Raw genomic sequence first — 72,089 nt, forward strand, 5'->3', positions numbered from 1 at the left:
AAAAGTCAAGAGGTCTGAATACTTTTCAAATGCAAATTAGCTTCGGCTTGCTCCTAGCATAGCTCGGCTAGGCAAAGTGACCGTCTGCGCAAAGATTTTTATACCTAACCCAAGAGACTGGTCTTTCACAAGCCTTTCGCTCCACAATATCATCTGCTTAACACGTATGTGACCAATACAATATGAGTGTCTTTTCGAATGGAAACAAATTAGTCATAGTGGGCAGAACAAGCAAGGAGGAGTGCAGAACCAAGCACTAGCTAGCGAGATCCTATTGGCGAGTACTAGCATGTATTTACATATTTCCGTTTGGGAACGCCTAATCTGAAGTGTGCAATAACGCAATTTGCTCTTGCACTCCTTCTAAACTTTTTTTCTTTTAAGGTAAAGTGTAAAGTCTACAAAACGTACAGCACTCTGTACGTAACAGATTCTAGTTTTAGGAACAGAACTGTACTGAGATCAAATGTTTCATCAATGAGAAAATTAGCATAATGTCGACCAAAACCCATCTTCTCGCAATGTCAGTCACTGGGCTTCCTCTCAGCACCATATTTGGTAGTGGAAATGCCAAACGAATGCTTCACACATCCGGGGAAATATGTGGTTCATTTTTCCATCTGTGGTCTGCGCTCGCATACCATTGCTTGAAAAAAATAGAACAAATTACTGTCTGTCCCTCTTGAGACACGGTAGCCAGTACACATCCTCAAATGTTTCCTAATGAATAACTAAAGAAATATGTCATTAATTTGGACGTCTGCGAAGGTCTTAGTCGTGCAAATTTACATGGAATTAAGATGTTCGGTGCAGTATTTCTCAAGTGAAAAAATGTACATAAACTAGTTGTCCATCTTTGAATGACAACAAACTTAATTGCAGAATCCCTACTGTTAAAACAGTGCCCTGACATCAATACACATTAGATCCTTGACAAATACCTTGATCCTGTAACCATTTATTTAACTTATGTTAAGATGTTGTAGCCATCGTATCACATCTCTGCATCTCTCTTCTGTGGTCTGAAAAAACAATCAAGCCCTTCATTATTGAATTTATATTTTTTGGTTGCAATTAGCAGTCCAGGGAAAGTTGTACATGATAATGGATTAGAAGAAGATTGCGCCACTTGTAATTTAGAATTTGAACCTGAGACCACACATTTTAATAATGGTGCATATCTAGGACCATCTCCATCGTTTTGGAGGGATAGCCTGTTTCTTCTGTCTTTGTTTTGTGCAGATGTTGTTTCTTTGGTGCTGGTTTTAACTGATGTTGCCCTGTGTGCGTCTCTCTCTGACAGCATATCGTCATCCCCTCCTAAGCTCGTAGTAGACGGTCGTCAGTAAGTTGTATTTTCTTGTTGATAGTGTTGTTAAAAAGGTGCTTTTCATATGGACAGACTTCTCCCCATCTTAGCTACTGTCGTATCAATCTATTTTTACCATTACAGTAAACAATCCAGGGTTATTCCAAGCAGTTTAGTCACCTCAACCTACTCAATAGCTACATTATCTATTACAAGGTTTAGTTGAGGTTTAAGGTTTAGTGAATCATTTCCCAAATATAATGCTTTTAGTTTAAATATTTAGGACTAACGTATTCCTTGCTACCCATTCTGAAATTAACTGCAGCTCTTTGTTAAGTGTTGCAGTGATTTCACTCGCTGTAGTAGCTGATGTATACAATGAGTTATCCGCATACATAAAAGATATTTAGCCTACCAGCCAACATTAGGTACAATACTAGAAATAAACATGTAAATAGGCCTAAACATAACAAAATATTAGTATAATCCTACTTTGAAAGTAACAATGTGTTCCCAGAAACACCTTTCTGACAGGGTCCAGCATATCTCTTGACGATTTCTTCCTCAAAGAAATCTGGAACCAAGATACCTGAAAAAGAAGACAACCATGAATTATTGTGGAACACATAGCAGTCCGTGAGGTGTAAGTGTAACGGCATTCGTCCTCTGATGAAGAGTAAGAGAGGTCAGACCAATTTGCAGGGTGGTATGTGTCCATTTCAATATGAAAAAAATGAACACTGCAAAATAACACCGTGAAACAAACAAAACAGTCCCGCGTGGCACAAAGACGGAAAATAACCACCCACAAAACACAATAGAAAACAGGCTACCTAAATATGGTTCTCAATCAGGGACAACGATTGACAGCTGCCACTGAGAACCATACCAGGCCAAACACAGAAAATCATAGAAAAAACTAAGACTACCCACCCAACTCACGCCCTGACCATAGTAAAACAAAAGAGAAAACAAAGGAACTAAGGTCAGAACGTGACAGTAAGCTAATATGGGCCTGGTCCCTGGCGAGAAATTGCCCCCCACACACAGTTTGAGGGATAATTGATCTTCTTCCTTTTTTTTCTGTAGCAATTTTGAGCAAATTGCTCAAGGGCCACAGTTGATTCGTCTGTGAAGATGACGTCATTGAATGTCTCACCAGCTTTGATCCATGCCTGGGCCTGCAGGACGTCAAGTTCTTTGTTTGTCAGATGAATCATTGGGTCTAAACTACAGAACAGTACAAAACAAGAGAACACACATGGTTAATGTTCTGAAAAAAATCATATACTGTATATACTACCATTCATAAGTTTGGGGTCACTTAGAAATTTCCTTGTTTTTTTTAGAGAAACATTGGCTTTATGTCCATTCAAATAACATCAAATTGATCGGAAATACAGTGTTGACATTGTTAATGTTGTAAATCACTATTCTAGCTGGAAACGGCAGATTTTTTTATGGATTATCTCCATAGGCGTACTGAGGCCCGTTATCAGCAACCATCACTCCTGTGTTCCAATGGCATGTTGTGTTAGCTAATCCAAGTTTATAATTTTTAAAGTCTAATTGATCATTAGGAAACTCTTTTGCAATTATGTTAGCACAGCTAAAAACTGTTGTACTGATTAATTAAGCAATAAAACTGTCCTTCTTTAGACTAGTTGAGTATCTGGAGCATCAGCATTTGTGGGTTCGATTACAGGCTCAATGTCCAGAAACAAAGAACTTTCTCCTGAAACTGTCTATTCTTGTTCTGAGAAATGATGGCTATTCCATGACAGAAATTACCAAGAAACTGAAAATCTCGTACAACGCTGTGTACTACTCCCTTCACAGAAAAGTGCAAACTGTCTCTAACCAGAATAGAAAGAGGTGGGAGGCCCCGGTGCACAACTGAGTAAGAGGACAAGTACATTAGGGTGTCTAGTTTGAGAAAGACACCTCACAAGTCCTCAACTGGCAGCTTCATTAAATAGTACCCGCAAAACACCCGTCTCAACGTCAACAGTGAAGAGACGATTCCAGGATGCTGGCCTTCTAGACAGTTGCAATGAAAAAAACATCTCACTGGCCAATAAAAATAAAAGATTAAGACGGGCAAAAGAACAGACACTGGACAGAGGAACTCTGCCTAGAAGGCCAGCATCCCGGAGTTGCCTCTTCACTGTTGACGTGGATATATCTTATAACTATAAATATGACATCAAAATGTAGAAAATCTGATTTCCCCCTAGCTGAGCATTATCTACAGCTGGCTCTGATCATAGTGTAATGGAACAGGCAGGGAGCGTGAGCTCATCTGTGGTAGTCGGTAAAACCCTCGATATTTTTACATTGGGGAGAGGGGTGAATTTATTTTTTTTTTTTAATGACACTTTGAGTTGGAACAGCCACCCCCCGTCCCCAACTAGGTGAGAGAACCACATATCACAGTAAGTACATTTTCCTTAATAAAAGTAGCTATCCGCAAAGTCGGTGCTAGTAAGAAAAGACGAGGGTTAGGAGTGTTAGTGTAAGAAAGACAAGGGTGTTTTAAAAAAACAATTCCTCCTCACAGATATAGTGCAGCAGCACATTTTCAATGTACAGTGGATGCTAATACACAACATATTGCAAATGTGTAAGATCTATACTGTATACAGTATACTATTACTCCTCAGTATCATTTCTACCCAGTGATGAAAAAAGTACCCAATATTGTCATACTTGAGTGAAAGTCAAGATACCTTAATAGAAAATGACTCAAGTAAAAAGTCACCCAGTAAAGTCACCCAACTTATTGAACAGTGGGGATTGTGAAGCGCCACAGACACACACGCACTCTACACATACATATGCATGGATTTTGTGTTGTAGATATGTGATAGGAGAATAGTGGCCTGAGGGAACATCTACAAATGTGTTGTGAAAGGTAATGTTTTAAATTGTATATCACACTTGATGGTACCACTGCTCTTTAATCTTTACGTATCCGTGATGCCGATATGTAAAGCTTATTAAAGAGCAGTGATACTATCAAGAGCAGTGTGCAGGTTTTTTCTTTTTTCTCATTTTATTCAACTGTTACCTTGCACCTGCAAAAAAAAAGTACCTTTTTGAATTTTAAATTGTATATAACTGCCTTAATGTAGATCGACCCAATACAATATATAGCCAATAATCAATACAAAGTCTGTGCCCTGTTTAGCTGTCTTAATACAGTAACTTACATAGGCCTATATGTCAATATATAGGCTACTGTATCAGTCGATCAATCATTCATTTGTTCATGTCATCACAGCATATGAGTCACACTTTGAAATGCAATTAAGCATTTTAGTTTTAAAATGAAACAACAAAAGGAGCCTTGAATAATTCGCCAAAATTTTGTATAAACTGCAACATGTTGGCAATTGCATTCACAAACGCATGTGACTCAGGGCCAGCATTATGGGCGGGCCTTAGGGGGCCTGGCCTGCCCTTGCATACTGCCCAGCCCGTCCAAATAATATACATGGTAGAATAAAACTTTGAAATAAATATTTGTTTTCTATAACACTGATTTATGTATAATATTTAGGCCATTTAAAGTATAAATGACTTTAAAATATTGTTAAATTTTAGACCTATCGTATGCATCATAAAGTCATGTCTCTTTTTACCGCCATTTCAAATTAGTAGTGGCTGGAGTGTTAAACACAACCGTGTGCCTCAGTGATAAGTAGGCCTAGCTACCTTCAAAATAGATATTAGAAATTGGTTTAAAAAGTGCATCATCTGATGCAACAAGTGCCAATGAAACTCGACTTGTCGAAACCACTGCTACAGTTGCTAGCGATCACGTTCATTACAATGTGGCTAGCCCATAGTTCATTTTATTAGACTGAACAAAAATATAAACGCAACATGTAAAGTGTTGGTTTCATGAGCTGAAATAAATTTTCCATACGAACCAATAGATTATTTTTCTCCAATGTTTAACACAAATGTATTTACATACCTGTTAAGGAGCATTTCTCGTTTGCCAAGATAATCCATCCACCTGACAGGTGTGACATATCAAGAAGCTGATTAAACAGCATGATCATTCCACAGGTGCACCTTGTGCTACGGACAATAAAAAGCCACTCTAAAATGTGCAGTTTTATCACACAACACAATGCCACAGATGTCTCAAGTTTTGAGGAAGCGTGCAATCGGCATGCTGACTGGAGGAAAGTCCAGAGTTTTTGCCAGATACTTTTATGTCAATTTCTCTACCATCAGCTGCCTCCAACGTCATTTTAGAGAATTTGACAGTACGCCCAACCGGCCTCACAACCACAGACCACATGTAACCACGCCAGCCCAGGACCTCCACATTTGGCTTCTTCACCTTTGGGATGGTCTGAGACCAGCCACCTGGACAGCTAATGAATCTGTGGGTTTACGCAATCAAATAATTTCTATACAAACTGTCAGAAACCGTCTCAGGGAAGCTCACCTGCGTGCTCTTCGTCTTCACCAGGTTCTTGACCTGACTGCAGTTCGGCATCACGACCGACTTCAGGGGGCAAATGCTCACATTAGATCGCCAGTGTACCAGTGGCTAAGTGTGCTCTTCACGGATGAATCCCGGCTTCAACTGTACGGGGCAGATGGCAGACAGTGCATATGGCATCGTTTAGGCAAGCGGTTTGCTGATGTCAACGTTGTGATCAGAGTGCCCCATGGTAGCAGTGGGGTGATGGAAGGGCAAGGCCTAAGTTTACGGACAACGAACACAATTGCATTTTATCTTTGGCGATTTGGATGCACAGAGATACCGTGACTGTAAAAATTCCTGGAAGCAGAAAATGTCAGTTATTCCATGGCCTGCATACTTACCAGACATGTAACCCATTGAGCATGTTTGGGGTGACATGTACGACAGCGTGTTCCAGTTCCTGGCAATTTGAAAATAAAAGAGCCGCACACTCTTGGAGCTCAGATGCAAAAATGTAATACCAACGTTTCGACAGCCAAGCTGTCTTCATCAGGGTATAATCACAAACACTGCGGGATGACTCCTTTTATATAGTGTCAAAGGACACAGGTGTCTGTAATCATGGCCAGGAGTGGCCTAATATCATTGGTTAATAATCAAATATTAAAATGTCATACAAAGAACAGCATACAAACAAATGGATAGCATATTTAAGTTCTGGTCAGAACATGCTTTTTTGGCTATTCAACACCCTAAAATTGCCGAAGTTACACAACCTCCAGGTCGCCCTATTGTAGCGGGCATTGATGCAGTAACGGCCCCTCTATCTACTTTTTATTTTTTATTAGACCACTCGCAGAACAGCTCCCCTCCTTTGTAAAGGACACCAGCAGTATGAGCTCTATCATTGAATCTTTTGATCCTCTCCCTGAGAATACCTTGTTAGTTACTTTTGATGTTGAATCATTATACACTAATATTCCACATGAGGGCGGTATTGAAGCTATGGAACATTGTCTTCTGCAACGTGACCCTAATGAACTACCTTCCAGTGCATGCATTGTAACATTGGCTGAAATAGTACTCAAGCATAACTATTTCATGTTTCTAATTGACTTCTTTATTCAGATTAAAGGGACTGCTATGGGATCCCCCATGGCTCCTAACTATGCTAATTTGTATGTGGGTTACATGGAGAAACGGTCTATTTTCAATCCTCTCAAATGTTTTCTTGCCTCACAACATTATTTGGAAACGGTATATTGATTATATTTTTGTTCTATGGAGGGGTGATGCAAAACAGCTCCAGGCGTTCCATGCTTTTCTTAACTCCAGTTCTGAGCATCTGAGATTTACTATGCAATTTGATACACGTCTAATCAGTTTTCTTGATCTTCTGATCTTGTGTGAAGATAATGTTTTATACACTGATCTTTACAGGAAACCTACTGATCGTAACAGTTTGTGGGCTAATAGTTGTCACCCACTCCCCTTGAAAAACATTTTGCCCTACAGCCAATTCTGTCGAATCAAAAGAATTTGCAAAAAACAGTCCGATTTCGACAGAAATATGGCTGAGACGCAAAGAAAGTTCAAGGAGAGGGGCTACAAGAATGATCAGATTAATATTGCCATTGAGAAAATTCAAAACAAAACATGACCTTTTTCAAGGTCAGTCTCGCAAAAAGACGCATTCTTGCGTTCTAACTACCCGCTATTCAAAGTGCTCTGAACAAATTAAGGGAATTGTTCACAAACATTGGCACATCCTAAAATCCGATGATAGTCTCGGTAATGAGTTTTCGGACCTTCCCTTGGTCGTATTCTCGCGGGGCAGAAATCTGAGACCAATTGGTACACTGATTTACCACCCGAAGATATTCCTGAACGTCTATTTGCGCCCCTACTGGATGGAAAATACAAATGTAATGGCTGTGCTCAATGCAATGGCACTTATAAATGTAGATCCTTCAAACACCCACAAACGGGGAAATCGATCCCAATAAAAGGTGTTATTACGTGCTCCACTAAGGCAGTTATTTATCTTATAACTTGTCATTGTGGTAAATTATGTAGGTAAAACAAAGCGCGAATTAAAAGTACGTATCTCAGAGCATCGTAGCACCATTAGGTGTAAAAACTTGACTTATCCAGTTGCGGCCCACTCCTTGGAGGCAGGCCACTCGATTTCGTCTCTGTGTTATATTGGCATCGAACATGTCACCCTCCCTAGGAGAGGGGGTGACCTTGATCATTTATTGTTAAAACGAGAGGCTGCCTGGATCTTTAATTTAAAGACCCTTGCGCCCTTCGGTCTCAACGTAGACTTTGATCTGAAGCCATTCTTGTGATTGTGACTTTGCCATTGTAGTTGTGTGTAAACTTGTGTAGTCAGATTAATCTATGATCGTATGCTATCCATTTGTTTGTATGCTGTTCTTTGTATGACATTTTAATATTTGATTATTAACCAATGATACTAGGCCACTCCTGGCCATGATTACAGACACCTGTGTCCTTTGACACTATATAAACGAGTCATCCCGCAGTGTTTGTGATTACACCCTGATGAAGACAGCCTGGCTGTCAACGTTGGTATTACATTTTTGCATCTGAGCTCCAAGAGTGTGCGGCTCTCTTTTATTTTCAAGTTTCTTCTCCGCTAGCCAGCACCTCGTCTTAATAGGTGTGCGTTTCTTTTTCTTCTAGACCAGTTCCTGGCAATATCTAGCAACTTTGCACAGCCATTGAAGAGGAGTGGGACAACAGTCCACAGGCCACAATCAATAGCCTCATCAACTCTATGCAAAGGAAATGTGTCACGTTGCATGAGGCAAATGTTGGTGACACCAGATACTGACTGGTTCTGATCCACGCCCCTACCCTTAAGGTGTCTGTGACCAAAAGATGCATATCTGTATTCCCGGTAATGTGAAATCAATAGATTAGGGCCTAATTCATTTATATCAACTGCACCTAAAATCTTTGAAACTGTTGCTTGTTGCGTTTATATTTGTGTTTAGTATAGTATTATGATTTTTAAGACAAATGAATAATGGATTTATTTGTGATGTATAGTCAATGGATTTATTAAATAACTGGTAAGCCATGGTGTGATAAATACCACTTTTTTAAGTGGTTCCACACGTTCAGTGACACACTGTGTGGAAAACATATTATTTCTATGTTATTCTGTTGTATTCCATCATATTATTGTATTCCATTATATTAAATCTTACTATAAATATGTGTGTTGACTGTGGGGAATATAAGTGTGTATTGTCCTTTTAATGAACAACATTGATTTAATTTGCATGGCTGCATAGGCCAGTAATATAGTGAAACACAAAATATGCTATTCTATTGTTTTGAAAACATTTGATTAGTCTTGTGTTTTTTATGACCTGCCTAAATGAAGGAATGTCTTTTTGATGGTGTATATTCAATGGATTTATTAAAATATACCCCACCCACATGTCAATGGTGGTTGCCCATGCGCATGGGAGGTATCAAAGTCCGGCAAGAATGTGGTGAAAATGGGGATGTTTTTTTTTTTACATGCAACACACAAATTCCTGTGTGACTTAGTTGTATAGAAGCAAAGGTATTTTGGATGCTTCCCCATCTACTTAATTACTGTCGGAATTCATCTTGCCTTGCTCTGCAAATGCGGTCAAAGATGTGTTTTAGCTTATTATAAAGGATATGTCGATATGAACAGCTAATTGAAATGTTACTGTATTTCACTTTCATGTAGTAGGCCATGCGTCATACAAATGCAGAATATGGTGCTGAGGTTAGAGAACAAAGTACCGTTAATGAGGAAGCCTGCCGATCGCCAACAGGGTACGTCAACACATGGAACATGGCCATGGGTAGGTAGGCCTATGTTGTGCATTATATTACCGGTTTAAAAAATCTCTATAACGGTTGTTCCCAAACTTTTAATCGTGCCGTACCCGTTCAAACATTCAACCTCCAGCTGCGTACCCCCTCTAGCACCAGGGTCAGCGCACTCTCAACTGTTTTGTTGTTGTAAAAAAAAACAATATGATACATTTATTAAACATAAACGTGAGTTTGTCACAACCCGGATCGTGGGAAATGACATGAACCTCTTTTAGGACCTGGGAACAAATAATAATAATCAATAATTTTGTTCTTTTATTTAGCCATCTTACATATAAAACCTTATTTGTTCATTGAAAAAATGTGAACTCACCACAGGTTAATGAGTAGGGTGTGCTTGAAAGGATGCACAAAACTCTGCAATGTTGGGATGTATTTGGAGAGAGCGCTGTACCACTCCACTATGTCTCCCTGTCATGGCTTTTGCGCCATCAGTACAGATACCAACATGAACAGCAGTTACGTTTGGCTACATACGGACCGTTAGTGGAATTCCCGTGAGAGAGTAACGGTTAATGTGATTGGATGTTAATTATTTGACGAGGCTACCTGTATTTGACATTTGTTGTTATTTCGATGAACACTAGATGGTTTCGTTTTCTTTTGGGCAGTGAAACGAGGCTACTCAGGCGAGAAAAAAAACCTCACCCAAATGTATAGCCCCGTTGGAAAATATAAATGAAAATGTGAATGGCCATTTTTATTTGGCGTTCCACCGATGGGTTGGGAATACCTGCTCTACAGTATAACAATGGGAATTTGAGTTCCAACCCCACCGTTGTCTAATCAAGCAATACGACTGGAGGAGGTTTGGTACAGTATATGACCAATATACCACAGCTCAGGGCTGTTCTTATGCTGCGGAGTTTCTGGATACAGCCATTGGTTGTGGTATATTGGCCAAACACCACAAACCCCATCGGTGCCTTCTTGCGATTTTAAACTGGTTACCACCATAATTAGGGCAATAAAAATACATGTTTTATCATAACCGTGGTATACAGGTCTGAGAAACCACAGCTGCCAGCCAATCAGCATTTAGGGCTTGAACCACCAGGTTAAACGTTTGTATCTCAATAAATAAGGCTGTTGTCTAGCCGCCCATGGAAATCAAATGCTCACCCAACTGATTTGTTCTGGGCCTGATGCCACTGTTTTTAGTTATTGCAGTAATAAAGGCTTTAAATGTTTTAGTTAGAACAGATTCTCTGGTACACACTTTATTTAGTGTTTACACTGTTCCAAACGGTCAGAATTGGTTTTATATTGTAAGCTTCCACAACTAACTCAAACGTCTTCCACACATCGGACTTGCTTGAAATGCACTCATAAGCAACATGTAAATAAGAGGCTTTTTTTTTTTGCTGGCGTTCTATAAGAACGCCCCATTGTTCTGCCACCAACTTGAGAGCATCACCCTAGTGCGGCAATGTTTGCAAACACAGAATGGGTTCTATAGGCTTAGATGTCCACTGTATGATATAAATATAGCCTATATAAAGGAGAAGAAGCTTAGGCCTAAAACTTTTGAATGAAACATTCAAATTACAAGGCTTTTGCGCCGTTATTCAAATGACATTTTCACTGCAACCGAGAGTAGAATGTTGTAGTTGCTTGAAAACCATAATGAAGTATCCTTTGCATTGGGATGTTGTAGGCAAGGATAATTGTATTGTCCTTAAACAAGATCAGTAGTGGAGCTTTTGGACACAGTGTGTCATGTCTTCACTGTTCTTTCATGCACCTGGCATTTTTGCTGCCTATCAGCTATTCCTATTTATTCTTGTGGATTCATATTGAAATTGTATGCAGATTGGAATGCTTTTATGTGTGGTTTGATTCCTAGTTCGCTTATTAATGATCTGGACAAACGATCCACCCAGCACTATTGTCACTTTGAATGGTGGATAGAGAGCAGGATGGATAGAACACTAGACAGGTAGACTATATGGACTGTGGTATAGTAAAAGTTAGCACCTAGAAAACCATAGTGCATAATGGAAGTACCAAAACACCTTGATATAAGGGAGGCGCATGCAAGCAGATGATGAAATGTGGCTAGGATGGAAGACATTATACAGTAAAACCTGCAACTAGCTAATGTAAAGTAGGGGGGAAAAAACGCACTACCCTACCCTCTGCCCAATAAAAAAATAAAATAAAGTACAGTACATATTCTGCTATTCTGCTTTTCCCTCTGGCAATGATGCCAGAGGGAAAAAACTGTGTTTGTTGTTTGCAGTATCTTCTTTGTTGCTGTAATATCCTTACGGACATGTCCGTTTCACCAATGAACGATTCCAGCTTGAAGATGAATGCACTAGCTGTAAGCCACTCTGGATAAGAGGCCTGCTAAATGTCTAAAATGTAAATGACAAAAATGGCTCCTGTGCTGACTGCTGTGTTCCTGTTTCACCACCAGGGTGCGCTGTCAGATCTTTGAGGTGATAGACCTCGAACAGCCTGCTCAGTCTGGAGGAATACAACTTCTTTGCGGAGAAGTGTGACAGGGATGCCTGGTCTGCAGTGTAGTAGTCCGGTCTCGAGGTCTCAGTGTCAAATCAATTTTTTACTCGGTCTTATCTCGATCTTAAGACGACGAGGACTTGTAATTTCTTCCCGAGACCAGCGGAGTAAAAAAAACGAATAATTATCAGCTCCAATTAGGTACGGGCACAAAACTGCTTCGCCAGGCCAAATATACACACTCCTTTCATGACACATGGATATCGTATCGCCTATTAAAACCTGGACTTCCTACTTTACTTGCAGTAGCGGTGCGTGGGTAAAATCCCTGGGGAACCCAGAAAAACCACATTTGTTTCATCACAAAACTGGAGAGCAACCTCTGTCTGGTAAAGTCCACAAAGCATATTACATGTAACAAACCGGTACGCGACCTACAGCATCAATCAAGTTAATGTTTCCGACATTTTCAGACTACTAAACAACTATTCATTTGGAGCCACAGAGAGTTACAGCAAGTCGCAAAGAAAATGGGAGCTGCCTCTATTATTACAGCACCATTTAAACTTCAACATCGAATCATCTATGCTTAGTCTAATACAGTGACAACTAAAACTCATTTAGTCCATTCAATTTAAGCTAAATGATGTGGCTGTCCATGGTTCTGATTTCTCTCTGTGTGTAAGTAGAAAAAACATGTTACATCACCCTACTTGTAGAGAAACGCCAATAACATCCTTCTGTCTTTCATGTTGATGAATCAGTCTATATCTCTGTCATATAGTACACGCTTTTATTTTTAGTTGTCCTAGGCTAAAATGCTTGCTCGCTTGCCCAACTTCCTTTCATGGGCAACGATGAGCCAGCAAGTTAACATTACCATTCTACATCTAGCTACATATTGAACTTCCATCCTCTCAGGCCAGGGGCACAATGTATTAATTCATCGTTGGATCAGAATCACCGTTATAATCATTGGCCAGTACGGAGAATTAAGTAAAACCACAAGCCGAAATCCCTATCTCAATCCATGGCTAATTTAGGAAAGGGCCTATTTTAACTAGCTACCGGAGGACAACACAACGAGATGCAACAATTCAAATTGTTCCAGTCAATGATGTATGCTCTCGATGCGATTTGAGAGGAGTGACGCCAAATCCAAACTGGGTTACATTGACACTTGTTTTTTGTCACAGTTGAGCTCACTCAGTTTAGCTCAATACTGATTAGCTATTATTTTTATACTTTTTTAATCAAGGGAGGCCAAATGCTCGCTGGCTGCCGTTGCATTTAATGCTACGGGCGACAACAATGTCATACTCTTTGGGACCAGAAAGCATCAGATAGGTGGCATGAACATAGAGACAGAGGGGTGCTCTTTCGCTTGCTCGGATGCGTTCTCCAGTGAGATACAGTCAGCCTCTTGCGAACTGAAGGAAAATTATGAAACACACAGCGACGAAAGATCAATTATTGAATGTTTTTTTTCTAGGGTACAATTTTGGGGGAAGCCTGGCTTCCCTTGGCATCCATGAATACACGCCACTGTTTAATTGTAACATTACTACTGTCCTTTACTTTCGTTAAAAAATATCCTCAAACTTTGTCGCGTTCGCCTTTGATTCGCTGTTAGGGAAGAGTGGGGGAAATTGTTCAACAGGGTCTGGTTCCAGCAGATACATTCTCACGCCACAAATGCTGTGAAACAATGAGACAGGATGTCAAATGGTACCAAATTGTCACGCCCTGGTCTTAGTATTTTGTGTTTTCTTTATTTTGGTCAGGCCAGGGTGTGACATGGGTTATTTATGTGGTGTGTTTTGTCTTGGGGTTTTTGTAGGTAATGGGATTGTGGTATTGTAGAGTTGTCTAGGTAAGTCTATGGTTGCCTAGAGTGGTTCTCAATCAGAGGCAGGTGTTTATCGTTGTCTCTGATTGGGAACCATATTTAGGCAGCCATATTCTTTGAGTGTTTCGTGGGTGATTGTTCCTGTCTCTGTTTGCACCAGATAGGGCTGTTTCGGGTTTTCACTTTACGTTTATTAAAGATGTATTGAAATAACCACGCTGCAGTTTGGTCCTCCTCTCCTTCGACACAAGAAAACCTTAACACAAATATGATGGTACGTTACTGCCACCAACAGCACATTTAGAATTTGAAGCTAGCTCGTGTGTACTCTACAGACTATCAGTAACATTTCAACTAACTATCTACTAGCCATAGCCCTAACCTTAACCATTACCCTAACCCAAACGCTAACTCTAACCTTAACCCTAATTCTAAACCTAAGTGTAACCTTAGCAAGCAGTTGCTTAACAGACAGTTTGTTGATAGTATGAACATCTGTAGCGCATCTATAGATGGACTATCCAAATAACGTGTGACCTTAGTTTGTACTAGTTTGCTAGCCTAGCTATCGTGTACTAGCTTGAAGCACACCCAACAGTGGTTAACATAACCCCCTAGACCAGAGCTAGCAGTGTGCTGACCGGCATGAGTGTAGCTTACTTATGCCTTGGTACAAAGCTACTGACTCACACGATACACAAGACCAATAAACGTCTACAGGTTGCACGCAAAAAATACCATCTGAGAAACACCCGCATGCACGTTGCGGTTTGCAGACCACATGGTGTCAGTGCACATATTCTGCAGCTGGATGCTTCTCAAATTGAAGTTTGAGCATTCACTATTAGTAATTAGAAATCAGGGGAAATTGTAACAACATTATTTTGTTAGTGATCCCAAAGACGGTACCGTATGAAGATAGGCAGAAACTGCTTCTCCAATAGAAACCCTCGCTCACACTTGTAGGCGATGTCATGGCGACGTTGTCTAGATAAGCGCATGAGAAGAAACATGTCATCGGGTTTTCTCGAGCCAAATCCGCACGTGCAGGCACAAATTAAATACACTCCGATATAGTCATTTTTTACAAATGAAAACGTCAGTTTGTCACTTTTTCACCAGGTTAGAGGTAATAACATGTTCAACTATGTAAGACATTGCCTCCAATCTAGGTTGTGCCTTTAGATTGAGAAAATTAACAAGGAATTATTTTTTGCTTCTCTCATTGACTTCTCAACCCGGCCTGGTCTGTTTTGCAAGCCTTCCCAGAAGTCTCAATGTCGCGCACTGTATTTAGAAACTCATACTTTGTAGATGTAACAGTACTCTTCTTGCGTTGTGTACAATCAGTCATCGACACGGAACTCCAATGTAGCAAGTCATGTAGCTTTATTCTGTTAGGAACGGCACACAATTGCACGTCATGCAATGCACGTCTCACCATACAACTCTGCACTCACGCACGCTGGTTTGGTGCTTGTTCACTGGGCTAGTTACCAAAATAATACAATTACAATATAATATCTTTAACAATGTACCTGTTAGGCACGGCACAAAATTGCACGTCTCACCATCCAACTCTGCACTCACGCACTGTATAAAATATATGAACCCCCCCCCCACCAGACACAGTAAGTTGCTAGCTAGTACTGGCGGGAATTCTTTACAACAAAATGCACAACAAATATTCTCCCAAAACCGCTGCATCTTATATGTGATGTTCGAATAACATTTACAAACAATTTGATATAAATTGTACAGTTAAATCACTTGAGTATAAGAATCACTTTTGATGTACAGTGCTTTGCAACCAACAACTTACCGCTGGTTTGGTGCTTGTTCACTGGGACGATTCTAACTGGAACATCCCCCCTCGTAAGCAAGCTACGCAAACCAGCCAATAAGATGCCATGTTGAGTAGGTGAAGGCAAGACAAACTCAAACCAAAAACCCATTGGCTTAACCATAAAGTGGCTAGGGGAATCACCAATATAACCCTGTTACATAGAGCGGCTCTCTATTTGCCCTCAGAATGTGTTTTTTCACCATTCTAAATGTGTTATTATGGTGGGGATTGGACAATATTGCAATCCTGGTCTGAAATTGGATTAGCATTTTTTTTCTGGTCTAGTGTTGTCTCGGCCTTGACTCGCCCCCCCGTCTGGTCTCAAACTGTGCTGGGCAGTCTACAAAGGTGAGATATGCTGAATGAATTTAATGTGATTTATCAAAAATGCCAATATGAGTCTGAATTTACCTAATTCAGAACACCTGGCTTATGAGATATAGTTGGTTTTCATTATTCAAGTGGTTCATGTCTTTTACGTGGTTCATGATTCCTCAGTGTGACTCCCTTCCAGAGAACTTTGACACCAGAAAGAACCAGCTGTCGTCAGGGCTTCATGGAGCTCAACATGGGAGAACACACAGACCTCAGGGTAACGCTGGAGGCCTTGGGATACAACTGCAAACACACACACACACGCACACACACTGCTCCTTTGTGTGTAGGAGCCACTGCTAGTAGCACACACTACACTCTAGGCAAAAGTACACACAGTAGTATCCCACAGCAGTACCATAGCACATGTTTATCAGACTAATACAAACTGAAATTGAATCATCACAAATTGATAATTGCCTTACATGTACAGTATACATTCACAAATCCTTCTCCTCCCACCTCTAGACATGTCCATTTCTGGTAGTAGTGTACTGGAGCCGGTCAGTCTGGAGTCAAGCAACAGGATGCTGAACACGGCCCTGCAGAGGCCCATCACGGCCAGGTCATAGGTCAAAACTCTCAGGGATCAGGAGAACACAGGATCTCAACTGTCAATTCCTGTTAGGTGAAGGACTAGAATCAACACTATTTAGAGGTTTTTTCAACCAACAAGATGATCTTCCACTGGAGCAGGGTTTCCCAAACTCTGTCCTGGGGCCCTCCTTTGGTGCACGTTTTGTTTTTTGCCCAAGTACTACACAGCTGATTCAAATAATAAAGGCTTGATGATGAGTTGGTTATTTGAATCAGCTGTGTAGTGCTAGGGCAAAAAACTAAACGTTTACCCAAGTGGGGCACCAGGAACGAGTAAGGGAAACACGAGAGCCCTCAAACTTCACTCTGGACCTCGAAGCCAGTTTCATTGTTCCCCTCTAATCAAGGACTGATTTAGACCTGGGACACCAGGTGGGTGCAATTAATTATCAGGTAGAACAGAAAACCAGCAGGCTCCGGACCTTGTAGGGCAAGAGTTGAATACCCCTGCACTCTAATGAGTGTAATACCTTCTAAGTATTTTTGATACACACTAGCTGCTGTTGAGAAACAAACATGGATGTTTCTTCATGTATCTGATCCATGTTAAACCAACTCTGTTTTCATATATTTTGTCTGTGTGTATATGATAGACCTCCAAAGTAACACATTACTGCAAGTTTAGAACTAGTGAGTGTCTATCACATGATGCTGTCATTGATATGCAGCTATTGCCTCCATCAACATGGCAACAGGATCCCCCTGTGAGAATGCCCTGGTCACATGATAGTGGGCATAATAGTACATTGTGGTGTATCAAGATCACAAGTGTTCTGCAGTTTCTTTCCTATTTAGTACACAGATTTTCTCCATGCACCTGGTAACACTACTGTAGGCGTGTGAGTTATACTTTTTCAACTGATCAAAATAGTGAAGTAGCTAACAGTGAATGTCCTGGGGCATTGTTTAGTAAAGGAATACTGCAAGATTAGCAAGCTTGGCACCATGAAGCTTGTAAAGGAAATGTAGCAACCTAGCAGCATGGTGAAATTAACTGTTTTGAGTTGTCCACCCATATAGGTTACCACCAGTACAATGTCCCTAATAACTGGGCCATAGTGTTACGTACTGTACACACAAGTTACTATAACATAGTATTGTAACTGTATGTAGCATTTGATGTATTGTTTCTCTCCTTCCCACTGTTTTAGACCAACCAAAAGGTGACAGTGTACATGAACTATGAACAGAGTAGGAACTGCAGCAAAGGTATGAGTGTGTTTGCTGTGGCTGTCCTTGATGGACCAAGATGGTGAGATACTATACTCATACAACACACTGTCACATTGGAATAATGTTGAGCTTTCTCCTATTCTTTCTTTGGTTCATCAAAATGTTAAAAAAACATTTAAAACAAAGTTGTGTTAAATAGTCAAATTGAGCTAGTTTTGACCTGACTCGTTTCATGCTCTACTTCTCCCATTGTGAAGATCTGTTGATGAGACAGAATGAGAGTAAATCAACCAGACTTCCTCTCTCTCTCGAGGGAACAAAAGTAACGCATTGCTTCAAGAAGCATTCAAGTTTCTCCATGGGGAAAGTGTTGTTATTCACTTTGTATGATGCAGTTGAAGTCAGAAGTTTGCATACACCTCAGCCAAATACATTTAAACTCAGTTTTTCACAATTCCTGACATTTAATACTAGTAAATATTCCCTGTTTTAGGTCAATTAGGATTACCACTTTATTTTAAGAATGTGAAATGTCAGAATAGAGAATTATTTATTTCAGCTTTTATTTCTTTCATCACATTCCCAGTGGGTTAGTATTTGGTAGTATTGCCCTAAAATTGTTTAACTTGGGTCAAACGTTTCAGGTAGCCTTCCACGAGCTTCCCATAATAAGTTTGAATTTTGGCCCATTCCTCCTGACAGAGCTTTATGTAACTGAGGCAGGTTTGTAGGCCTCCTTGCTCGCACACGCCTTTTCAGTTCTGCCCACAAATGTTCTATAGGATTGAGGTCAGGGCTTTGTGATGGCCACTCCAATACCCTGACTTTGTTGTCCTTAAGTCATTTTGCCACAACTTTGGAAGTATGCTTGAGGTCATTGTCCATTTGGAAGACCCATTTGTGACCAAGCTTTCTCTTCCTGACTGATGTCTTGAGATGTTGCTTCAATATATCCATGTCATTTTCCTTCCTCATTGTGCCATGTATTTTGTGAAGTGCACCAATCCCTCCTGCAGCAAAGCACCCCCACAACATGATGCTACCACTCCTGTGCTTCACGGTTGGTATGGTGTTCTTTGGCTTGCAAGTCTCCCCCTTTTTCCTCCAAACATCATGATGGTCATTATGGCCAAACAGTTCTAATTTTGTTTCATCAGACCAGAGGACATTTCTCCAAAAAGTATGATCTTTGTCCCCATGTGCAGTTGCAATCCGTAGTCTGGCTTTTTTATGGGGGTTTTGGAGCAGTGGCTTCTTCCTTGTTGAGCGGCCTCTCAGGTTATGTCGATATAGGACTCGTTTTTACTGTGGATATACAGTGCCTTGCGAAAGTATTCGGCCCCCTTGAACTTTGCGACCTTTTGCCACATTTCAGGCTTCAAACATAAAGATATAAAACTGTATTCTTTTGTGAAGAATCAACAAGTGGGACACAATCATGAAGTGGAACGACATTTATTGGATATTTCAAACTTTTTAACAAATCAAAAACTGAAAAATTGGGCAAAATTATTCAGCCCCTTTACTTTCAGTGCAGCAAACTCTCTCCAGAAGTTCAGTGAGGATCTCTGAATGATCCAATGTTGACCTAAATGACTAATGATGATAAATACAATCCACCTGTGTGTAATCAAGTCTCCGTATAAATGCACCTGCACTGTGATAGTCTCAGAGGTCCGTTAAAAGCGCAGAGAGCATCATGAAGAACAAGGAACACACCAGGCAGGTCCGAGATACTGTTGTGAAGAAGTTTAAAGCCGGATTTGGATACAAAAAGATTTCCCAAGCTTTAAACATCCCAAGGAGCACTGTGCAAGCGATTAATATTGAAATGGAAGGAGTATCAGACCACTGCAAATCTACCAAGACCTGGCCGTCCCTCTAAACTTTCAGCTCATACAAGGAGAAGACTGATCAGAGATGCAGCCAGGAGGCCCATGATGATCACTCTGGATGAACTGCAGAGATCTACAGCTGAGGTGGGAGACTCTGTCCATAGGACAACAATCAGTCGTATGTTGCACAAATCTGGCCTTTATGGAAGAGTGGCAAGAAAGCCATTTCTTAAAGATATCCATAAAAAGTGTTTAAAGTTTGCCACAAGCCACCTGGGAGACACACCAAACATGTGGAAGAAGGTGCTCTGGTCAGATGAAACCAAAATTGAACTTTTTGGCAACAATGCAAAACGTTATGTTTGGCGTAAAAGCAACACCGCTCATCACCCTGAACACACCATCCCCACTGTCAAACATGGTGGTGGCAGCATCATGGTTTGGGCCTGCCTTTCTTCAGCAGGGACAGGGAAGATGGTTAGAATTGATGGGAAGATGGATGGAGCCAAATACAGGACCATTCTGGAAGAACCTGATGGAGTCTGCAAAAGATCTGAGACTGGGACGGAGATTTGTCTTCCAACAAGACAATGATCCAAAACATAAAGCAAAATCTACAATGGAATGGTTCAAAAATAAACATATCCAGGTGTTAGAATGGCCAAGTCAAAGTCCAGACCTGAATCCAATCGAGAACCTGTGGAAAGAACTGAAAACTGCTGTTCACAAATGCTCTCCATCCAACCTCACTGAGCTCAAGCTGTTTTGCAAGGAGGAATGGGGAACAATTTCAGTCTCTTGATGTGTAAAACTGATAGAGACATACTCCAAGCGACTTACAGCTGTAATCGCAGCTACAAAGTATTAATTTAAGGGGGATGAATAATTTTGCAAGCCCAATTTTTCAGTTTTTGATTTGTTAAAAAAGTTTGGATATTTCAATAAATGTCATTCCACTTCATGATTTGTCCCACTTGTTGTTGATTCTTCACAAAAAAATACAGTTTTATATCTTTATGTTTGAAGCCTGAAATGTGGCAAAAGGTTGCAAAGTTCAAGGGGGCCGAATACTTTCGCAAGGCACTGTAAGTGTATAACTTCCGACTTCAACTGTATATATGCTACATTGAGTTTTATTTATATATATACCCTTGGTTGTTATTTTAGTACTGCTGTTTATTAATTGTAATATTTTATTTTTTACTCATCTATTTTTTTTTACATAACACTTTTATTTTTTAAAGCATTGATGGTTAAGGGCTTGTAAGTATGCATTTCACTGTTGTATTCGACGCATTTGACAAATACAATTTGATTTGATTAAGGAAAAGGGTGGTTGCTATGAAGAATCTCAAATATATTTTGATTTGTTTAACACTTTTTGGTTACAACATGATTCCATATGTGTTATTTAATAGTTTTGATGTCTTCACTATTATTTGACAATGTAGAAAATAGTAAAAAATAAAGAAAAGTCCTGGAATGAGTAGATGTGTCAAAGTTTGACTGGTAATGTACATGTAGGGAAGCCTTAAGACAAATCATCCACCTGTTTATAGAGAAAAATGTTGATTTGTTTTTTAGTAAAGTAGTAATATGTTAGGTTAGTATGCTGGGGGCAATATGTCAATGGTTGATCATTTGTTTTTAGCTGTAATTTAGGCACTAGCTAGCCCAGTTAGCTAACTAGCAGAATCACATGCAGAAAGTCTGAGATTAAATCAATGCTAGCAAGCAAGTTAGCATATGCTAATGTCTACTAGTATGGCTAGCTAGCCCCCAGTTATCTAATTAGCAACCTCACTAACAGAAAGTCTGAGGTGAAATAAATGCTTGCCAGCTACTGTGGTTAGCATAAAATAATGTCTGCTAGCATAGCTAGCTAACCCCCAGTTAGCAGGGTTAGGATTAAGGTTAGTGGTCAGAGTTAGAATAGGGGCCAGGTTTAGGATTAGAATAGGGGTTAGGGTTAGATAAGGGGTCAGTTCTTCACCGTTCCTAAAATACTTCTCATTTGATAATTGTCTGAGAGTTGCCAATAAATTATTTGAACGTGGTGGCTATGGCGAAGATCTGCTTCGTTATGCCCTGAATGCTTTTGAAAATGGGCAGAGCATTAAGGCAGCTGCCCGTGCTTTTAATGTGCCACCCAAAACCCTGCGGCGCCACAGAGACAACCAGGCGAAAACCCCAGGCCGTAGCCTGGTTATCAGTCTTCACTGGCACTTTCGAATGTGACCTGGTGAGTCATATCCAAAAAATGGAAAGAGCCCTTTTTGGATTTATATCATGGGATGTCCAAAAACGTGCCTTTGACTGAGAGGATGGGAATCCAAAACACATTCAATAAAGAAGGCAGTTTGCAGGCATAGACTGGTTTTACAGTGTTATGAAGCGGCACCCAGAATTATCCATCCGTATCCCCATAGCAACCAGTCTGGCTCGAGCCGTTAGCTTCACCCCCACTATGACTTCTACCCCTTCCACAACTTCCGCCACCCCAAAGCCTACCCAGCACCTGCAGGTCTCTCCGACCTTGCTACGAATGTTGGTAAGAAAAAACATCAGCACTCATTTTAGGAAGTTTACAGTGCATTTGGAAAGTATTCAGCCCCTTTGACTTTTTCCACATTTTGTTACATTACAGCTGATGGATTCTGGGTATTAACTCCTAAACTTGGGATAGAGTTAATTATCAGGTATCTTATTGAAATATTGAGTGCTTAGGTTTAGAGGGTCTACACCAGAAGGTAATGGTTATCTGTAGGAGGAAGGTATATTGTGTGTGCAATTAAGCTTGGAATGTACTGAGTGTAGGGAAAGTGATCACATGTGACAGGCATTGATAAGAGGAGTGAGCACTTTGGGCTGGAGGTCAGGTCAGATGAAGTGAGGAAGAACCGATATCACTAAGGTTCTGTCTAGCAACAGAGATGCATTGGCTGTTCAGATGTGTAGGAGGAGACTCAGCCATGGAGGAAAGGTTAAATATCAGTGCTTGTGTGTAATGTCGTTGTCTAATGCTGCTGTATTGATCCTCTGGGAAGAATAAACTTGGTTTAAACTTTCATAGTGGCTGTCAAGTTTCTACTCTGAGAATTAGAACCTAACACAGCCTTATTCTAAAATGGATCAAATGAATTATTTTCCTCAATGTACAATACCCCATAATGGCAAAGTGAAAACATTTTAGCTAATTTATATTTAAAAAAAAGGTGAAATATCACATTTACATAAGTATTCAGACCCTTTACTCAGCACTTTGTTGAAGCACCTTTGGCAGCTATTACAGCATTGAGTCTTGTTGTGTATGACGCTACAAGCTTGGCACACCAGTATTTAGGGAGTTTCTCCCATTCTTTTCTGCAGATCCTCTCAAGCTTTGTCAAGTTGAATGGGGAACGTTGCTGCACAGCTATTTTCAGGTCTCTCCAGAGATGTTCGATCGGGTTCAAGTCTGTGCTCTGGCTGGACCACTTAATTAAGCACATTCAGAGACTTGTCCCGAAGCCACTTCTGTGTTGTCTCGACTGTGTGTTGTTGTCCTGTTGGAAGGTGAACCTTCGCCCCAGTCTGAGGTCCTGAGCGCTCTGGAGCAGGTTTTCATCATCTCTCTGTACTTTGCTCCGTTCATCTTTGCCTCGATCCTGACTAGTCTCACAGTCCCTGCCGCTGAAAAACCTCCCCACAGCATGATGCTGCCACCACCATGGTTTGAGAGTCTTTAGGTGCCTTTTGGCAAACTCCAAGCAGGCTGTCACAGAAGGAGTGGCTTCCATCTGGCCACTACCATAAAGGCCTGATTGGTGGAGTGCTGCAGAGATGGTTGTCCTTCTGGAATGTTCTCCCATTTCCACAGAGGAACTCTGGAGCCCTGTCAGATTGACCCTCAGGTTCTTGGTCACCTCCCTGACTAAGGCCCTTCTCCCCCGAATTCTCAGTTTGGTCGGGCGGCCAGCTCTAGGAGGAGTCTTGGTGGTTCCAAACATCTTCCATTTAAGAATGATGGAGGCCAATGTGTTATTGGGGACCTTCAATGCTGAAGGAATTGTTTGGTACCCTTCCCCAGACTGTGCCTCAACACAATCCTGTCTCAGCGCTCTACCCACAATTCCTTTGCCCTCATGGCTTGGTTTTTGCTCCGACATGCACTGTCAACTGTGGGTCCTTTATTTTTTTATATATTTTTTTCTTTATTTAACTAGGCAAGTCAGTTAATAACAAATTCTTCTTTTCAATGACGGCCTAGGAACAGTGGGTTTACTGCCTGTTCAGGGGCAGAATGACAGATTTGTACCTTGTCAGCTCGGGGATTTGAACTTGCAAGCTTCCGGTTACTAGTCCAACGCCCTAACCACGAGGCTACCCTGCGCCCCATATATAGACAGGTGTGTGCCTTTCCAAATCATGTCCAATCAATTATGAGGATTCTGTGTTATGCACTATAGCCCGTTACCATATATGTGATTGAATATTATCTGCTGTTGGCTTGTGTGGATGTATGTATGTATGTGTTTTGCAACATAGCTGACTTGAAACATTGTTAACAGTTTCAGGGCCATAGGCCTTTCTCATGATGGAAAAATACAGAATAACATGAAGACAGGAACTGTGCAATGAGTTGGGGGGAGGCACATTCAGAACGTAGTGTTGCGAGATAACAGGAGCCAGGTGCAAGATAACGGTATCGAGCATGAGCGCATAGATATTCTTCACAGCAACAGTTACATCTATCAACTGAAGCGCTTAGGGGGCTGGGACCAACAATCAACGATAGGCTGGGTGAGTCTAAACCACGCCCAGTCTCTACTCTGACAGGCCGGCTCGGAAGCAGGAACTATTTCTGTCAGGGTATATTTATAATATCTTTGTCAAGAACAAGTCAGTTCTCTGTTTGCCCTGCGAGGTGGGACAGAGAGGCCGTATATACGAAAATTGCATTTACCACTTATTGCTTAGCTAATAAAAAATCCATAGTATACAATCGGTGACTCAATGTCATACTTATCCTGATACCAGATTCGAATTGACGTGACTCTAACACGCTAGCGAAGTCATTTGCGACCTTTACAGCTAGCTACGCAAGTTCTCTGGGGAATTTACCGCTATGCAGCTGATTGGCTAGCTATGATTACACCACGGTCAACAGCTGGCGACTCGTTCGTTTTCAGACATATGTCTAACTCATAACTAGTTTATGCACTGAGCACCACATTTCGGAGGATAATGGACTGAAATCTAAGATTCTCCACTAGCTACAGAGCCTTCAGAAAGTATGCACACCCCTTGACCTTTTCCACATTTTGTTGTGTTACAGCCTGAATTTAAAATGGATTAAAGTGAGATAGTGTCACTGGCCTACAGACAGTACCCCATAATGTCAAAGTGGAATTATGTTTTTAGAATTCATTGAAAATGTTATGGTAATTCTAAATAAACTCAGGTGTAAAATGTGCTTAACAAGTCACATAAGAGGTTGCAATAATAGTATTTAACATGATTTTTGAATGACTACTTCATCTTTGTACCCCACACATACAATTATCTGTAAGGTCCCTTAGTCGTTCAGGCAATTTCAAACACAGATTCAACCACAAAGACCATGGAGGTCTCCAATGCTTCGCGAAGAAGGGCACCTATTGGTAGACTACCTACTAACTTATTCTCGTGAATTGAACACATATTTAAATCAGATGACGGTAATTAGCATAACTAACTGACATTCAATAGCAACACATCAAAGAGACAGAAACATTTAGGATTTTGTGATAAATGTTGATCCATATAGGGGCCTCATCCCCCATATGCAACAGTTGTTGAGGAAAGACCAGCTATCAGCATCTCAACTGGACCAGATTGAGAGCGAAAAGGTTACTTGTTGGTCCTTAGCAGTGTTCGCCGTTTGGGCTGTGCACGTAGGGGTGACTTAAATTGGGAGACTGATGAAGAAGAAGATGAACAAACCCTGCACCGGTTCTACGCTGAGGTGAGGACGTCTACAGATGACAAGTACCCCATCAGCAGCTACATGGGGCTGGTAGCCGGCCTAAACAGGCATCTTACCTCACCTGCAGTGGGACGAACACACCATCAGTATCATAACAAACGAGATTTAAATCGTCAAACAATGTTTTCATATCGGTGCTCTAAACGTACAGACGCAATCAGAAGGACAGGTCACAACATCCTCCTGCCATTTCCCCAGCTGACATGCAGAAGCTGAAGGCATCACCTGTCCTCTCTCCGATGATAACAACAGGTCTGGTATGCTAAGTGTGGCTAGACATCCAGCTCACTATGGCGAGGTGGGGTAGAGAGGGCCTGAGGGACCTGAAACCCAACTCCTTTGTGGTCAGGGAGGATGAGAATGGTTCGGAGGATGTGTCCCTGTTCTTCAATGAGGCAACAAAAAATCCTAGCTCCAAAACAGAGGCAGACAAGAAGCAGCTGAGGTGTTTTATGTATGCCACACCTGGTGATCCTAATTGTTCTGTGGCATCATTTAAGAGCTACAGTACATAGACAGACTACGCCCTGGAGCCCCTGTATTCTACAAGAACCCAAAGCGCAGGACTAGAACTGAGCCTGACATCAAAAATAGAATGATTAGTGCTGTTAGAATGACTATTTAAACACAGTTTATGTGTTAATGCTTACATAATGCGCACTCCGGAGTTCCCTACAAGCCAATCAGAAATGAGTATGCAACAACGCATTTTATACCATGGTATTAACTAGTGTGCTCAGGACTCATATTTACTATAGTGTTATATCTCTAACAATATTGCATCATTACATATGTCTGTCAAAACTCAAAAAGAAATGTCTAATTTAAAACAATAGATTAACCAATAGACACTGTGATACACCAATTCACCACATTGCTCTAGACCCTTATTCTGTTACCAGATTCACACTACTGAGGTGCAGTGGTTTCGCATCTACCATAGTTGCTGGAACCATGTTTGAAAGGACAATGTGAAAAGAAAATAGCACAGAATGGTTCAGGTCGGCTTGTGTGAAAAGGGTATGAGGGTGGCTGTGAAAGCCCTGTGAGAGCTGGCTGGCAGTCAGACACACTCCTGTGCGTTTCCTTCAGGCCTACATTTTTGACACTACTGAACCGAGCTGTACTGCTCTGACCTGGTTATGCATCGACCATAGATCCTGTAATCATGCTGAAAAGGCATGCACAGTATGGTTCCGTTTTGAACTATTGTGTCAAAAAAATGGTATGAGTGAGAGCCCAGTGAGAGCCCTGCAGCTGCAGCCTGGCAGTCAGCTACATTCCTGTGCTCTCCACTAAGGCCTGCACTTTATTCGCCCTTGGCCTTTAGCGCCGAGAACAGTCTTGACCCCCTATTAATATCCCCCAGGCCATTATTTTGCCCTTTGACTTTTAATACTGTAACCGTAGAACTCGCTGGTAAATGTCACATGACATGTGAGCTGTATTTAGTCTGCGGAACCCCATTCCACTCTTCCTTTCGCACTACAACAAGTTTGGTAACGCTTTACTTGTTGGAGTGTTGGAGCAGTGATAGCACCAGTGTTGGAGCAGTGATAGCACCAGTGTTGGAGCAGTGATAGCACCAGTGTTGGAGCAGTGATAGCACCAGTGTTGGAGCAGTGATAGCACCAGTGTTGGAGCAGTGATAGCACCAGTGTTGGAGCAGTGATAGCACCAGTGTTGGAGCAGTCATAGCACCAGTGTTGGAGCAGTCATAGCACCAGTGTTGGAGCAGTCATAGCACCAGTGTTGGAGCAGTGATAGCACCAGTGTTGGAGCAGTGATAGCACCAGTGTTGGAGCAGTGATAGCACCAGTGTTGGAGCAGTGATAGCACCAGTGTTGGAGCAGTGATAGCACCAGTGTTGGAGCAGTCATAGCACCAGTGTTGGAGCAGTCATAGCACCAGTGTTGGAGCAGTGATAGCACCAGTGTTGGAGCAGTCATAGCACCAGTGTTGGAGCAGTGATAGCACCAGTGTTGGAGCAGTGATAGCACCAGTGTTGGAGCAGTGATAGCACCAGTGTTGGAGCAGTGATAGCACCAGTGTTGGAGCAGTGATAGCACCAGTGTTGGAGCAGGGATAGCACCAGTGTTGGAGCAGGGATAGCACCAGTGTTGGAGCAGGGATAGCACCAGTGTTGGAGCAGGGATAGCACCAGTGTTGGAGCAGGGATAGCACCAGTATTGGAGCAGGGATAGCACCAGTGATGGAGCAGTGATAGCACCAGTGTTGGAGCAGTGATAGCACCAGTGTTGGAGCAGTGATAGCACCAGTGTTGGAGCAGTGATAGCACCAGTGCTATGAACTACATATAGTTAGTAATTGAACTACATGTTGCAGTAGCTTGGTGGCAGTTGAACTAAATTAAAATATTGGTAGTGTTTTTTCAGTAGTTCATTTATTCTTTTGCCATGTAGAGGTGTAGCTAACTAGTGGAACTACACACTACTCTTTTTGCTAAAAGAAAAGACTATGTGTGAAGTAGGCAAGAATTCCCTCTCTGTTTTTCACAATCAGACCTACCTAATTCTTACTTGAAACAGTTGTTTTGTTTAATATGCTAAATTACACATTCTGTTAACATCTGACTTGCAGATCATTTTAGATCTAGATATGATAATTTATCACAAAGTAGTTGAGGTTGTGAACTACTTTTTAAAAGTAACTAGTTGAGTAGACTACTCTTAAGGGAGTTAATACCAGTTTAATAGTGGACTCCGAAATAAAGAGCCACCAAGTTTAGCAGCAACTCTTTGATCAGTTACATTTTGCTTTTCCTAATACCACGATGGAATGTCTAATTCCTTCTACATCCATGTCCGTTTAGCCATGTTTCAATGATTGATTCCATTTTGATGACGTCAGCGCTGCCCTCTTGCATGTTATTATTCTATTTATCAAATAAGAGTGCAGCCTCACGATGACAGGCAGACCCTGTTGATAAACTCTGCACTGCTTTGCGTTAGGGACGGTATTCAAACAGAGAATGATGCAATAGACAAACTAGACTGTGACCCTGCCTGGTCTCTGTCAGAATGGCAGCATACCCATGTGCCTCAGCTTTTTGGGCTTGAAGTTGTTGTAAACATTCCCTCAAGAATCTTAGTAGCTTTCTGGTTGTCTTTCTGAACCTGCTGTATGGTTGCTGTATGGTTCTTGTGCATGGTCTCTTGTTGGACTAACTGAAGCGCCTTGACTTCTTTACTCATTGCCTCATTTCCAGGTTAAAGGGATGGTTCACCACAAAATCAAACTTTGTCAGATGTTTTCAAAGTGAGTAGATGTTTTTTGTGGGTACATGTTATATGCATTAGGTGAAATCCGTAGACCTGAATCTGAAATGGATGGGAATGTTTGAGTGTCTTATTCCATGTAACGAATTAGTGACACACAGAATAAACAATATATTCTGAGAGAACACAGTCAGTTGTAAAGGTAAATAAATATAGTGCAAGGTGTAGCCAAGGTGTACATTGAACAATGAACTCTTCCACCTATGTTCTGTAGATTCAGCTGAAGGGTCCTACAAGGGAGACTGAGAGTATCAAACCTGGCTCTTTATTCATTTACAGAACTAGCTGGGTCCTGATGTTGACATGATGCCAGGGTTGGGGCACAATTACAGTGCCTTCAGAAAGTATTCACACCCCTGGACATTTTCCAAATTTCTTGTCACAGCCTGAATTTTAAGTTGATTAAATGTTGATTTGTTTTGTCACTGGCTTTCACACAATACCCCTTAATGTCAAAGTTAAATGATGTTTGTTTTTTCAAAAAAATTAATTACAATTTAAGAGCTTAAATGTCTTGAGTCAATAAGTATTCAACCCCTTTGTTATGAAGCCTGTATAAGTTCATGAGGAAAAATGTCCTTAACAAGTCACATAAGTTGCATGGTGTCAAACCCTTATCTGTTTCACCTGTCTTGTGCTTGTCTTCACCCCCCACCAAGTGTCTCCTATTTTTTCCCCCATAATTCTGTTTATTTACACCTGTATTTTTTGTTTGTCTGTTGCCAGTTCGTTTTGTTTTGTCAGGTCTTACCAGCATTTTTACCTTTTCTCCTGTTCTCAAGTTTTGTTTTCTAGTCTTCCCGGTTCTGACCTTTCTGTCTGTCCTGACCCTGAGCCCGCCTGCTGTTCTGTCCCTGATTGACTCTGCCTTGGATTACGAACCTCTGCCTGCTCTCGACCTGACCTTTGCCTGCCCCTTTGTTAGAATAATTCTCTGAATATTTATTATATCTGCCTCCTGTGTCTGCATCTAGGTCATATGCCTGAGTCGTGATAGTACGAACTGGCCATGACTGACCGAGCAGACCAGCTCTACAACACTGTCTCCTCACAAGGACCACCATTGGAAGACACAAGTAGTTACTACATAACCTTACGGAATGATTCCATACCCTGGCAGAACACCATGCCAAGTCAGTGCATTGTTGGAACATTTCCGCGGACTATTAGGCAGCCAGCCTGTCCTCCGGATTTCATCCTCAATCTAACGGCCAGTCGGACCCCAGCTCCCCGCTATCGTCTCATGCAGAGGGTATGGCTCTCCACTCGGGGTCTGCCCCTCCGGGTGGAGTCCCGTAAACTTTCCGCCTGCTTTATCGGCCCTTTCCACATCTCCCACTGCTGTTTGTCTTCTGTCGCCCCACACCCTCCATATACATCCCACTTTCCATGTGTCGAGGATTAAACCTCTGTCTCACAGCCCTTTGTCTCTTGTTTCCATCTGGGTCGTTTCCTGAGTCGTGATACATGGACTAACTATGTGTGCAATTAATAGTGTGTTGACATGATTTTTGAATGACTACCGCATCTCTGTAGCCCACCCGTGAAGTTATTAGACTTTGGATGGTGTATCAATACATCCAGTCGCTACAAAGATACAGGCCTCCTTCCTAACTCAGGTTGCCAGAGAGGATTGGTAAGGACAATGGTGACTTTAAAACATTGAGTTTAATAACTGTAATAGGAGAACTAAGGATGGATTAACAACACTAGTTGAAGAATTTTAAAAAGAATAATGTGCAAATATTGTACAATCCCATGTGTGCAAAGCTCTTAAAAACGTACCCAGAAAGACTCAGCTGTAATCGCTGCCAAAGGTGATTCTTACATGTATTGACTAAGGGGTGTGAATACGTATCTAAATAAGATATTTCTCTATTTCTTTTTCAATACATTTGCAAAAACATTCTAAAAACATGTTTTAATTTTGCATTATGGGGTATTGTATGTTTTATTGTAGGTGTGAACATTTTTTATTTCATCCATTTTGAATTAAGGCTGAAACACACATTCAAACTAATTCCATGGAGAGCCGAGTCTGAATTCATGAATTAAGATCACTAATAAGTAACGAACTCCCTTCACCTGGTTGCCTAGGTCTTAATTGAAATGAGAGAAAAAACTGCTGACCCTCGTCCCTCTGTGGAATGAGTTTGTTGTAAAACAATCAAGTGTGGGATAAGTCAAAGGGTATGAATACTTTCTGAAGGCACTATACACTGTGGCATCCAACATCTTGCATCCTGACAAAGCGAAATATGGTTTCCTTCATGCACTGACAGACCTAAATTCAAATTGGAGTACTGTCGTTTTAAATGTAAAAGTGGGCGGGATCCGAACAAAGGGGACTTGTGGCAAGCTGTGGGGTGCATTCGCCTACATTGAATAAGCGGATCACACGGGCTGTCAACTTTATTTGGGAAAATGACGAAAATCACAGTAGTCAAAACCAAGGCATATCCCGACCAGAAGCCTGGTACGAGTGGCCTGAGGAAAAGGGTGACAGTCTTTCAAACGAATAAGCATTATGCAGAGAACTTCATTCAAAGCATTATTTCTTGCATCGACCCAGCGGAGCGTCAGCCTGGATTGCTCGTAGTGGGAGGAGATGGAAGGTTTTTCATGAAAGATGCCATTCAGTTGATCATCCAGATCGCCGCTGCTAATGGGGTCAGTAATACTTCTGTCGTAGTCCAGCAGGTAGTCCCTAAAACATGACTCTTAAGTCTAGGCCTCACCCTCAGCAGCTAGCCTAGCGTCTTTGACAGCTCCCGGTGTTGACAGTGGCAGCTCCTATCGTTTATACATTGTAACGCTTCTGTGATTGTGTTGAAGTTGGCGGATACATTCATTTCAATTGCTGTCATTAGACTAAAATAACTATCGGCCTGAGCCTACATTTTCTTAAGGTATATTAATTGGGACTATATAGGCCTAGATGACAATTCTCTCTCATATCAAATCACATGCATAGGATCATTTTAAAGAAAGTATTGAATCCTCATGGACTTTGACGTTCAATGACGTGCAAGCCCCATGCATTGGAACGTGATAGGGGTCAGTGGTGTTCTTAGACGGTCTCTGGTGCTAAATGACCCCGCTGATCTTTCGATTAAGTGCACGGAGATGGCACGGAGATGGCATGTTAAATGGTAGGATACCCTTGCCCTTTCCCCAGGTGACGCAAAAAACCACTACACCATCCGGTTCCCCTTATGTAGCATATCCAATCAGTGAGCACTCTGCCTTGCCATGAATGTTTAGTATACCAACAAAGACAACGGTTCTCTGCAAGTTTGTAATAATCGGGGAAAAGTGCAACACCGAGGGGTTATTTTATTAGGAGAGACTGTTTTTGGATGTCAGTGGCACGCACAGCCGTTCGTTCTGTTCGTTCCCTTTGCGACTTTTTAGAGGAAGGCGTGGTGGTGTGCTGTCACGTAGCCCTGCGGTTTGCATTACAGCGAGCTGGGCATTTTGGGTACACAGGCACATCTTGTTTAACTAGACACACAATGACCTCCTGGCTAAACACGATTTACAGACAGACCAATGTCATGATCACGCCATATAGCGCGAGTATGATCTGTCCCATTATGATGACAAAATGAACATCATGATCATCACATCAACTCTACTCTGAATGCGACTTATTCATGGTGAATAATGTATTGCTACGTTTTTACTTGCTACCCATGTCATCTTCACTTTTAATGGAGGCCTATTACGTAAGTTAAAGGGGATGTTACCCAGATTTCTTCACAAACCGACAATAGACTGATGAGGAAAAATAATAATTTTGGGAGGGTTTATATTTGTCCTGTTACACACACACACACACACACGTATGGGAAATGTGTTTCTTGCATATCCCAACTCCCCCTGAGACACTCCCCAGGCCCAATTGGGGATAAGTGCTTTTTTTTATTTTTCTTACCTTGTCAGCTCCAGGATTCGAACCAGTGACCTTTTGGTTACTGGCCAAACGCTCCAACCTCAAGGCTATATGCTGCCCAGTAGTTATAGCAGTATTGTAAACACAATATCCTACCAACCCCTAAACATTGTTTACTTTCCATACTATCCCGTGTCGCTCAGTTGCTTGTTTAGCTCCCACATAGCAGCCTGACCTCACCACTGGCACGTTGAATCAGTATACTCCTCTCGTATTTTCATCCTGTAGGCTGAATAGGTGAATGTAATAAATAAATAAATAAATAGGATGTAAAGGAGTCTACAGTTAATTCACTAAATGTTGCTGGTCATTCAAAAGCTGGCCTCAATCTTTGGTGAGAAAGATGTCCAGTTCTGAGGTTTTAAGATGTTTTAATGGAAATATATTCACAGGGGTTTCAAAGTGTGTTTGTGTGTGTGGTTTTCTGAAAGTACAGAGTAAAGAAATGGTAATTAGTATGCAATATTGGTACAATATCAGGATATAAGTATCAAGACAATATCACAGTGGCAAAATAATAAGCAACTATTAGAATAGTAAGGCATCTTGACAATATGACAGTGATATTGCACGGTTGATTAACAAAGGCAAAACCTAATTAAAAATCTCCACAAGGGGGCAGGGCAGAGCTATACAATGAACAGGCCAAGTGGCTACACAAGCCAAAGGGCCATGATGACCACTTCAAAGGAGTAAAAGAAGCTAGCGATTCTCAGACGCCATAGTAGCATACAGAACTAATGGAGAAATGGACTAAAACACATGAACAGAAAATGATACCATAAAGGCTATGAAATGAGTAGCTCTTGTGTCTGCGGTTATAATTAAAGAAGACGGGCTACACGTTCTCTATACATGTGCCAATTATTGGGCATGAGGCCGCCATGTGCAAATCAATTAGCTAGCAATGGAAAATAACTTCACTCCGACAGCATAATTACAACAAGGAAATGTTGATACAAATTATAAGGTACTTACTGTTGCAGGTATGCACACATGTACAAAGTTATTATCAGTAATGAAACAACACAAGGCCAGGGGGAAATGCTCTGCTCCAATCAACAGGTTCTGACCAGAGAATATGCAAATGTGGCACGCGCAGAACGGCAGGGAATATTCTACACAGTATAACATATAGTAAAAAATGACATCGGAGAAAGCTGATTAGCCCATTGTTCTCCACGTCCCTCGCTTTCTCTCCTGTCACCATGTAGATCGGCCACCTGATCATCGGTCAGGATGGTATCATGTCCACCCCTGCTGTGTCCTGTGTGATCCGCAAGCTCAAAGCTGTGGGAGGAATCATCCTCACGGCCAGCCACAACCCCGGTGGCCCCAACGGAGACTTTGGCATCAAGTACAACATTGCCTCCGGAGGTGAGATGGGAGAGGGGATGGGAGAGGGGATGGGAGAGGAGAGGGGATGGGAGAGGAGAGGGGATGGGAGAGGAGAGGAGAGGAGAGAGGGGATGGGAGAGGAGAGGAGAGAGGGGATGGGAGGAGAGAGGGGATGGGAGAGGAGAGGAGAGGGGATGGGAGAGGAGAGGGGATGGGAGAGGAGAGGAGAGAGGGGAGGGGAGAGGAGAGGGGAGGAGAGAGGGGAGGGGAGGAGGAGAGAGGAGGGGGATGGGAGAGGAGAGGAGGGGGATGGGAGAGGGGATGGGAGAGGAGAGGGGATGGGAGAGGAGAAGAGGGGAGGGGATGGGAGAGGGGATGGGAGAGGGGATGGGAGAGGGGATGGGAGAGGAAGAGAGAGAGGGAGAGGGGGGGATGGGAGAGGAGAGGAGGGGAGGAGAGGGAGGGGGAATGGGAGAGGAGGGGAGGAGAGGAGATGGGATGGGAGGGGATAGGAGAGGAGAGGGGAGAGGAGAGGGGATGGGAGAGGAGAGGAGGGGGGATGGGAGAGGAGAGGGGATGGGAGAGGAGAAGGGGGAGGAGAGGGGATGGGGGAGGGGGAGGGGATGGGAGAGGACAGGAGGGGAGGAGAGGAGAGGGGGATGGGAGAGGAGGGGAGGAGAGGGGATGGGAGAGGAGAGGGAGGAGAGGGGATGGGATGGGAGAGGGGGGGGATGGGAGAGGAGAGGAGGGGGGAGAGGGGATGGGAGAGGGGAGGGGATGGGAGAGGGGAGGGGATGGGAGAGGAGAGGAGAGGGGATGGGAGAGGAGAGGGGAGGGGAGAGGAGAGGAGGGGGGATGGGAGAGGAGAGGAGAGGAGGGGGGGGATGGGAGAGGAGAGGGGAGGGGAGAGGAGAGGAGGGGGATGGGAGAGGAGAGGAGAGGAGGGGGGGATGGGAGAGTAGAGGAGGGGGATGGGAGAGGAGAGAGGGGATGGGAGAGGGGGAGGAGGATGGGAGGAGAGGGGATGGGAGAGGAGAGGGGAGGGGAGATGGGAGAGGAGAGGAGAGGAGGGGGATGGGAGAGGAGAGGAGGGGGATGGGAGGGGAGGGGATAGGAGAGGGAGAGGAGGGGGGATGGGAGAGGAGGGGGAGAGGGGATGGGAGAGGGGAGGGGATGGGAGAGGAGAGGAGGGGGGATGGGAGAGGAGAGGGGATGGGAGAGGAGAGGAGGGGAGGAGAGGAGAGGGGGATGGGAGAGGATGGGAGAGGGGAGGGGATGGGAGAGGAGAGGAGGGGGGATGGGAGAGGATGGGAGAGGGGAGGGGATGGGAGAGAGGAGATGGGAGAGGGGATGGGAGAGGGGATGGGAGGGGAGAGGAGAGGAGGGGGGATGGGAGAGGATGGGAGAGGGGAGGGGATGGGAGAGAGGAGAGGAGGGGGGATGGGAGAGGAGAGGAGGGGAGGAGAGGAGAGGGGGGGATGGGAGAGGATGGGAGAGGAGAGGGGATGGGAGAGGGGAGAGGGGAGGGGAGATGGGAGAGGAGGGGAGATGGGAGAGGAGAGGAGAGGGAGGGGGGATGGGAGAGGAGAGGAGGAGGGGGGGATGGGAGGGGAGGGGATAGGAGAGGAGAGGGGGAGAAGAGAGGGGATGGGAGAGGAGGGGGGATGGGAGAGGAGGGGGAGAGGGGATGGGAGAGGGGAGGGGATGGGAGAGGGGAGGGGAGAGGAGAGGAGGGGGATGGGAGAGGGGATGGGAGAGGAGAGGAGGGGAGGAGGAGAGGAGGGGGGATGGGAGAGGATGGGAGAGGGGATGGGAGAGGAGAGGAGGGGGGATGGGAGAGGAGGGGAGAGGGGAGGGGATGGGAGAGAGGAGATGGGAGAGGGGATGGGAGAGGGGGATGGGAGGGGAGAGGAGAGGAGGGGGGATGGGAGAGGGATGGGAGAGAGGAGGGGATGGGAGAGGAGAGGAGGGGGGATGGGAGAGGATGGGAGAGGGGAGGGGATGGGAGAGAGGGGATGGGAGAAGGGATGGGAGAGGAGATGGGATGGGAGAGGAGAAGAGAGGGGATGGGAGAAGGGAGGGGATGGGAGAGGAGAGGGAATGGGATGGGAGAGGAGAGTAGAGGGGATGGGAGAAGAGAGGGGATGGGAGAAGAGATGGGATGGGAGAGGGGGAGGGGAGAGGAGAGGGGATGGGAGAAGAGATGGGATGGGAGAGGGGGGAGGGGAGAGGAGAGGGGATGGGAGAAGAGATGGGATGGGAGAGGGGGGAGGGGAGAGGAGAGGGGATGGGAGAGGAGAGGGAATGGGAGAGGAGAGGGAATGGGATGGGAGAGGAGAGTAGAGGGGATGGGAGAGTAGAGGGGATGGGAGAAGAGAGGGGATGGGAGAAGAGATGGGATGGGAGAGGAAGGAGGGGAGAGGAGAGGGGATGGGAGAGGAGAGGAGATGGGAGAGGAAATGGGATGGGAGAGGAGAGGGAATGGGATGGGAGAGGGGATGGGAGGGGAGAGGATAGGAGAGGAGAGGGGAAGGGAGGGGATGGAGAGGGGATGAGAGAGGAGAGGAGAGGGGATGGGAGAGGGGATGGGAGAGGAGAGGAGAGAGACTGGAAAAAGACACACAGGAGGGAGAAAAGGAAAAACCCATAGAGGAGAGAGACCGGTGAGAGATAGGAACCGGGGATGAGACTGTGCTGGAGGGTAACGTTTAAAATTCACTGACCTTTGATGAAGATTTACAAGTTAGCCATTTATCAGACGCTCTTCCAGAGCGACTTACAGTTAATGCAACCATCTTAAGATGGCTGGGTGGGACAACCACATATCACAGTAAGTCATATTGTTCCTTCATAGTAGCTGTCGGCAAAGTCAGAGCTAGTAAGGTGTAGCACGTTTCAGGATAGGGTGCGCAGAGCAATGCTGATTTACTTCAATCGATACTTTTAAGACAAAGTTTAGTATACATAGTGGTGGGGTATGGCTGTTTTACTGTATTGCATAGCATTTCTCAAAACCTCTTCCTTATCCTCCTCACCTTACTGTGTGTCTCTGCCCCCCAGGTCCTGCTCCAGAGGGGATCACAGACAAAATCTTCCAGATCAGCAAGAGCCTAACAGAGTACCACATATGCCCTGACCTCAAAGTGGACATCTCCAAGATCGGCAAGCAGACTTTCAATGTGGACACGTTCAAGCCCTTGACAGGTATTGTAGGATTGGACGGGATTAGCTGGGTGTCAGATCTCAACTGACTGGGATGGGTTAGCTTGGAGACCAAATCTGTGAGAAGCTCACTGGTACAAATCCTTGGGCAAGGCACTGAAGTTCAGGTGGTATTGCAATCAGTAAAGCACTGTGATCTAAAGTATCTGCATATGCAATATAGTTTTATAATTTGTCTGTTTTATCCTGAGTCTAAAATGCTACATTAAATCTTATGAATCCTAACTCTGCTGTTTATCCTCTACAGTGGAGATTGTGGACTCTGTGGAGGCCTACGCTGAGATGCTGAGGGGAATCTTCGACTTCCATGCCTTGAAGGGGCTGGTGTCTGGAGCCAATCACATTAAAGTCCGTCTGGACGCCATGCATGGCGGTATGGATCACATACTGTAGCCTACCTCTCTGGTGCTGGCTGCTGTATGACACCTCCACCATCTCCCATGTCTTGTATTGAATTGGCTTTTATTTACATGCATATATATATATATATATATATATATATATATATATATGCATATTTATATACAGTTGATGTCAGAAGTTTACATACACCTCAGCCAAATACATTTAAACTCAGTTATTCACAATTCCTGACATTTAATCCTAGTAAAAGTTCCCTCTTTTAGGTCAGTTAGGATCATCACTTTATTTTCAGAATGTGAAATGTCAGAATAATAGTAGAGAACTATTTATTTCAGCTTTTATTTCTTTCATCACATTCCCAGTGGATCAGAAGTTTACATACTCTGAATTAGTATTTGGTAGCATTGCCTTTAAATTGCTTAACTTGGGTCAAACGTTTTGTGTAGCCTTCCACAAGCTTCCCACAATAAGTTGGGTGAATTTTGTCCCATTCCTCCTGACAGAGCTGGTGTAACTGGGTTAGGTTTGTAGGCCTCCTTGCTCGCACACACCTTTTCAGTTCTGCCCACAACTTTTCTATAGGATTGAGGTCAGGGCTTTGTGATGGCCACTCTAGCACCTTGACTTTCTTGTCCTTAAGCCATTTTGCTACAACTTTCTCTTCCTGACTGATGTCTTGAGATGTTGCTTCAATATATCAACATAATTCTCCTGCCTCATGATGCCATCTATTTTGTGAAGTGCACCAGTCCCTCCTGCAGCAAAGCACCCCCAACAACATGATACTGCCACCCTTGTGCTTCACGGTTGGGATGGTGTTCTTCGGCTTGCAAGCGTCCCCATTTTTCCTCCAAACATAACAATGGTCATTATGGCCAAAAAGTTATTTTTGTTTCACCAGACCAGAGGACTTTTCTCCAATAAGTACAATCTTTGTCCCCATGTGCAGTTGCAAACCATAGTCTGGCTTTTTTTATGGTGGTTTTGGAGCAGTGGCTTCCTCTGTGCTGAGCGGCCTTTCAGGTTATGCCAATATAGGGCTTGTTTTACTGTGGATATAGATACTTTTGTACCTGTTTCCTCCAGCATCTTCACAAGGTCCTTTGCTGTTGTTCTGGGATTTATTTGCACTTTTTTGCACCAAAGTACGTTCATCTCTAAGAGACAGAACGCGTCTCCTTCCTGAGCGCTATGACGGCTGCGTGGTCCCATGATGTTTATACTTGCGTACTATTGTTTGTACAGATGAACGTGGTACCTTCAGGCATTTGGAAATTGCTCCCAAGGATGAACCAGACTTGTGGAGGTCTACAATTTTTTTTCTGAGATCTTGGCTGATTTCTTTTGATTTTTCTTTGATATCAAGCAAAGAGGCACTGATTTTGAAGGTAGGCCTTGAAATGCATCCACAGGTACACCTCCAATTGACTCAAATGATGTCAATAAGCCTGTCATGATGTCAGAAGCTTGTCAAGCCATGACATCATTTTCTGGAATTTTCCAAGCTGTTTAAAGGCACAGTCAACTTATTGTATGTAAACTTCTGACCCACTGGAATTGTGGTACAGTGAATTATAAGTGAAATAATCTGTCTGTAAACAATTGTTGGAAAAATTACTTGTCATGCACAAAGTAGATGACCTAACCGACTTGCCAAAACTATAGTTTGTTAACAAGAAATTTGTAGAGGTTGAAAAATTAGTTTTAATGACTCCAGCCTAAGTCTATGTAAACTTCCGACTTTAACTGTGTGTGTGTGTGTGTGTGTGTGTGTATATATATTTTTTAAATTATGTCTAAGCAAGGTAGATCTAGATTCCTGCTCTCAGTTCTGTTTGTATGCCCAGGACAAACACCGGTTTGTGTCTTTAGGACTGTGACATGTTGTCCAAATGAGTCTGATCTCTTAAATGCTGTTTTTTGTTCAGTTAGATTCCCAGCACACACACACACTGCACATCCACACTCCTATACATAATAACCTTTACCCTCTCGCCCCCCTCCAGTGGTTGGACCCTATGTGAAGAAGATCGTTTGTGAGGAGTTGGGCGCTGCCGCCGATGGTGCTTTCAACTGTGTCCCCAAGGAGGACTTTGGTGGTCACCACCCTGACCCCAATCTGACCTACGCTTCTGACCTGGTCAACGCCATGAAGGGAGGAGAGTACGACCTCGGAGCCGCCTTCGACGGGGACGGTGTAAGTAGACAGTCGGGGGCTGTAAGAAGCCTGGAATTGAAGCTATTCCTTGTCCCCGAGTGTCAGTAGAACCAGTCCTTGAGTCGGCCCACAATCCATCCAAACCTCTGTTTTACCTCGTCTCTGCTGCAGTCTGTTCAGATGCTGATCCTCTCCTTCTTTTTCCTTTCCTTCCCTACCCTCTCCTTTCCTTCCCTACCCTCTCCTTTCCTTCCCTACCCTCTCCTTTCCTTCCCTACCCTCTCCTTTCCTTTCCTTCCCTACCCTCTCCTTTCTGCTCCACAGGATCGTAACATGGTCCTGGGAAAGCATGGCTTCTTCGTCAACCCATCGGACTCTGTGGCCGTCATCGCAGCCAACATCACCTGCATCCCCTACTTCCAGAAGACTGGGGTCAAAGGTCTGGCCCGCAGCATGCCCACAAGCGGAGCTCTGGACAAGTGAGCCTAACGTCCACACACAGTCCGTTCATAGCTTCTTCTTGGTTGTGCATTAAATAGTTATTTATTCGTGTATCAAATGTTATTGGTCACATACACATGGTTAGCAGATGTTAATGCGGTTGTAGCGAAATGCTTGTACTTCTAGTTCCGACAGTGCGGTGATATCTAACAAGTTATCTAACAATTTCCCAACAACTACCTAATACACGCCAATCTAAAGGGGTGAATGAGAATATGTACATATAAATGTATGGATGAGCGATGGCCGAGCGGCATAGGCGAGGTGCAATAGATGGTATAAAATAGAGTGTGTATACATATATGAGTAATGTAAGATATGTAACCATTATTAAAGTGGCATTATTTAGAGTGGCATTGTATAAAGTGACTAGTGATGAATTTATGAAAGTGACCAGTGATTGGGTCTCAATGTAGGCAGCAGCCTCTCTGAGTTAGTGATTGCTGTTTAGCAGTCTGATGGCCTTGAGATAGAAGCTTTTTCAGTCTCTCGGTCCCAGCTTTGATGCACCTGTGCTGACCTCACCTTCTGGATGGAAGCGGGGTGAACAGGCAATGGCTTGGGTGGTTGTTGTCCTTGATGATATTTTTGGCCTTCCTGTGACATCAGTAGCTGTAGGTTTCATGGAGGTAGTTTATCCCCGGGACAGTGCACATTAATCAGCATTTAAAAATAAAAAATATATATTTAACTATGCTAGTTAAGAACAAATTCTTATTTACAATGACAACCTACCGGGGATGACGACCTACCGGGGAACGGTGGGTTTACTGCCTTATTCAGGGGCAGATCGACAGATTTTTACGTTGTCAACTCAGGATTCGATCCAGCAACCTTTCAGTTACCGGCCCAATGATCTAACCACGAGGCTGTCTGCCGCTCCTAGTTTCCTCATCCGTGTTTAAGTGCAGGAGTTAGGATATGAAAATGAGCTCTTTTGCTCTCTCTCTGTCCCTCAGTGTGGCTAAAGCCCTGAAGATGAATCTGTATGAGACTCCTACTGGCTGGAAGTTCTTCGGCAACCTTATGGACGCTGGCAAGCTGTCTCTGTGCGGAGAGGAGAGCTTCGGCACTGGTGAGTGAGGGATCCACATTTTCAAGTAATATAACAGCCTGTTTACTATGGCCCGTCAGCGCAAACATTTAGATAAATCAGATTGGTGGTATTACTTCGTTCCAGTCAGTTGGGCTATGCATTCTGGTGAGAGGTGCTAGCACATGTCTTAACCACCACCCTTCTTCCCCCTCCTCTCTTCGTTGTTTACCCCCCCCCCCCCCCCAACCCCCCCAGGCTCTGATCACATCCGTGAGAAGGACGGCTTGTGGGCGGTGCTGGCCTGGATGTCCATCCTAGCCCACAGGAAGCAGAGTGTGGAGGAGATCATGAAAGACCACTGGAACAAATTTGGCAGGAACTTCTTCACCAGGTAAGTCTGGGACTCTGCTACTCTGTTACCCTCCAGTGGTGAACTAGAGAACTACAGTATCTGGATCGGGGGCCACATTCTTTAGGCTGTTGTTTCTCATAGAGTATTGAAGTACTTATAGAACCATTTGTTAGTCTTTCTTTTATATCAAGTTCTTCGATGACGGCCTCCATAAATGTACACATTCGTTAAGGTGGTCCATTTGACTATTTTTTTAACGCCACTCATCTCGTGGAGTATGCACACATTGACAGTTGAGAGCTCTTATTTAGTCTTCCTATTAAGACCATTCCCCAACCCATCCAAACTACACCAGGTATGACTATGAAGAGGTGGACTCGGACAAAGCCAACACCATGATCAAGGAGCTGGAGGCTACCATGTTTGACAAGTCCTTTGTGGGCCAGAAGTTCTCGTCAGGAGATAAAAGTTATGAGGTGGCAGTCTCTGACAACTTTGCCTACACCGACCCTGTGGACGGCAGCGTCTCCAAGAACCAGGTAAGCAGCAGGACCCGGGGGGGGGGGGGCATCTAGGCAGAGCCATTGCAATGTGGGTGATCTATTTAGTCGGTATAGTTTGATGATAATGAGTGATGGTATTTTATAACAATTCTGTTAAGCGAAAGATGACCATCACATTTGATGCTTGATCCTGCCTATGTAGGGACTTTTAATTTTTTTTTAAATTTTACCTTTATTTTACTAGGCAAGTCAGTTAAGAACAAATTCTTATTTTCAATGAAGGCCTCGGAACAGTTGGTTAACTGCCTGTTCAGGGTCAGAACGACAGATTTGTACCTTGTCAGCTCAGGGATTTGAACTTGCAACCTTTCGATTACTAGTCCAACGCTCTAACCACTAGGCTACCCTGCTACTGATACTTGACGTATCACCAGAGGCACTTGCATATTGTACCTTGAAAAATGGCATTGTTGTTCGTTTTTGTTCCGTATTTCCAGTAAATTAACTTCTATAAGTGATTTCACCATAGTCATCATATAGTCCGGTTTCACTCTCTCTCTTTCTCTCAGGGTCTGAGGATCGTCTTCTCCGACGGCTCCAGGATCATCTTCCGTCTCAGTGGGACAGGCAGCGCCGGGGCAACCGTCAGGCTCTACATAGACAGCTATGAGAAAGACCCTGCCAAGATCTACGGCGACGCACAGGTGAGACCTGAGGGCCGAGGAGCAGCTGGGGTCTTCTGATTTGGATGATGGAATGTGACGGGGCATGGTGGGGGAGCCCTTACACTTGTCATGATGGCTCTATGGGAGATGAAGTATTTACACACACACTTCCAAGGTTTGTTACGTTGTCAGAGGGAATAGCCCTCAAAAGGCTTCCCCTCAGCCCAGAGGGGGAGGCCTGGAATCTGGACCTAGCAGACAGCTTGTTTAGAATTTTATTTCACCAGATTAGTAGTGTTGCAGTTTTGAAATCAATATTTTTCATAAGTAAACTGGATCAAGACAGCAGCATGAACACATCAGTTTCAGACAAACAGGCAGATCAAAGATGCATCAAACCAGATGAAGTTGCAGCATGTCAGTAAAGAACATGTGCACAACACGAGTCCGGAAAGAAACAAGTGCGATATGTCACGTTACAGAATCAAAAATAGTTCAAACAATATGCATAAAGGCATCGCTAGACAGTTACTTCGGGGGACAACTAGGAACAAATGCATGTCTCAACAACCTGTTAATCTGTTTTGTCCTTTTAAACTCTTCTAGGGACACCAGGTCCTGTAGTTTTAGGTTGGCTTGGAGGGAAGAGAGGATGGATAAAAATGGGCTTTTTAAATAATAATGTACTGGTGCTTGAGTCTGCGTGTTGCTATGTCCAGCCGACAGCACTGTGGAGATCACAATGAGGAGTTGGGCATCTGGTTAGAGACTAAATGAAGAGCTGTCTGATATACAGAGTCAAGAACCTTTAGTGAAGGACGATTGAGGAATGCACATAAATAGTGTCACCATAGTCCAACACAGAGAGCAAAGTACAACGAATTAACTCCGGTGGTAAAGGGAACGGAAACGAGCTTTGTGCCGCTAATAAAGTTCTATACACAGTTTGAGTTTCCCAACAAGGTTTTCTACAAGGGTGGTGGAAGCTCAACCCAAACTCCCAGATATTTGTAGGCTTTAACTTGCTCTATGGACTGCCCTGCCAAGGTAGTCATGACCATGGTTTTCAAAGTGTTTAGCATTGGAAAATAGCACGAATTCAGAACAAGCTTCAAATCAAATCGTATAGATTCGGTTGAATGATGTTTAAAAAGCTGTTTTTGAGCTTTTTCAAAAGCCAGTCAAACTGCTGCCACTTGACAAGAGAACAGTGTCATCTGCGTAAAAATGTACATCAGCTGTCTCAATCTGTCTCCCAATGCTGTTGATTATAGACCATAAACTCAAATTGATCCTTGAGGCACACCTGAGTGCATCTCTGATGTCCGACTTAACCATTCGCCTTGACACGTTGGGTCGTCAGGACCAACAACCGTGCCTTCCAGAATTCCTAGTTGACTTGAGAGGGAATGTTTGACTAAGAGTTTAGTCATGGTTGATATCAGGGCCAGGAAGAAGTGGGGGGGAACCGTGGGGAAAAGAAAATGGAAAAAAAGTACAGATTTGACACTTCATCAAGTGTTCTCGGCAGGAGGGAGAATGATAAAATGAATGATAGCGTAAGAAAGGCAGACTGGCAGAAGGGGGAAGAAACTCCCTGAAAATAGTTTTGGATAAAGAGACCCTCTGAAACGGATTAATTTCGTCTCCTTCACCTTGCTCACAAGTGAACGCATTATTGCAAGATGCTTGGCCTACTCGAGGGCCAGGTGGAGTTCTTTGTTAAGACTGTAACGGGGAAGGGGTTATGGTAAGGGGCTGTAGTCTAAGGTTGACTGTCTTCCTCAGGTCATGCTGAAACCTCTGGTGGAGATTGCACTGAAGATCTCTGGGCTCCACGAGAAGACCGGCCGCACGGGCCCCACTGTGATCACATAGACTGACATGCTCTGCCACACCCTTCAAGGTACCTCAGTCCTTTCAACCGTTCAACTTGTGCCTACCCTCTTCCAGAAGAACAATCTCACCTCTATCCTAATGTCCAAACAAAGCCTTCAAAGCCAACACTTTCATTCACCATGAAATAAAAAGTCATTACAAAAAACAATTGTTGCACTCATGTGTATTCATTTTGGAGATATCAATATATTTTTCATTACAAACTGAGTGGTTAGAGCCCTGAATGCTGATTGGCTGACAGCCGTGGTATATCAGACCATATACCTTGAGTATGACAACATGCATTTTTACTGCTCTAATTATTTTGATAACCAGTTTATAATAGCAATAAGGCACCGTGGTATATTGGCCATATACCACACCCCCCTCGTGCATTATGGCTTAAATATACAGTGCATTTAGAAAGCATTCACAACCCTTGACTTTTTACACATTTTCTTGTTTACAGCCGAATTTAAAATGGATTCAAATGTTTCTTTGTCACTGGCCTACACACAATAGCTTAATGTCAAATGGGAATTGTGTTTTATTTTTCATAAATTCTTTACTAATGTTAATTTTTCTTACACTTTGACCTTAGAATTGTGTGGATCGTTGACAAAAAAATGTGTTTAAATAAATTTAAATCCCACTAATACAACAAATTGTGGAAAAAGTCAAAGTGAATACTTTCTGAATGTTGAAAAATACATTTATATTATATATAAATTATATATATATATTATATATTTATATTGCATTTCTTATTGAACATGCAAAGGCAGTATGAGCAGTATGTTTTGTTGTCCGTAGCGACACGCACAAACACGCACCCTACTACCACCACGCTCGGATTCGGTGAGAGATATCGATCACTCCCAGAAAGCCTGATTTTAGCCAATCATCTGGGAGATCAGTGCTGGGATGTCGTGGTGAGATCACAGCCAACCAGCCTTGGGACCTGCATAGTCATCAAGACGCCCCCTCTCTATTTTCTCTCTTTTCTCACTGTCATGGTCCAAATTATATTGATTCAATTGTTGTAAAGAATGAGAGAGGTCTGTCCGTGATAAAGAGCTGCTCTGCTTTTTTTCTCTTTTGTTTTGACACCACACTCCACAAAGCAAGTCCTGCAGCCTCCATTTTGATCCTATCTTGATTATTGTCCAGCCATATGGTTAAATGCTGCAAAGAATGCCCTAGTTAAGCTGCAGCTGGCCCAGGACAGAGCGGCTAATATCAATGCTATGCATGCCAGACTCTTGGCTAAAAGTTGAGGAAAGACTGACTGCATTGCTTCGTGTTTTTATATTCATGTGTTGGAAATTCCGGATTGTTTGCATAGTCAACTTACACAGAACTGGCACACACACTTACCCCACCAAACATGCCACCAGGGGTCTTTTCACAGTCCCCAGGTCCAGAACAAATTCAATGAAATGTATATGTTATTCAGAGCCATACCTGCATGGAACTCCCTTCCATCTCATACAGCGCAAGTGAACAGCAAACCTGGTTTAAAAATACAAATAAAGCAGCACCTCGCGGCACAACGTCTCTCCCATGTGACCTTTTTGTGTGTGTACTGACATGTATGTGTAATTGATAGATGAACAAACACACTACATGTTAATGTTTGTAAAATCTTTGTCTGTATTTTTCGTTATGTGTCGGACCCCAGTAAGACTAGCTGTCGCTAATGAGGATCCTAATAAAAATAAAAACCTCTCACTCTTATATTTATATATATATATATATATATTCGTGCCCACGTCCCACCACAAATACCAGGCCAGGGTTGTCTGTCTATTTGAACTGATGAGAATTAGCTCTGGTAGACCCAGACCATAATCCCCCTTAGCAGACAGTCTGTGAGAGAGAGCTCTGAGGTAGACAGAACTAGCCACTAGCCAGCCCTAAACGGGGCCTGGGGAGATGAGTGGGTGGGGTGATAATGTTAATGATGACGGCCTCTAAGAGGAGACAATGTTCTGGATATTAACATTGTGAGTTATTCTCTAACAAACAAGCCAAGAAGTTTAGGATGGATCAGGACTGGTTCTATCCAGAGTCAATATAGGAGAAATGGGAGAGTTTCCAAAAGGTAATGTCTCCGAAGACATTCCTGGGTTATGTCCCAAATGGCATCCCATTCCTTATGTAGTGTACTACTTTTGACCAGAGCCCTATGGGCTCATAGGGTGCCATTTGGGACACAGTCCTTGTCCTGAAGCCAGCCTGGAGGGTAATTAGACCCAATGAATCTACTCTTCCTGTTCTCTGCCGGGAAATGTACTCACCATTATCTTGAGTAATATGTGTGTGCGTGTGAGAGACCCTAAGATGATCTTCTAGCCAAATGGTAGAGAGTTGATTATAACAGACTTCTAGAGTCCAGGGGATAAAGCGCAACAAAAATCCCATGACTGAAACTTACGTTGATCTCAGGTCGATTGACTGGGGCCAAGTTAACCTCCTCTTTCATGTAAGAAAGTCATGACCATCATGCTTTTAGGGAAGGATAATAATTTTATACAGAATTGTTATGTAGAAGGACTGAGGAGCTCAATTCTGGGGACTTTTTTAACAGACAACCTACCCTCCAGAAATGGGCCCAATAACATATTGGTAAAAATGGTTGACATTTAGAGTATCTGTCCATAGGACCACTTTAAGCCGTACACTCCGCAGAGCTGGGCTTTACGGAAGAGTGGCCAGAAAAAAGCCATTGGTTACAGTAAAAAAATAAGCAAACACGTTTGGTGTTCACCAAAAGGCATGTTGGAGACTCCCCAAGCGTATGGAAGGAGGTACTCACTATGTCTGGTGCAAACCCAACACCTCTCATCACCCCGCGAATACCATCCCCACAGTGAAGCATGGTGGTGGCAGCATCATCTGGGGTTGTTTTTCATCGGCAGGGACTGGGAAACTGGTCAGATTTGCCGGAATGATGGATGGTGCTAAATACAGGGAAACACTTGAGGGAAACCTGTTTCAATTTTTATTATTTTTATTATAAATAATTACTTTTCACTCAAATTTAGATGTGTGTAGTTTCTATAACAAAGTACTGTATGTCATTGCCCTTTTAAGAAGACATTGCCCCTTTAAGAGCGCTGTTACAACTCCGGTTGTAAAACAATGCTGCTGATGTACAACCACATTTCGAAGTTGCACCTAGTGTTTTCTACTATTCTAACTCGCAACTGTAAGTTGAGTTCCCAAGAAAGGGCAATACTACTAATTGACCATCGCTGACTTATCCAGCTATGGAAAAACTGTAAGTGGATATACTGTACGCTGATTGAAAGTTATATCTACAGTGCGGCAAAAAAAGTATTTAGTCAAACAGGTGCCATTAATACAGGTAACGAGTGGAGGACAGAGGAGCCTCTTAAAGAAGAAGTTACAGGTCTGTTAGAGCCAGAAATCTTGCTTGTTTGTAGGTGACCAAATACTTACTAATTTGCAAATAAATTCATTAAAAATCCTACAATGTGATTTTCTGTATTTCATTTCTGCATTCTGTCTGTCATAGTTAAAGTGTACATATGATGAAAATTACAGGCCTCTCATCTTTTTAAGTGGGAGAACTTGCACAATTGGTGGCTGACTAAATACTTTTTTGCCCCACTGTATATCAACAATGTTTTAAACACACTGGCTTTTTAGGGAAGTACCTGTTAATGTCATCAGACAGCCATTTAAATGTTTCAACAGTTTCACAGTAGAAATGAGCTTGAAATGATGTGAACAGATTTGAGTCAGATGTTATAAGATTATAAAATGTGAGATTATGTTTTTAGTTTCATGTTCTAATTACACATTATTATATCATAAATAAATTAAATACAATTTTTTTAACAGTGGCTAAGAAGGCTACTGTGGCTATTTGAGGATAATGTAAGCCTGCCAGAGTGGCCTACCATTAAAAAAACAATAGAGAAAACGCACCCATAAAATGTTACTTTGGAAATAGCTGTTCTATCATTCAGTCTACAGTAGCAGCCAATGTGTGGTGTTCAATGTAGGCCTACATTCCATGAGACTTTTGAAGAAGAAAAAAACATGCAGAGCTTGACAATAACCTGTTCATCCACTTGTCCTTCAGACAAGGAGGTGACTGAAAATGATGTGTTGTTCGATGCAAGAAACCACTTTACAAAATAAAATGCATTATTATTATTCCCATACCAGAGAATCAGACAAATTATCCTACCCTCTGCCTATTGGCTACTTAGCTCATTCAAGCCCGTCTCAAAATACAACACTGCGCCACAAAACACCAGTCTCAAAGTTAGTTACAAAGAAAAAGCCATATCTCAGACTGGCCAATAAAATAAAAGATTAAGATGGGGAAAAGAACACAGACGCTGGACAGAGGAACTCTGCCGAGAAGGCCAGCCTCCCGGAGTCGCCGATTCACTGTTGACGTTGAGACTGGTGTTTTGCAGGTACTATTTAATGAAGCTGCCAGTTGCAGACTTCTGTTTCTCAAACTAAACACTCTAATGTGCGACAGGGTCTCCCACTCCTCTTTATATTCTGGTTCGAGCCAATTTGCGCTGTTTCTTGGCAATTTCTCACATGGAATAGCCATCATTTTTCAGAACAAGAATAGACTGACGAGTTTCAGGAGAAAGTTCTTTGTTTCTGGACATTTTAAGCCTGTAATCGAACCCACAAATGCTGATGCTCCAGATACTCAACTAGTCTAAAGAAGGCCAGTTTTATTGCTTCTTTAATCAGAACAACAGTTTTCAGCTGTGCTAACATAATTGCAAAAGGGTTTTCTAATGATCAATTAGCCTTTTAAAATTATAAACTTGGATTAGCTAACACAACGTGCCATTGGAACACAGGAGTGATGGTTGCTGATAATGGGCTCTGTACGCCTGTGTAGATATTCCATGAAAAAAATCTGCCATTTCCAGCTACAATAGTCATTTACAACATTAACAATGTCTACGCTTTATTTCTGATCAATTTAATATTAATTTAATGGACAAAAAATTTGCTTTTTTTTTTTTTTTAAAGGACATTTCTAAGTGACCCCAAACATTTGAACGGCAGTGTATGTTTTCTCCGCTTCAGGCCTTATTTAAGGCCTTTTAGAATTACGGCTTTGTCAGCTGATGGTCTTGTTCTTTGTCGTAAGGGACGAGTTCCCCCTACAGAGTATTCTAGGGGCAACTGTAAAAACACAGATGCCCCACCAACCACAGAGAAAGTCATTGAGCCATCTAATAGCTCCAGACCAAAAGCGTCTTAATGCAAGCCTTATTGTGATTACCTGACGTAATGACAGCCAATCAAAATCCAACCTGGGAACCATTACCGGCCGAACAGGGAAAGACATTATGCGTCTCACCATGTCGGAATCACAGCCCTGGCCCCAACAATGTAGGTTCAGGAACAAACGGTCCGCCCTATTATTAATTCCCCCCATGGACCCTAAAGAGGAACCATTTAGGTTTGTTACACATCCCGCTGTCACAGTCTGTAACTTTGATGGGGTGGTGGCTCAGTTTAGGGTTAACCCCCTCGATGGTATAGAGATGCTCCACAAATAAGGGGCCCGGGGGTTATTGTATTTGAGTTGTTGTCAACGTGAATGACATTGATATAGACGTACATGACAGGACAGGCTTTGGTGGAATCAAATCTGTGCTCCGCAAAGTACTTTTATTTTCCCTTCCCACATGTCCAGAGAGAGAGAGACAGGTTCCTCTGCTTACGGTCACCTGATTTCCCAGCTGGAGGTGTTTGGAGGTGACAGAAGCATGTCTGTTCTACGAAATATATTCCCAAATGTTTTTATTTTCTCTGCGTGCACTGATCTGACGTTAATGAGTGTTGATGACACTCGGATGTTCCGGTGAAGGGAATGAAATAGTCTGTAATGAGCACCACAGCAGCGGCGCTCAACTCAAACGGTGGTGTGTAGCCCAGCCCTTCTGTAGCTGATGGCACAGTCATTCAAAGCCTGTACTTCATCACTCAGGATGTAACTTTACAGGGCTACTATTTGTGCCTTGTCATGTTGTCACTAAAACAAAAACATGAATTCTGACAAGCACTCAATGCACAACAATTCTTAATGCAATTGCAGGAAAACAGTTTTGAAAGCAGTTTTGGGCTTTGTTAAATAGAAAGAGTGGGATCCCAGATTTGCATTGCTACCAATGCACAGTAGCTCCCGGCAGTCCCCTGCCTGGCATAATAAATATTAGCCCACAGAGAGAAGCACAAGATTGAACGTCACTCAACATTCTAGAGCAGTGGTTTCCAACTGATCGATCTCCAGGGCATTTCTGTGAAAACTCCAACAAAGCATTGTGTTCCTATTTTGTTGTTGTTGTTGTCTCTTGCTGTTGGTGGTAGGTACACCCGATTCAGCTGTCCTGCATGCCGGGTAGGAAACTGTTGCCATTTGAACCATTTCAAGTGTCTGAAGGTACAACTCTGCCTTTCCGGCTAGCCAGGAGAGCAAATCAAGTGCACTGCTGGCCAATCGGATGGCTCAGATTACCGTGTCTGCAGTAATGTTGCAGCCATAAAATAAAGATACACCAAAGTTCATTCTGTGAGATTTGCACTTGCTTTGAGATCAAGTGAGCTCCCGAGTGGCGCAGTGGCCTAGGCACTGCATCTCAGTGCAAGAGGTGTCACTACAGTCCCTGGTTCGATTCCAGGCTGTATCACATCCGGCCGCGTTTGGGAGTCCTATAGTGCGGCGCACAATTGGCCCAGTGTCGTCTGGTTTTGGCCGGGGTAGGCCGTCATTGTGAATAAGAATTTGTTCTTAACTGATTTGCCTAGTTTAAATAAAGGTTCAATTTAAAAAAAACAATGGCTGTATGTAGCCACGTGTGTACATTTTGTTCATATCCTTTGCAAGGGTAGCATAATTTGTCTGATTCTCTGTAATAATGGTATGGGAATAATAATGCATTTTATAATAATAATGCAGTTTCTTGCATCAAACAACACAACAACATTTTCAGTCACCTCTTTGTCTGAAGGAAAGTGGATAAACAGGTTAATGTCAAGACCTGCATTTTTTCTAAATTCTCATGGAAATTAGGCCTACATTGAACACAGCACATTGGCTGCTACTGTTGGCTGAATGATAGAACAGCTATTTCCATGTTAAAATGCTATGGGGTGCATTTTCTCCATTGTTTTGGATGGGAGGCCATTTGGATAGGCCTCCATTATGATCAAATAGCTACAGTAGCTTACTTGGCCACTTTTAAAACTGTAACTTAAAGCGGGTACAGCCTCTGTTTTCATAGTAAACGCACGCTAGAAGTTGGACATAATTTTCACAACTGTGCAAGTTTGCGCTCAGCAGACCAAATCAAATCAAATGTATTTATATAGCCTGTTTTATCGTAGTCCTTTTATGATATAATAATGTGTAATTAGAAAATTAAACTAAAAACATAATCTCACATCTGACTCAAATCTGTTCACATCATTTCAAGCCCATTTGTACTGTAAAGTTATTGTACTGTGGCCTCCCGACTGGTGCAGCAGTCTCAGGCACCGCAGTGCTTGAGGTATCACTACAGATCAAGGTTTAATCCCGGGCTGTGTCGCAGTCAGCCGTGACCGGAAGACCCATGAGGCGACGTACAATTGGCCCAACGTCGTCCGGGTTAGGGGGAGGGTTTGTCTGGCCGGGTTGTCCTTGTCCCATCTGCTCTAGCGACTCTTCAAATCAAATTTTATTAGTCACATGCGCCGGAATTCTTACTTACAAGCACCTAATCAACAATGCAGTTTAAAAAAATAGCAATAAGAATAAGAAGTAAAAGTAACAATTAGTTAAAGAGCAGAAGTAAAATAACAATAACGAGACTATATACAGGGGGTACCGGTACAGAGTCAATGTGCGGGGGCACCGGTTAGTCAAGCTAATTGAGGTCATATGTACATGTAGGTATAGTTATTAAAGTGATCATGCATAGATAATAACAGAGAGTAGCAGCAGTGTAAAAGAGGGGGGGGCAATGAAAATATTCTGGGTAGCCATTTGATTAGATGTTCAGGAGTCTTATGGCTTGGGGGTAGAAGTTGTTTAGAAGCCTCTTAGACCAAGATTTGGCACTCTGGTACCGCTTGCCGTGCGGTAGCAGAGAGAACAGTCTATGACCAGGGTGGCTGGAGTCTTTGACCATTTTTAGGGCCTTCCTCTGACACCGCCTGGTATAGATGTCCTGGATGGCAGGAAGCTTGGTACCATTGATGTACTGGGCTGTACGCACTACCCTCTGTAGTGTCTTGCGGTCGGAGGTCGAGCAGTTGCCATACCAGGCAGTGATAGGCAGTGATGCAACCAATCAGGATGCTCTCAATGATGCAGCTGTAGAACCTTTTGAGGATCTGTGGACCCATGCCAAATAGGTTTTGTCTTAGCTTATTGATGAGCTTTGATGGCACTGTGGTGTTGAACGCTGAGGTGTAGTCAATGAACAGCATTCTCACATAGGTGTTTCTTTTGTCCAGGTGGGAAAGGGAAGTGTGGAGTGCAATAGAGATTGCATCATCTGTGGATCTGTTAGGGTGGTATGTAAATTGGAGTGGGTCTAGGGTTTCTGGGATAATGGTGTTGATGTGAGCCATGCAGCCTTTCAAATCACTTCATGGATACAAACGTGAGTGCTACGGGTCGGTAGTCATTTAGGCAGGTTACCTTAGTGTTCTTGGGCACAGGGACTATGGTGGTCTGCTAAAAACATGTTGGTATTATAGACTCAGACAAAGAGAGTTTTCTTTAAATTTTACCTTTATTTAATTAGGCAAGTCAGTTAAAAACAAATTCTTATTTACAATGACGGCCTAGCAACAGTGGGTTAACTGCCTTGTTCAGGGGCAGAGCAACAGATTTTTACCTTGTCAGCTCGGGATTCGATCTAGCAACCTTTCGGATACTGGCCCAACGCTCTAACCAAAAGGCTACCTGCCGCCTAGGTTGAAAATGTCAGTGAAGACACCTGCCAGTTGGTCAGCGCATGCTCGCAGTACATGTCCTGTTAATCCATCTGGCCCTGCGGCCTTGTGAATGTTGACCTGTTTAAATGTCTTCCTCACATCGGCTGTGGAGAGCGTGATAACGCAATCGTCTGGAACAGTTGGTGTTCTCATCCATGTTTCAGTGTTATTTGCCTCGAAGCGAGCATAGAAGTAGGTCTGGTAGGCTTGTGTCACTGGACAGCTTTCGGCTGTGCTTCCCTTTGTAGTCTGTAATGGTTTGCAGGCCCTGCCACATCCGACAAGCATCGGAGCCGGTGTAGTACGATTCAATCTTAGTCCTGTATTGACACTTTGCCTGTTTGATGGTTCATCGGGGGCATAGCAGGATTTCTTATAAAATTCCGGGTTAGAGTCTTGCTCCTTGAAAGCGGCAGCTCTTGCCTTTAGCTCAGTGCGGATGTTCTGGTTGGGGTATGTACAGTTGAAGTCGGAAGTTTACATACACTGTTGGTTGGAGTCATTAAAACTTGTTTTTCAACCACTCCACAAATTTCTTGTTAACAAACTATAGTTTTGGCAAGTCGGTTAGGACATCTACTTTGTGCATGACACAAGTAATCTTTCCAACAATTGTTTACAGACAGATTATTTCACTTATAATTCACTGTATCACAATTCCAGTGGGTCAGAAGTTTACATACACTACGTTTACTGTGCCTTTAAACAGCTTGGAAAATTCCAGAAAATTATGTCATGGCTTTAGAAGCTTCTGATAGGCTAATTTACATCATTTGAGTCAATTGGAGGTGTACCAGTGGATGTATTTCAAGGCCTACCTTCAAACTCTTCTGTCTCCTAGAAGTGAACGTACTTTGGTGCGAAAAGTGCAAATCAACCCCAGTCGAACAGCAAAGGACCTTGTGAAGATGCTGGAGGAAACAGGTACAAAAGTATCTATATCCACAGTAAAATTTGTCCTATATCGACATAACCTGAAAGGCCGCTCAGCAAGGAAGAAGTCCAAAACCACCACAAAAAAAGCCAGACTACGGTTTTCAACTGCACATGGGGACAAAGATCATACTTTTTGGGGAAATGTCCTCTGGTCTGATGAAACAAAAATATAACTGTTTGGCCATAATGACCATAGTTATATTTGGAGGAAAATGGGGAGGCTTGCAAGACGAAAAACACCGTCCCAACTGAGAAGCACGGGGGTGGCAGCATTATGTTGTGGCAGTGCTTTGCTGCAGGAGGGACTGGTGCACTTTACAAAATAGATGGCATCATGAGGGAAGCAACATCTCAAGACATCCATCAGGAAGAGAAAGCTTGGTCGCAAATGGGTCTTCCAAATGGACAATGACCCCAAGCATACTTCCAAAGTTGTGGCAAAATGGCTTAAAGACAACAAAGTCAAGGTTTTGGAGTGGCCATCACAAAGCCCTGACCTCAATCCCATATCAGATTTGTGGGCAGAACTGAAAAAGCGTGTGCGAGCAAGGACTCAGTTACACCAGCTCTGTCAGGAGGAATGGGCCAAAATTCACCCAACTTATTATGGGAAGCTTGTGGAAGGCTACCCGAAACGTTTGACCCAAGCTAAACATTTTAAAGGCAATACTACCAAATACTAATTGAGTGTATGTAAACTTCTGACCCACTGGGAATGTGATGAAAGAAATAAAAGATGAAATAAATCATTCTCTCTACTATTATTCTGACATTTCACACTCTTAAAATAAAGTGGCGATCCTATCTGACCTAAGACAGGGGATTTTTACTAGGATTAAATGTCAGGAATTGTGAAAACTGAGTTTAAATGTATTTGGTGTATGTAAATTCTCAACTTCAACTGTATGTACGGTCACTGGGGACGACATCATCAATGCACTTATTGATGAAACCAGTGACTGATGTGGTGTACTCCTCAATGCCATAGGAAGAATCACGTAACATATTCCAGTCTGTGCTTGCAAAACAGTCCTGTAGCTTAGTATCTGTTTCATCTGACCACTTCTTGATTGACACTGGTGCTTCCTGCTTTAATTTTTGCTAGCAAGCAGGAATCAGGAGGATAGAATTATGGTCAAATGTGCCAAATGGAGAGCGAGGGAGAGCTTTGTACATGTCTCTGTGTGTGCAGTAAATGTTGCACATTCCCTCTGGTTGCACATTTAACATGCTAATAGAAATTTGTTTAAACAGGCGGTGGCAGGCCTGGCGCATGCACACTGACACCGTCGCCAGTTGAACGGTGTTTCCTCCAGCACATTGGTGCGGCTTGGCAGGGTCGTGTTTCAGAGGACACTTGGCTCTCGAACTTCACCTCTCCCAAGTCTGTACGGGATTTGCAGCGATGGGACAAGACTGTAACAATTGGTTTTCACGAAATTGGGAAAAATTTATTTTTTTAAAGTTATTGTACTATGAAACTGTTGAAACATTTCAATGGCTGCCTGATTACATTAACAGCTATTTCCCTAAAAAGCTAGTGTGTTTAAAACATTGTTGATATAGATTTCACTTTCAAGCAGCTTATATTCACTTCAACAGTTTTTTTTTCGTAGCTGGATAACTAGACACGTGGGTAGGCAGACCAGCGAGCAACTGCGACTTTTCATGATGAGTTCAGATTATTTTGTGGCCCGCACCCTCATCAAAGCCTCCTTCCATGAAGGACTGCTGTACCTTCATTCTCATCCCTTCCCTCCACTGGTGTCATGTTGAACTGTGACTTTTTATACGGGCTCTCCAGGAATAGTCACGTTGGACCGATCCAAATAGTTCTGTATCAGAGGCAGCAAGCTCTATGTTGGTTGAGGCAGGCCACAGGGGACCACTATGTTACTGACACTACTGAGACTGGATTTGAGTCTGGAGAGGAGTCGACACAACGCTCCGGCTCAGGATGAATGGATGCCTTCCTGACCGCACTGGAGACTCCTCAGCTAGGAAAAAAAAACAGTTTTTTGTTGTTGTAATTTACTGCGCAGGCATGACAAATTATCAAAGACTCACTTGTTTTCCAAAATATTAACTCTCAAACGTTGTTCATGTGCAGCAAACCTCAAAATAACATCAGTCTGGTCAAAGTGCCATCACCATTAATGAATGCAATTCTCTTGTTCTATGTGTGTATCTGGTACAGTGGCATATTGCTGCCCCTCTGAAACAAAGGGTTTATATCATTATTATGAGATAAGATCACTTTATCATGAGAAAGATCACTTTATAACGAGAAAAATGTAGTTATTACGAAATAAACCACGTTATTGTGAGAAATAGCCTGTATTATGCAGAAATGTTATCATAGGCTAATTTGCAAGCTTGGCTTCCTCTCATGCAAAGGTTGACATTATGTCTGCTCTGCTTGAGTTGATCAACTTTTATTTTCTCCTCGGTTTGAGGCACTGGGGGATATTAGTGTCATTGAGCAATATAGACGGTGGTGTCATTCGTTCGCGTACATCACGGAGAAGCTCTCTAAGGCTCTACAGACGGACCTCCTTGACAGCATTATCCCTTGATCAACTGAGCCCACCTGGGAACTTTCATGGATACAAATGAACCTGGGAACTTTCATGGATACAAATGAATGCATCTTAAATGCATCCAAGCGGGATGTGTGCGGGATGTGTGGTGACCCAAAGCACAAGTCATGCGTTTACTTTGTAATATATTCTAGACCCCCATGGAGTGCACATTTGGGAGGAAGTCTCGAGGAATGAGATTAGCTAGCAAGCGCTACTTTACCTTCACAACCAAAATGAAACAGAGGAATAGTTTCTGTAAGTGTCCTTTTTGTCTTGTAATTTCACAATTGGAAGGTGCAATGAAACAATTAGCTAGAATTGTCATATAATTTATAGCACAGTGTCATGATGTTGGCCTGGGGTTAGGTTTATGACAGTCATAAATACCTCTTCCCCCCTTCCTCTCTCTACCCTACTGATGTTACATTTGCAAAACCTCTTGGTTAACGTAGAGATTCTGGGAACATCAAAAGGTGGGGGGAAATTAACTATATTCTGGTCATCCGACCAATTGAACATATGCGGTGGGACTCAATGAATATGATGTCAGTTCGGTTGTCATCTGAGACATTCTCATCAATGATAAGATGACATAAACTCCACAGTGTAAAGTCTACACATCAGAGTTATCGGATTCACATGGAATTGTTGTTCAATTTAAATGTTTGAATATGAAATTATTTGTGATGGGATGAAATGTGATTTTAGCTTCTAAAATGTGAGATTTGGGTTTTCATAAGGTAGGGCTCTGCTCAATCAGTGGCCCACCCCTGTGAAGGGACATGGGCTATAAAACTTTTCAAACACGCCCTCCTCTCCCTTCCTATATAAAGCCTTGATGACAATATAACCTCCTGTTCCGAGGATGTGAGGACCGAGGATGTAAGAACGAAGCCAACATCAGCGTGGGCTTTGGTTGCGAATGGTATGAACTTTGAACTCTTATTCACTACAGACGTGATACCTCCTAGCTGTTGAGTTAGCAACAGCAGCTGTAAACACAGGTTAGGAAGGAACAGACAGAGTATCCCGTCTACCACACAACGAAGTTACTACAACGTTCCAATTTACCACCAGAGACATTCTTCAAAGGACAAAGGACTCGGTTTGGCAACACGGCCTTCCATCTACCACCAACCTACCGAAGCGCAGCTCAGAGTAAATATTTATTGCATTTTCCTTTTCCAAATGGGCGGTAATTTAGAATGCATAAGATACTGTATTTACGATAGCACAGCTTCTCCCTGTGTCCCTCAGTCTTCCCGCTCTTTCACTCAAACCCAGCCCCTTTTCTTTTGTGTAACCAGCTGTCATATCTGTTCCGCCCGCTAGAGATGTTTTCCTTTATGATGTAATTTGTAATCAAGTTATGATTAATTATGTGCATATGTAATTCTGTGTGATTAGTTAGGTATTTAGTAAATAAATAATTACACCCAATTTTGCATTGCTGATTCAACTTGTTAGCCAGGGTTCGTGCAGATGACCAAGAATTTACAACTTTCAGATGAGACTGAATTAAGGTGACGATTAATATGGGCTGCTATTGATGTAAAATATTACTAAGTCTTTAAGAGTTTATTTGGAAGATAACAGCTCTATAAATATTATTTTGTGGTGCCCCGACTCTCTAAGTTAATTACATTTACATGATTAGCTCAATCGGGTAATATTAATTACGGAGAAATTATTTTAGAGAATAGCATGTCATATCACTTCATCCGACATAACCAAAGACATGACAACAGCCAACAACCTAGCTAACAAGCTATATGAATAATGCACTGAAGTTTCCTTCTGGGGATCACTATGGTAGCTCTCTATTGCTATTCTCAAGAACAAGCAAGCTCTATCTGAGAAGCATATCCAACTGATCGAGCATTCTACTCAATGCATTGTCAATGCGCGATGATTTGCATTACAGTGGCTTGGAAATACAATGACATTGCAAAAAGAGGCAAATCATTTGTAGGAAAACCATTTGTCATCATTTTGATGTCGCCAGATTTACTTTATATACATTATAACGTTAGGCTAAGATTGAGGTGAGTACACCCGATTTTAGCTAGCTAACGTTAACATTGTTAGCTATTTTTTTATCCGGTCCTTGCTAGCTAATGACAACATTGCAATCCATTTGACGGCATGATAATGATGACAAAGTTGTTTGCCTACTTAAGCAATGCCATCATATTTCCAGGCCACTATAGTGTTATTTAGATGAAACAGTCGTTAGCCTCCATCTATCACGACTTTTGTGCACCACTTTGGCTCAGCCGGCAGAGGGCGGCTCGAGAATGTTCATAACAATGGCATGACGCGACGCAGTGATGGATGTGCAACCTATGTATAGCAATATTTGTTTTGCATTTTCATATTTCATTAATATACAGGGTCCACTTTGACCCAAGATAACAATCCAGACTAAGAATTTGAAAAAGGTAAGATCATAATGAATACTTGTATTATATGGACAGAGTGGACCTGATCCTAGATCAGCACTCCTACTCTGATAGTGAATGCACTCTCTCCCTCATCCTTTCAATAACTTCAGATTGACCCCCTGGTCTATGATTAGTAGATGTGGGGGAGTGGATATATAGATCTGGGACTGGCCTAGCAATAGCAGCTCATCTCAACTATTGGCAAGGTTTTATTTGACATCCAATCACCATGAGATATGATTTATTCTGCAGTCAACACTGAGGCCAGGAAGAAGTCCACCAACCGAAGTAGGAAAAACGATTGAAACCATTTCCCTGTTTGACCACTAGATTCTATGGGTATTATGACTCATACTGTGGTACTCTATAATACATACCCAGATGGTAGTCTCTTTAGACAGATGCTTACACGCCTGTATGTAAAGAACATAAGTTTGGCATGGAGGAAAGGGCGGAGTTGGGACAGCCCACATTCCTACGTCACTTCATTATCCACTTGTTGCTCTAGGACAGGTTTTTTTTTTGTTGCTTTTTGTGCATTTCTGGGATCATTTATTTCAGCTCATGAAACATGGGACCAGAGAGTTGTCTGTCTGGAGAGGATCCTCCCTGGAATATGTTTTCTTACCTTTTCGAAGTTAACAATAGAGTCCATCATTAATCCCAGACCTAGTCACTGCTGTTGTCTAGGTCTGGTTTTCTGAGACTACCTGGATGGTGGCTTGCGCTCTACTCAATTAATACTTTAAATACCTTGGAGTACAAAGCAATAAGTTACTTTCCATCTCATAATCGTAACCAGTGGTGTAGGGGTGGGTATACTCACTTCTTAATCCCCACAATGAGTGTCAAGGTAGTGTAGTGGTGGTATACGCCGTATCAATTAATAAGGCTGATGGAACAGATCAGAATGTTTGGCTTAAAATTGTGACTATTATTTCTTCACATTTTAAGGGCAACAATGTACACACGGCAATAGGCCTATGCGTAAATGTAACAAAATGACATTTGCAGGTGTCTAAAATGTGCACTGCACATGCTAGCGGTTTCATGGAAAGATATGGAAATATCCGTTAGAAATGTTGAAAGATCTAAAGATGCAACAACTATCATAGGTGGCTAATATAACTAGGGTAATGCCTTTGGCTTCTAGACAATTAAATATAGTTTCAAGAAAAGCATTACAACAGGATAACGCATATGAGTGAGTCTTTATAAAATTGCCTCCACATTTCTAGGGTGGGATTTTGGCTTATAGGCTATTTTGAAGCAAGGTAAGACATGCCTCATAATAACAGGAAAAATACAGCGATGCTAATGATGAGCATATCCTGATTATTTGCATCAATCCAGTGGCCATTTGTTTTGCGAACTCAATCTCATGTGTTACAGATGCACAGCTAGGGAGTGTACATTATTTATGATAAGGGTTACCTGGAGAAAATCGGAGCTCTCTGAAATGAAAATGGATGTCCCATATATTTTAACTACACCCTCTCTGAACGCTTGGAAAAAAAACGAGTTACCATCCCCATTCCCAAAATATTAATTAAAACATTAAGTGGATAGGTGTCACGATTTCTACCGAAGGTAGCTCCTCTCCCTGTTCGGGCGGCGCTCGGCGGTTGGCGTCGCTGGTCTACTTGCCATCACCGATCCCTTTTTCCTTTTCTGTTTGTTTTGTCTTTGGTTCTTTTTCACACCTGGTGTCATTTGCGTTAATGTCTGTGTGTATAATTGTAACCTGCTGCTTGCCTACATTTGTGCGGGATTACTATTTTATTGTGATGTGCTCGGTTCGATTATACCGTTATTTGTTTTCACGAATTCTGAAGTGTATGAGTGTCGGAACTTTGTTTGTTCCTCCGTGCGTTTGTACGGGTTCTCTGTTGTCGAGGGCGTTGTACATTTTCGATTGTGCCATTCCTGTGTTGGTGGACTTTCTTATTTAAACACGCTTCTCAGACATCCCTGCACTCCTGCGCCTGACTCCTACACCTACCACCTAGACGCACATTATCACAATAGCAGACAACATGCCAGCTGTTTACCCTCACTTCTAGGACTGTCCAGAACTATTCTTCGTCCTGTAAGCATTACATGGTAACATGGTAACGCAGGTCTGTGGGCTAGAAGGTTGTGGATTCACAGACTAACCTGGACAAGAGAAGGGGTGGAAAGATCTCCTTTATAGTAAAAGCATTGCTTCAATCATATTTGCGGGTATGAGAAGAAATAGCCTTTTATACATTTTTCAGGCAATTCTGTCATTTTACAACTGCAGACCTTAACAGAATCAAGCAAGGGGGAAGCCAATGACATCACAGATTCCTATCTGAATATCCTACTCCTTGAAGTTTGATTTTTTGTCTTAAAAACAATATTTTGCACAAAAAAAATGTTTTACCCTTTAGTGTGTGTACTTTACTGTATTTATATTTGGGATATCGCTTTTCAACAGTGAAAGTAAAATTTTAAAAATCGCTGGAGAATGTCTTTACTTGTTGCCATTTTCTTTCATAAAAGGTAGGCTTATCCCCATCAATTCGAGTCCGCTTTTAACTTAACATCTCTTCACCGACACAGGGATAGGCTATTTAAAGAGTGCATGGTGGGTGGAGGAATTGACTGAATAATCTATGGATACAGATGTAGGATCTTAATTTGCTGCTGAGAATTTTCCTGCACAGCAAGAAATGCCAACTTGTAATGTATTTGAGGTTTTAAAAGGCTTATTTCAGACTTTATTTGCCATATGAAAAACGTCACAAAACCTTGTCACATAAAAATTGCATGGATAGTGTTTAACATGATTTTTTGAAATACTACCTCATCACTGTACCCCACACATTCAATTATCTGTAAGGTCCCTCAGTCGAGTAATGAATTTCAAACACAGACCAGGGAGGTTTTTCCAGTGCCTTACAAAGAAGGGCACCTATTGGTGACATTGAATTTGGCTTTGATCATGGTGAAGTTGTTCATTACACTTTGGATGGTGTATCAATACACCCAGTCACTAGAAAGATACAGGAGTCCTTCCTAACTCAGTTGCCAGAGAGGAAGGAAACTGCTCAGGGATTTAACCATGAGGCCAAACAGTTGCAGAGTTTAATGGCTTTGATAGGAGAAAATTGAGGATGGATCAACAACATTGTAGTTATTCCACAATACTAAGCTAGTTGACAGAGAAAAAAGAATGAAGCCTGTACAGAATACAAAATATATTGAAGAATGCATCCTGTTTGTAACAAGGCACTAAAGCAATACTGCAAAAAAAATGTGGCAAAGCAATTAACTTTTTGTCCTGAAAACAAAGTATTATGTTTAGGGAAAATCCAAAACAACACTTTACTGATGACCACTCTCCATATTTTCGATCATAGTGGTGGCTGCGTCATGTTATGGGTATGCTTGTAATCATTAAGGACTGGGGAGTTTTTCTGGATAAAAAATAAACGGAGTGGAGATAAGCACAGGCAAAATCCTAGAGGAAAATCTAGTTCAGCCCGCTTTCCATCAGAGACTGGGCGATGAATTCACCTTTCAGCAGGACAATAACCTAAAACACAAGGCCAAATTTACATTGGAGTTGCTTACCAAGAAGACTCAAATCTACTTGAAAATCTATGGCAAGACTTGAAAATGGTTGTCTAACAATGATCAACAACCAATTTGACAGAGCTTCAAGAATTTTGAAAAGAATAATGGGAAAGTGTTGCACAATCCAGGTGTGGAAAGCTCTTAGAGACTCACAGCTGTAATCGCTGCCAAAGGTGCTTCTACAAAGTATTGACTCAGGGGTGTGAATACTTATAGTATGTAAATATGTTTTTTCAGTAATTAGTTTTAAATAAATGTGCTAACATTTCTAAAAACATGTTTTCACTTTGTCATTATGGGATATTGAGTGTAGAATGGTCAAAAAGAATATAAATATAATCCATTTTGAATTCAGCCTGTAACACAAAAAAATGTGGAATAAGTGAAGGGGTATGAATACTTTCTGAAGGCACTGCAAAGCCTAATAAGCAACTATTCTTTTTTTTCTTCTTTTTTTTTACAATTGTTTTTATTGGGTCACAAGAGCAATACAATCATCAAGACACATTACACTTTCCCATGCCCTTAAGGAAATAATGAATGTCATGGATATATTGGAATTAGTTGATATATGGAGGCTTAAAAACCCTGACCTAGTGAGATATACAGTTGAAGTCGGAAGTTTGCATAAATGGGTTTTAATAACCTAAGTGTTTCAACCACTCCACAAATTTCTTGTTAACAAACTGTAGTTTTGGCAAGTCAGTTAGGACATCTAATTTGTGCATGACACAAGTCATTTTTCCAACAATTGTTTACAGACAGATTATTTCACGTATAATTCACTGTATCACAATTCCAGTGGGTCAGAGGTTTGCATACACTAAGTTGGCTGTGCCTTTAAACAGCTTGGAAAATTCCAGAAAAGGATGTCATGGCTTTAGAAGCTTCTGATAGGCTAATTGACATAATTTGGAGGTGTATCTGTGGATGTATTTCAAGGCCTACCTTCAAACTCAGTGCCTCTTTGCTTGACATCATGGGAAAATCAAAAGAAATCAGCAAGAGCTCAGAAAAAAAACGAGAGCATTCCTGAGAGCAATTTACAAACGCCTCAAGGTACCATGTTCATCTGTACAAACAATAGTACGCAAGTATAAACACCATGAGAACATGCAGGCGTCATACCGCTCAGGAAGGAGACGCGTTCTGTCTCTTAGAGATGAACGTACTTTGGTGCAAAAAGTGCAAATCAATCCCAGAACAACAGCAAAGGACCCTGTGAAGATGCTGGAGGAAACAGGTACAAAAGTATCTACATTCACAGTAAAACGAGTCCTATATCGACATAACCTTTCTTAGACATTTTAGCAAATGTATTCAAAATAAATGTCAGATTTACATAAGTATTCAGGCCCTTTACTCAGTACTTTGTTGAAGCACCTTTTGCAGCGATTGCAACATTGATTATTATTCAGCAGGACATTGCAAGCATATAGCACCTGTATTTGGGGAGTTTGAAAAACATCCCCACAGCATGATGCTTCCACCACCATACTTCACAGTAGGGATGGTGCCAGGTTTCCACCAGACGTGAAGCTTGGCATTCAGGCCAAAGTGTTCAATCTTGGTTTCATCAGACCATAGGATCTTGTTTCTCATGGATGCTGTCATGTGTCTTTTTCTGAGTAGTGGATTCCGTCTGGCCACTCTACCATAAAGGCCTGATTGGTGGAGTGCTGCTTAGATGGTTGTCCTTTTGGAAGGTTATCCCATCTCCACAGAGGAACTCTGGAGCTCCATCAGACTGACCATGGGGTTCTTGGTCACCTCCCTGACCAAGGCCCTTCTTCCCCAATTGCTCAGGAAGTGTAGCTCTAGGAAGCGTCTTGGTGGTTCCAAACTTCTTTCATTTAAGAATGATGGAGACCACTCTGTTCTTGCAGACATTAAAATCTAATCTAATTGTATTTGACACATGCGCAAAATACAACAGGTGTAGACCTTACCTTACAGTGCAATGCTTACTTACAAGCCCTTAACCAACAACGCAGTTTTAAGAAAAATATGTGTCAAGTAAGAAATAATAAATTAAAGTAACAAATAATTAAAGAGCAGCAGTAAATAACAATAGCAAGGCTACAGTATATACAAGGTGTACCGGTACAGAGTCATTGTGGGGGCACCGGTTAGTTGAGGTAATTGAGGTAATTATGTACATGTAGGTAGAGTTAAAGTGACTATGCATAGATAATAAACAGAATAGCAGCAGTGTAAAAGAGGGGGGCAATGCAAATGGGTAGCCATTTAATTAGCTGTTCAGGAGTCTTATGGTTTGGGGGTCGAAGCTGTTGAAAAGCCTTTTGGATCTAGGTATGGCGCTCTGGTACCACTTGCCGTGCGGTAGCAGAGACAACAGTCTATGACTAAGGTTTCTGGAGTCTTTGACAATTTTTAGGTCCTTCCTCTGACACCGCCTGGTATGGAGGTCCTGGATGGCAGGAAGCTTGGCCCCATTGATGTACTGGGCTATACACACCACCGTGCCTTGCGGCCGGAGGCCGAGCAGTTGCCATACCAGGCAGTGATGCAACCAGTCAGGATGCTCTCAATGGTGCAGCTGTAGAACTTTTTGAGGATCTGAGGACCCATGCCAAATCCTTTCAGTTTCCTGAGGGGGAATAGGTTTTGTTGTGCCCTCTTCACGACTTTCTTGGTGTGCTTGGACCATGATAGTTTGTTGGTGATGTGGACACCAAGGAACTCAAAGCTCTCAACCTGCTCCACTACAACCCTGTCGATGAGAATGGGGGCGTGCTCGGTCCTCCTTTTCCTGTAGTCCACAATCATCTCCTTTGTCTTGATCACTTTGAGGGAGAGGTTGTTGTTCTGGTACCACACGGCCAGGTCTCTGACCTACTGCCTATAGGCTGTCTCATCATTGTCGGTGATCAGGCCTACCACTGTTGTGTCATCAGCCAACTTAATGATGGTGTTGGAGTCGTGCCTGGCCATGCAGTCATGAGTGAACAGGGAGTACAGGAGGGGGCTGAACACGCACCCCTGAGGGGTTCCTGTGTTGAGGATCAGCGTGACGGATGTGTTGTTACCTACCCTTACCACCTGGGGGTGGCCCATCAGGTAGTCCAGGATCCAGTTTTCAGAGGGAGGTGTTTAGTCCCAGGGTCCTTGGTGTTGAACGCTAAGCGGTAGTCAATGAATAGCATTCTCACATAGGTGTTCCTTTTGTCCGTGTGGGAAAGGGTAGTGTGGAGTGCAATAGAGATTGCTTCATCTGTGGATCTGTTGGGAAGATATTATAGACTCAGACAGGGAGAGGTTGAAAATGTCAGTGAAGACACTTGCCAGTTGGTCAGCGCATGCTCGGAGTACACGTCCTGGTAATCCGTCTGGCCCTGCGGCCTTGTGAATGTTAACCTGTTTAAAAGTCTTACTCACATCGGCTATGGAGAATGTGATCACGCAGTCGTCCAGAACAGCTGATGCTCTCATGCATGTTTCAGTGTTATTTGCCTCGAAGTGAGCATGTATGTATCACTGGCCACTTTAAACAATGCCACTTAATATAATGTTTATATACCCTCCATTACTCATCTCATATGTATATACTGTACTCTATACCATCTACTGCATCTTGCCATCTTTATGTAATACATGTATCACTAGCCACTTTAAACAATGGCACTTTTATATGTTTATATATCCTACATTACTCATCTCATATATACTGTACTCGATACCATCTACTACATCTTGCCTATGCCGTTCTGTACCATCACTCATTCATATATTTTTATGTACATATTCTTCATCCCTTTACACTTGTGTGTATAAGGTAGTTGTTGTGAAATTGTTAAGTTAGATTACTCGTTGGTTATTACTGCATTGTCGGACCTAGAAGCACAAGCATTTCGCTACATTCGCATTAACATCTGCTAACCATGTGTATTTGACAAATAAAATTTGATTTTGATTTGAGCATAGAAGTAATTTAGCTCGTCTGGTAGGCTCGTGTCACTGTTGGAGAGCATAGCAGGATTTCGAATAAGCTTCCGGGTTAGAGTCCCGCTCCTTGAAAGCGGCAGCTCTAGCCTTTAGCTCAGTGCGGATGTTGCCTGTAATTCATGACTTCTGGTTGGGGTATGTATGTGCTGTCACTGTCGGGACAACGTCATCGAAACACTTATTGATGAAGCCAGTGATTGATGTGGTGTACTCCTCAATGCCATCAGAAGAATCCCGTAACATGTTCCAGTCTGTTATAGCAAAACAGTCCTGTAGTTTAGCATCTGCTTCATCTGACCACTTTTTTATTTACCGAGTCACTGGTGCTTCCTGCTTTAGTTTTTGCTTGTAAGCAAGAATCAGGAGGATAGAAGTATGGTCAGATATGCCAAATGGAGGGTGAGGGAGAGCTTTGTATGCATCTCTATGTGTGGAATAAAGGTGGTCTTGAGGTTTTTTTTTCCCTCTGGTTGCACATTTAACATGCTGGTAAAAAGGAGGTAAAACAGATGTAAGTTTCCCTGCATTAAAGTCCCCGGCCACTAGGAGTGCTGCCTCTGGATGAGAGTTTTCCTGTTTGCTTATGGCCGTATACAGCTCATTGAGTATGGGCTTAGTGCCACGATCGGTTTGTGGTGGTAAATAGACAGCTACGAAGAATATAGATGAAAACTCTCTTGGTAAATAATGTGGTCTACAGCTTATCATGAGATACTCTACACCTGGCGAGCAAAACCTTGAGACTTCCTTAAATATTGTGCACCAGCTGTTGTTTACAAATATACATAGACCGCCACCCCTTGTCTTACCAGAGGCTACTGTTCTATCCTACCTTTAATGTGTATAACATGCCAGCTGTATATTATTCATGCCGCCGTTCAGCTACGACTCGGTGAAACGAGATATTACAGTTTTTAATGTCCCCTTGGTAGGATATACGTGCTTGTCATTCGTCTCTTTTATTATCCAATGATTGTACTTTGGCTAATAGGACCGATGGTAAATGCAAATTACCCACTCGTCAACTGATCCTTACAAGGCACCCCGACCTTCGTCCTCGATATCTCCGTCTCTTCTCCTGCGAATGACGGGGCTGAGGTCCTCGTCGGGTGTCTGGAGTAAATACCTCTCATTCGACTCGTTAAAGAAAAAATAGTCTTCCAATACGAGGTGAGTAATCCCTGTTCTGATTTCTAGAAGCTCTTTTCAGTGATAAGAGACGGTGTTACAAATAACGTGAGAGAAAAAAACACACAATAGCACAATTGGTAGTACAGTGCCCCTGAAACAAATTAGGGTTAAGTGTCTTCCTTAAGGGTACATGGACAGATTTTTGACAGCTCAAGTATTCAAACCAGCAACATTTCGGTTACTGGCCCAATGCTCTAACCACTAGTGTTGTGGTTGCAGGTTCACCTGGAACATCTAAAGCCTTTTCATTCAGGGTGTTGCTATAGGCCACCAAGTACTAACAGTTGTAATACTATGTATGAAATGACTGATAGTGTATGTGATGCAAACAGCGAGGTCTACATTCTTGGGGACCTGGGGACCTTTTCATCAAGCTGTCCACTCTAGAAGGAAGCTTCTCACTGTAATCAGTGCCTGCACGCCCCCATTCTCATCGACGGAGCTGTAGTGGAGCAGGTTGAGAGCTTCAAGTTCCTTGGTGTCCACATCAATAACAAACTAGAATGGTCCAAACACACCAAGACAGTCGTGAAGAGGGCACGACAAAACCTATTCCCCCTCAGGAAACTAAAAATATTTGGCATGGGTCCTGAGATCCTCAAAAGGTTCTACAGCTGCAACATCGAGAGCATGACTGGTTGCATCACTGCCTGGTACGGCAATCACTCGGCCTCTGACCGCAAGGCACTACAGAGGGTAGTGCGTACGACCTAGTACATCACTGGGGCTAAGCTGCCTGCCATTCAGGACCTCTACACCAAGCCGTGTCAGAGGAAGGCCCTAAAAATTGTCAAAGACCCCAGTTGTAGACTGTTCTCTCTAGTACCGCATGGCAAGCGGTACCGAAGTCTAGGACAAAAAGGCTTCTCAACAGTTTTTACCCCCAAGCCATAAGACTCCTGAACAGGTAATCAAATGGCTACCCGGACTATTTGCATTGTGTGCCCCACCAACCGCTATTTTTTACGCTGCTGCTACTCTTTGTTTATATATGCATAGTCACTTTAACCATACATTCATGTACATACTACCTCAATTGGGCCGACCAACCAGTTCTCCCGCACATTGGCTAACCGGGCTATCTACATTGTGTCCCGCCACCCACCACCCGCCAACCCCTCTTTTACGCTACTGCTACTCTCTGTTCATCATATATGCATAGTCACTTTAACCATATCTACAAGTACATACGACCTCAATCAGGCTGACTGTGTCTATATGTAGCCTCGCTACTTTTATAGCCTCGCTACTGTATATAGCCTGTCTTTTTACTGTTTTATTTCTTTACTACCTATTGTTCACCTAATACCTTTTTTTGCACTATTGTTTAGAGCCTGTAAGTAAGCATTTCACTGTAAAGTTTACTACACCTGTTGTATTTGGCGCACGTGACAAACTTTGATTTGATTTAATCTGGTTCAGGTTATTAATCAACCTACCAGGAGGGTGTTTACAAACACTACAGGAACAAGATCATCCAAACGTATTGATCATGTTTTTGCTAATAGAACTTTGTTCTTAAGCTGTATCTGTACCCATTGGATGCAGTGATCACAATATAGTGGCTATTGTATTTCCAGAAAAGCCCACATTCAAAAAGCTGGGCCTAAAATACAAAATATTTTATTTTGACTCTTATGTGGAAAATGTACTGGTCTGATGTGATTAATAAGGAGCATCCAGATGTTGCACTCCAGATGTTGAATTCATACAAATTCTTCCAATTATTGATAAACGTGCACCTGTTAAGAAACTGCCTGTCAGAACTGTTAAGGCTCAATAGATTGATGAGAAATTGAACACCTGTATGACAGAAAGAGATGGGCCAAAAGGATTCTCTAATAAATCTGCCTTGCATTTCTGCCTGGCTGACTTACTGCAATTTGAGAAATAATGTAACAGAACTCAACAAAAAGCAGAACAAACGGTATCATGGAGCCAAGATCAATGATATAACTTGGGAGTAACTTAAATTGTGTTATTGGCAGAAAGACAAATTCGACTCCCCTCTTTCATTGAATCAGATGGCTTATTCATCACAAAACCATTTGATGTTGCCAATTATTATTTTAACGATTACTTCATTGGCAAAGTGGGTAAACTTAGGCAGGAAACAACAACAACGAACAGTGAGCCATAGCACTGATGTACAAAAAAGCTAATAATTAAAGAAAAGCATTACAAGCTTGCATTTTGTAAAGTTAAAGTGTGGGAGAGGTGGACAAAGTATTCTTATTGATCAATAATGACAAACCTGCTGACATTGACAACTTAGATAGAAAGCTACTGGGGATGGTAGCTGACTCTATAGCCACTCCTATCTGTCATATCTTTAATCTGAGCCTAGAGGAAAGTCTTCGTCCTCAGGCCTGGAGGGAAGCCAAAGTCATTCAGCTACCCAAGAGTGTTAAAGCAGCCTTTACTAGTTCTAACAGCAGATCTATCAGCTTGCCGCCAACTCTTAGCAAACAATTGGAAAAAAAATGTTTTTGACCAAATACAATGCTACTTCTTTGTAAACAAATTAACAACAGACTTTCAGCATGCTTATAGAGAAGGGCACTCAACATGTACTGCACTAACACAAATGACTGATGATTGGTTGAAATAAATTGTGGTAGCTGTACTGTTAGATTTCAATGAACAGTGTGGCTGTTGATCAAGTTGAGGAGACTAAATTACTTGGTGTCACCTTAGATTTGACCATGACAGTTTACAATCTATCTGTTGTGACCACCATTTGCCTCATGCAGTTTGACACATATCCTTCACGTAAAGTTGATCAGGCTGTTGATTGTGGCCTATGGAATACTGTCCCACTCCTCTTCAAAGGTTGTGTCGAAGTTGATGGATGTTGGCGGGAACTAGAACACGCTGTCGTACTTGTCGATCCAGAGCATCCCAAACATGCTCAATGAGTGACATTTCTGGTGAGTATTCAGGCCATTGAAGAACTGGGACATTTTCAGCTTCCAGGAATTGTGTACATATCCATGCGACATGAGGTCGTGCATTATCATGCTGAAACATGAGGTAATGGCGGCGGATGAATGGCACGACAATGGGCCTCAGGATCTCGTCACAGTTGACTGATCCCCCACACAATGCCATACACGTGGTCTGCGGTTATGAGGCCGGTTGAACGTTGTGCCAAATTCTCTAAAACAATGTTGATTTATGGTAGAGAAATGAACATTAAATTCTGTGCCAAAAGCTCGGATGGACATTCCTGCATTCCTTGCAGGAATATGGAACATTTCTGGGATATTTTATTTCATCTC

At 42.6% G+C, this 72,089-nt stretch overlaps 1 protein-coding gene and 1 long non-coding RNA gene across 2 annotated transcripts; both read left to right on the forward strand.

The window, feature by feature from the left end:
* The first annotated feature begins 28,882 nt into the window (after positions 1-28,882).
* Positions 28,883-30,531, forward strand: LOC135555083 (uncharacterized). The gene is made up of 2 exons (XR_010457814.1): positions 28,883-29,092; positions 29,895-30,531. It is a non-coding gene; the product is annotated as an uncharacterized LOC135555083 (long non-coding RNA).
* A 928-nt stretch (positions 30,532-31,459) lies between these two features.
* Positions 31,460-45,252, forward strand: LOC135556175 (phosphoglucomutase-1-like). The gene is made up of 11 exons (XM_064989161.1): positions 31,460-31,782; positions 34,282-34,444; positions 37,466-37,609; positions 37,875-38,000; positions 39,997-40,187; positions 40,473-40,627; positions 41,609-41,724; positions 41,941-42,076; positions 42,393-42,576; positions 43,110-43,244; positions 44,994-45,252. The coding sequence occupies exons 1-11, from the start codon at positions 31,537-31,539 to the stop codon at positions 45,081-45,083; spliced, it is 1,686 nt and encodes a 561-aa protein (XP_064845233.1). The 5' UTR covers positions 31,460-31,536; the 3' UTR covers positions 45,084-45,252.
* Positions 45,253-72,089: the final 26,837 nt, after the last annotated feature.

The sequence above is a fragment of the Oncorhynchus masou genome, chromosome 15, assembly GCF_036934945.1.
Source record: "Oncorhynchus masou masou isolate Uvic2021 chromosome 15, UVic_Omas_1.1, whole genome shotgun sequence".
In the NCBI taxonomy this organism is placed as follows: domain Eukaryota; kingdom Metazoa; phylum Chordata; class Actinopteri; order Salmoniformes; family Salmonidae; genus Oncorhynchus; species Oncorhynchus masou.

Excerpts from the sequence above, each read along its gene's own strand:
- LOC135556175 (XM_064989161.1), top strand. The coding sequence starts at position 31,537 with ATGACGAAAATCACAGTAGTCAAAACCAAGGCATATCCCGACCAGAAG. Across the intron at positions 40,188-40,472 it reads CCGCCTTCGACGGGGACGGT|GATCGTAACATGGTCCTGGG; the intron begins GTAAGTAGACAG and ends TCTGCTCCACAG. Across the intron at positions 42,577-43,109 it reads GCAGCGTCTCCAAGAACCAG|GGTCTGAGGATCGTCTTCTC; the intron begins GTAAGCAGCAGG and ends TCTTTCTCTCAG.